This window comes from Cannabis sativa, chromosome X, assembly GCF_029168945.1.
Source record: "Cannabis sativa cultivar Pink pepper isolate KNU-18-1 chromosome X, ASM2916894v1, whole genome shotgun sequence".
NCBI classification, from domain to species: domain Eukaryota; kingdom Viridiplantae; phylum Streptophyta; class Magnoliopsida; order Rosales; family Cannabaceae; genus Cannabis; species Cannabis sativa.
Genome location: NC_083610.1, coordinates 63,259,570 through 63,331,658, shown reverse-complemented (window position 1 = coordinate 63,331,658; position 72,089 = coordinate 63,259,570). Strand labels below are relative to the sequence as shown.

The following is a 72,089-nucleotide window of genomic DNA, read 5'->3' as shown; positions in this document are numbered from 1 at the left end:
GTATTGCTCACACAAAATACCTTATAATTGTCACACATTTATCGCCACATGTATGTTTGAAATCTAACAAAATATTCACTTACCTTTAAGCTAGTCAATATAAGCATCAATTACAAATACACAACCATCCTAATATTTAAATAAATGAATCTACACCAAAGATGTCACTTTGGCGACATATTGTTTCAATTAATTTACTCAAAATATTAGTAATAAACCAACACCAAAATTTGAATTAAATTGTTTAAACTAAAATGTATATATATAAATATATATACTAAACTGTAGATCAATATATATATATGACACAATATCAAAATATTTACAATCATATATATGCAATATGTGGATTGGGCATTTAACATGTATATATAATTAAACAAATTAATATATATGAAACCATAATTATTATCAAAAAGCTGTAAATCAAGAATTGATTTATATATACATTTCTTATTTCACCAATTGTCACCAGGAAGACACAATTTAAAAAAATTAAAAAAGAAATATATATATATATATACTAGCAAAAAACTACGTGCGAGGCACGTATATTAAATTTTATGCTAGGTTTTTTCTATGTTATTTAAAAGTGAGATTATTATTGAATACTGAATGCAATATATTAGTGTTTAAGAAAGCTTAATGATTTAAATATGTTCTTAAGTTAATCCAAAAATAAACTAAAAATTGATGTTCCAATACTTAAAGAAACATTACTTAAATGGGGGTAACATAAAAAGAAAATTAAAAATCATTCTCTAAATTGTTGATAATTGAAGATAGCATTAGTCTAAAAATTATAGATAAGAAAACTAATGATAGTCATTGGTGGATTTCAATCTTTATTTTCTTTGATAGAGACAATAGTGTAATTTTTGTATTTTGCACTTTTCATTCTAGCTGGGTCCGCATATATCTGGATTATCCATTTTTTTCTTTGATAAATTGAATATGGTAGTGTCGACAAAATGGCGGTGTTCCTGCAAACAGTGATGTATTTTCATTTAAGATGATTAGACATGGTGTGCATAATCTATTTAATTAAAAATCAACTTATGAAAGGCATGTAAAACTATTTTATTTTTTAAAAACTACACCTCTGCAGTATATTTCATTAGTTGGGCAGCATTACACGAAAATATTTTTTCCATAATATCTGCGAACATGACAGCAGATAGGCTCTTTGTATTGTCATCAAGTTCAACATATACTATAGCACTGTAAAATGCATAATAAGATTGTTAGTATATTTTTTTATTTTAACTTAATTTCAATAACATCATATGTTTTTTGTAATATACCGTGGTGTAGGAAATCCTTCTTGGCCGCATGTTGGCTTGTCACATATGATTTTTTCATCGCGATTGTATAAATCTATTTTTTTATGACATGCGTCACATGACATGTAATAAAAATTCTGGAGAGTATCAGTTATTTTTATTGCCGCCTCAATCCAAAAATATTTTTTCTACATCCAAATCAAATGATGTTAATAATAGTAAGATATTGAAACGAAAGTTGTATAAAGTAAATATTGTAGTAGTTTTTACCTCATTCAGTCTGAAATTTGGATGTTAATTAGTCACTATTTCGTGTAATCCAACAAAAGATTTTGGAGAAGATTCATATGTCAAGCAGTTTGCTATTGCGTTTTTAATTTCTGTTTCGTTACTCTCCACCCTTAAAATAGAGTAAGTATTATTATAAATATGGTATACAAAAATTTAATTTTTTTTGTAAAATGTGTAGCTATAATAGTATGTGTATTTGATTTTATGAGTATTACCATTCCTTCAGTGCTTCTGCCTCGGGGAGTTGAGGATTGATTTTGAAGGTACTCGTGTCGAGTGACGATAGAGACAGCCCTAAATCAAAATGTATGTGTTAATTGAATTTTTGAATTTTCGCTTTTAAATATCAGTAGTTTAATTAATGCAATAACCTCTCTTGGTTTGAACAATTAGTTTTGATCCCAATATTATGGGTCTGTCTTCGATTACTTCTGCTATTTGTAAGCATTCATCGTGGACTTTATGCCCCCACATCGTCAAACATACTGGTTTGAAGCTACAATTTTGTAAAGAAATAAAAAAATATATTGGCATAAATTTTGTTAAATAGTATTTAATATATCGCAATAAAAATGAACACGAGGTTGTATTTATAATGGTAGATTAAATGTATAGTTTACCTTTCATCAATTAAATATATCTCTTGAATTGTATGTAGTCCATAGGGAGTGTTGACTTCTTTTGGTGGATTCATTTGAGAGCAATAGCCAAAATATCTAATAAATTGAAATATTAAATAGTTAGTCACTGAGGAATATATATTTATGAAAATCAAATTGTAAATACCTATTGGTTTGCTGAATTCTTTAGGTGTATACAGGTCGCTAAACGGAATGAAATCATAGTTTGGTGCTGATATCTGGTTGTCTTCTGTTTGGATTTCTTCGATTTCTGTTCTTGAGTTCATTGTCCAAGAATATTTGTGGTCTCGCTTTTTATCAAAAGGTGAGGCTGTTTTTTTTTACATAGGCGTTGCTGATGTAGTAAGTGTGGAACACTTCCAAAGTGTTTGCTCTAGCATCAATTTCAGTGCCAAATATTACTGCTTCAACATCATTACCCTGTGTTCATTTTTAAGGAAAAAAATATATTTATGAAATAATAATCTGTTGCAGCGCGTTTATAGTCAGAATTCAGAAAATATAGCATTTATTAGTAGAATATTGACAATTTCAACGGTAAATAAACTAATTGTATACCTTTTTATCTGCTAACATAAGCTTTTGATATTTGAGTGGTGAACTCTTGCTTGTCCGCTTTCCAGATTTTTCTAACACTCTCATTTCAATCTTCCAACTTTCTGTAGTTAGAGTGATGTCTTTAATTGTTGTGTATATTGTAGTCATTTATTCACCTGTTTTCAAATAAAACAATAGATAGACAAAATAAAAAATATAGTAATGACTACGTCCCCATAGCATACTGAGTACGCATACTGATTCAATGTACGTATACTAAAAGATTAAATCAATTATATATAGAACCTACGGCGAATGTATTCAATTCATATACTGATTTTACCAAACTCTGTGTTTGATATATATTATATATACAATGAATTAATTAATTAAGAATATAGATGTAGATATAAATATATAGTGCCACCAACTTTTGCTTCAATGTATGTACGGAAATCTGAGCATTATAGAGTCATAAAATATAATCAATATCTTATTAATTATAATAATATTGATCATCAATTAATATCTAAGATCAATAATTCAATTTTAAATCATTAATAATAACAATAACTAAATATATAAAAAATATATAGAAAATATATAAAGAATCACGTAAAGAAACATTAATTAAAATATAATGAAAAGGAAGTGAGAAGTACATTTGGCTTAATTTTATTGGGCTAGATGGGAACTAATTAAAACTAAAGTTTCACATTAATAAAAGAAACAGAAATTATAGAGATACATAAAAAAATTGATTAACAATTAATTAACTATAAAACAAAATATGTAGTGAATCAATACGTACGTATATCCTCTCGCTTAATTTGGTTGATGAAGAAATTGTTAGGTTGATGAAAAAAGAAAAGAGTGATATAAGAGAGAGATAGGTACCGTAGCAATATATATAAACTAATATATATGTTACATGCGATATATATAGTTATCCTAGTTATCCTAGTTATCTAATAAGGTTTACAGCGTAAATATCATGATATATGATATATTTATATTTTTAAATTTTGAAATATTTTTTTAAAAAATATTTAATTGCAGCCAATATTTCAAATTTTTAAGTTAGATTTTTTTATAAATGTTAAAATTAATCGATACACATTATCAATTCAGCGTGTATATATATATATATCTATTAAGATTGGCCCACGTGTACATCAAGAGAATCCAATGTGATCTGATTGGAGTAAGATTCTTCTGTCTCAACTAAAACCATTTGATGGTTTTGAATCCTGAAATTGAAACTCACAGTAGACCCCACATTTGAAATTCTGAACCTGTAAGTTTTCCATGTTGGACACAAACACATCCCTCACTAATCTATTTTTTTATAACTGTCAAAACAGTACATACTTATGGATACACTGAACATGCTTTATAATAATAAAAAAAATTAAAACTTCTTTGAAATTCACTATTATTAAATTTTTTATTTATTTTTTTCAAGGGGAGTTTGTTTGTTGGGTGAAATCTGTAATTATGATCTTGAATTAAGTAGTATTGATCAATCAAATTTAACAGCAATGACTCATAAGGGCCTATACCTTGTGTAACGGTGAAAGTTTCATGGAGCTTTGTCATTTGGTGACCATAAGGGCCTTTACCATTATCAAAATGATATTGGGAAGACCCTGAAAACCCATAGGCGGCTTCTGCAGCTGCACTGACGACCGACTCCACTGTTTTTAAAGTTCACATATAAAATTATTATACAAATAATAATTAGTCTTATTCATTAAATGAAATTGGTTACAAATGGAAAATAAACATGGAGAGAGTGAGAGATAGAAAATAGAAAATAGAGATGACCTTGTAACTATCATAGCTCCAATCACCAATAAGGAGGTCGAATTCAGCTTCGGGTCCTGGCAACATTCCATTTATAGTAATAACCTGTTGGAGCGAGTAAAATTAGTATCAAATCAATACACATCTCATATATTTTAGTGTATATGATTTGAGAAAGAAGAAGAATTAGTGAATCATACTGGTTGATCTACTAACACAGGTCTGATTGTAGAAGAACATTTCATTTATAGTAATAACCTGTTGGAGCGAGTAAAATTAGTATCAAATCTATACACATCTCATATATTTTAGTGTATATGATTTGAGAAAGAAGAAGAATTAGTGAAGCATACTGGTTGATCTACTAATACAGGTCTGATTGTAGAATCAAGGGCAACATTCCATTCTAGAAATATGTTTATAGCATTAGCTTCTGAAAAAAGAGCTGTTATAATCAAAGATACAAATATGATTAAGTTTAAGCCCTTGTCACACCCTGTGGAGGAGGCCATTGGTAAAGGCTTAGTAAAGAACTAATAATGAACAAAAAAATAGAAACAAATATGAAGCTTACAATACATATACATGAGAATATATATCTATTATATGTATATAATAAGAAGAGTGAGCAAGTAATATCCCACAACCAGAAATTGAGAAAGGAGAATAGACTTTAAATGCGTTGTGATTCTCGAATATTTAATATCAGTTCAAACATTAATAAGATTTGTTTTATTATAATTTTATAATATATAAATAATATTTTATTATTTTATTAAATAGAAATTAAAAGTAATTTCTCATAAACCAAAAATTTCAGTTATATAGACACACTTTATATAGAATAGATACATATTCTCATAAATAAGAATGACGTCCAGAAGTCAAAATCAATCAAAAACAACCAATTCCACTGAAGAATCACAGAACGAATTAAATACATATATATATATATATTACCGAAGCCCCATCATCCCATAAATTAAAATTTAAACATGACAAAATCTAAAAAAACCCTCAAAAAAAATTACGGCAGCAGTAATAATATAATTCAAAGAATAATCAAAACCTTAATTTATAAAGGGAAATTTCAATTTTTGCCCTTAATAATATAACCTATATCAAAATTTATACCCCTTTATAATTTGTACAAATTTATTCCTATAATTTTAAAAGTTTCCTAAAATACCCCCTAAATTAAACATTCCCTCTCTCAGACGTTCCCTCTCTCTTTCTGACGCTCCCTCTCTCTCTCGCTCTTCACGATCACGAACTCCCCCCACATTTCCCTCTCTCAGACGTTCCCTCTCTCTCTCTCTCTCTGTTCTCCTCACGAGCACGAACCCACAACCCACAACCCCTCACGAACCCACAACCCGCTCCCACACTCACGAACCCACAAACCAGACTTCCCCTCTCTCTCTCTCTCTCTCTTTGTTCTCCTCACGAGCACGAACCCACAACCCCTCACGAACCACGACGACGACGATCCAGGACCACGACGACGACGAAGCACTGAACTGAACTGAAGTGAACGTTTAAATTTTAGAAATTTCAATGCGAATTTGTGTATGTGCTTCAGATTTTGTGTGTTTTAGATTGTATATGCGAATTTAGATGTCAATACTTGCATGTTGTATGTGTTGGATATGTTTCAATGGTGTTTTCTGTGTTTTTACATAGTTATCGATGAAATGTCGATAGGATGTCGATAGGATGTCGATATGCATAGGTCTCTGGTTATGTGTTTGAACATTGTTGTCGACAGGTTGTCGACGTAATGTCGACAGGTTGTCGACGTAATGTCGACAACTTGTCGATGGTTTACCTTTGTTTGATGTTATGTAGTTTTGCCCTAGAATGTCGACAATTTGTCGACTGTATGTCGATAGTTTGTCGATAATAAGTTGCAGTTCATTCTTTTGGTAGTTTACTGTTAGAATGTCGACAATTTGTCGACTGTATGTCGATAGTTTGTCGATTATAAATCCCAGTTCATTTTGTTGGTAGTTGACTGTTAGAATGTCGACAATTTGTCGACTGTATGTCGATAAGTTGTCGATTATAAATCCCAGTTGATTCTGTTGGTAGTTTACTGTTAGAATGTCGACAATTTGTCGACTGTATGTCGATAAGTTGTCGATGTTGATCGTTTGTCACTGCTTTTATGATAATGTCGATAGCATGTCGATTGTATGTCGACAATTTGTCGACCAGTGTTGAATGTTTGACAATGTCGACAGAATGTCGACATGATGTCGATGTTATGTCGACATTTCTTAACTTTTTTTACATTTAAATTTGTTTGGTGTTTGATTTTTCAGATGGCTCCCAGACTCATTATTCCAGCACCCGAGCATTTCACTGGCCGCGTCACATATAGGGGCACTGGAATTTTTGCAAAAATCAAAGCTCGGTTTGAGGAGTTCAACCTTAATAACACGGCGAAGGAAAGCCGTTTCGGGAGCTTCTGGAATGCCGTACCACTGACATTCTCCTCGGTGTTATTTCACCAGCTGATGCTCCACAAAATGAAAGTGGATGCTCAGGAGGAGTTGAGGATGAGGTTTTATGTTGGTCGGAAGGAGGTCCGATTCGGGGTGCTGGAGTTTGCACTCATTACGGGTTTGGACTTCTCCTCGGGGCCAACAGAAGAGGAGAAGGCTGCGCAGGTCGCGCGCTCGGGGTCAGACCGATTGATCAACAAATATTTCAACCGGTCTGATAGTGTGAAGACAGAAGCACTCCAACTTCAGTTCACAAACTGCCAGAACCCGGAAGACTTGTACAAGCTCGGCTTGTGCTTGTTTGTGGAGTCAGTGCTTCTGGGCCGCGAGGCCAACGCGCTGATTACGCCTCACATACTTAGATATGTGGAAGACCTCGAGTTCTTCTTCCGGATTCCTTGGGAGAAGCACTCATTCGCCAGACTCATGCACTCGCTTCAGAAAGACATGTTGAAACAGAAGGCCAACTATGAGAAGAAGCTGAGTTCGGATGTTCAGCACGAGTGCAAATACACAGCATATGGCTTCGCACCTGCAGTACAATATTGGGCGTACGAGGCCATTTTGGAGGTTGGGAAGAGGTATGGCACGAACCACGGGATTCGGTTCCCTAGGATTCTTAGCTGGACGAGCAAAGGCGATATTGGGAAGAAAGACGTCAGCACATTATTTTCTAGACGGGTATGATTTTCACTTATGTTCAGAATAATTATTTAACATAAATGCTTGTAATAAATGCTAAATGGTTTTATTTTGATATTTTTTGAACCATACACAGAATCTTGAAGTGGTCAAGGGGCTACTTCCACGGACAGAGGAGGAGGCATTTGTGAGGACCATATCTTACGATGGTGTGGAGAACCTGGTTGATGATGTTGTGGATGACACAGAGGCTGAGGCAGGTAGTCAGGTACCAGAGACTCAGGTCCCAGACACTCAGGAAAGAGACACTCAGGTACCAATTTTTGGAACTTTTTTTTTATGTCTTTATTTTTTATTGTTTTTGTTTTGTGATATTTGTTACATTGTGGAATTATCGTATGCTTACCGTATTTTTTTGATATATATTTTTTCGGAGCGGTTCGAACCTCAGCCCAGTGCACCATCTTCATCAGGCGTTCGGGGTGCCGAGTACACTGATTTAGTGGCTCGGTTGGATAGGATCGAGGCTGACACTCAGGGTCTGTATGCTGCTCATGTCGAGCTGAAGAAGGCATACGAGACCAGCCATGTAGAGCTGAAGGGTGGTCAGAACGTAATTATGGAGCAGCTCAGACACATATTGGCCATGTTGAATCGTCCGCCAACGACGGCTTCAGCACCGGAGGCCCCAGCAAATCCATCTACCCCACCACCAGCTGCTTCACCCCCAGTAGAAGAGGATGAGGTCTTCCCCGACGATTACGACCCTTATGAGGGAGCTCCAGCGACTCCGATCGAGGCACAACCTCTTATCCATGTACATGACACCGAGTCGCAGGGTGAGATTCTGTCCATAGAGGCACAACCTGCAGTGGTTAAGAGTCGGAAGAGGAAGAGAAAGCCTCCTGTATGGTTCGGTGACTATACGGAGATGAAGAGGAGACATAGGCCATCTTCGACTTTTGATCCCCTGGAGCCACCGGATGAGAAATTGTTAACCACTTTCTGAAAGTGGTGTGTTGGACTCATTCCGAACCACCGACTTCGGGATTTGAGAAGTGGTGATTACGGTCCAGGATTCTTTTGGATAATGCTCACACCAAAAGAATGGCTTACAGATGACGTAAGTAAAGTATTTTATAATATTACTTCACTTTACAACTTTATGTGCAATTAACATATTTTTTTGTGTAACTGACATTTCCCTTTATATGCAGCATATAGATGCAGCAATGCATATGCTGAGGAGGCGACGCACCGACTATCCACTGACATTTCCTCAGAAGGGTATCATTCTCTCCACATTCGTGACCGCCATGATCAGCAGTGCATGGACGAGCCACAAGGGTCCGAGGAAAAACTTTAAATGGGAGGATTATATCCTGGACTACTGCAGAGGGGTTCATAAGGTATTGTTTTAGTAAGATTTTAAATGTTAATTGTTTGGGAAGATTATTATGGTTTGTTAATTGTTTCGTTGTTCTCTGTAATTACAGTCCCAAGTCTTTGAGAGATGGAGGGGTAACGAGTTTATTTACTTCGTTCTGAACCTTCCCGAGGCAAGGCACTGGGTCACAGTAGAAGTCGACATAGAGCTGTGGAAAATTAATGTCTACGACTGTGATTCCAGCGTCTGTCATTGGACCGCCTTGGAACCCATCCTGAAGGTTTGGGCAGAACTGCTGCCCTCGCTAATCCTTGCAACTGGGGAATTTCCACATAACAACCAGATCACGGCGTTAGCTAACTGTGACATCACGGTGCTTCCAAAAATGCACGCGACTCGAGCCACTCACGACTTAGTTCCGAAGTCAGCAACCAGGTACATAGCGATAAAAAAGTATTGTAGTATTAAAATATGTTTTACGTTAGACTGACTTTACATTTTATTTTGCATTTAGTGGTGATTGTGGCGTCTATTGCATTGAGTATGTGGAGCATCTCATGATGCAGCGTGGATTGACCGATGTGACGCCAGACCGGATAGCTATGTTTCGTCAATGGTGGTGTGTCGATTTATTTTACCAAAATGTCGGCTGATTATATGTGTAATTATTGGGACATTGCATATTTTGTGTAATTAACATTACAGTTATGTATATATAGATTTTCTTTTCGTTCAAATTTTGATAATTATTCGTGGTTTCAAATATAAAATATCAACATTATTCAACAAAAATAACTATTAAACCTAAAAATAATTAAAATATTTGAAAAATATTCAACCTCAACAAAAATAACTATGACAAAATATGCATCATTACAATATATCAAATTTCCCAACGAATACGTACAAGACGCCTCAGATGCGGGCTTTGCATGTTGCTCTGTTGTGGCCTGAACTGCCACAGCGGCTGCAGTTTCGTGGTACAGAACCTTTTTTATCACCAGACGGGAAACGGTTCTCCCGTCTTCTTCCAGCGTTGCTTTTTCTTGGACGACCTACAGGCTTCTTTTCCACAGGTACCCCAACTTTCATATTCTTGATGTGTTCTGGGAGAACCCAATCATCCTCGTCACCAGCAAGATTGATGGTATCATCGTAAATCTTCCTCCACGTTTCTTTTGAATAATAAGGTGAGCAAAGCGTGTACACACTTGTGTTCGTTTTCAATGCCGCGGCACATGCATGAAGGCAAGGGAGTTTCAATAACGTGAACACGCGCAGTGCATGTTCTTTCAACTAGATTCACATCACCACCTCTTTCACCGTTAGGTCCCCTACCAACGTTATACAAATTGGCTCCATTTCGTTGGACGCGCCTGTACCTTGCATTTTAATGAATTTTTGCCAAGTTTTTTTCGAAGAGCGTGACCAAAGGGGTCGCACATTTGTCAGCATTTTTGAGGCGATCAGCGAACCACGATTGGAGTGTGAACCTGATAAATTCAACCAAAGTAGTTATTGGATATTTCCTGAACTCTTCTGTGACACTATTGAAGCTTTCAGCAGCGTTGCTCGTCATGATGTTGTATCTATCGCCCAAACAATAAGGGTGAGCCCACTTCTCAAACCCTATACTCTCCACATATGCAGCAATGGCCGGATTCATCTTTCTAAGCTTCTCGAACTCTCTATCGCATTCAGTCTTCGACCATGCGTAAGCAACATTATATATTTGGTTGTGAAAAGCATCAGTCTTGAATTTGGCGTTCACGTTCATAACAATGTGGTGATAGCATGCACGTTGGATCGCTTCGGGAAAAACGAGTTCAACAGCATGATCAATGCTTTGATGCCTATCTGACACAAACACTAAGTTCTCAACCACGCCAATTGCTACCCTCAACTTCTGTAAGAAATACGTCCAGGAGTCGTTATTCTCACTGTCAACGATACCATAAGCAACCGGCAACAATTGGTTGTTCGCATCGTATGCCACAGCAACTAACATTATACCGCCGTACTTCGTCTTCAAGAAGGTGCCATCGATACTCAAAACAGGACGACAAAAAGAAAAGCCCCTTCTACATGCACCGAGTGATATAAAACAGTACTTGAACCGCTCATCCTCTAAGTACAAGTCAGTAATGGTACTGGATTCTTCGTTCCAAAGCATGTACAAGTACCCGGGAAGCTTCATGTATGAAAACTCGTGGCGTACCCCTAGCATACGTAAGTCCCATCTCCACTGCACCTCCACGCCTTCACATAACTCATACCGATACCGTAGTTGTCAAACATGTCCCTCTGTATGTCTTTAGCCTTGTACTTAGTTCCGTCTTGGGTGTACTTCCCCTTAATAAGGTGGCCAACTACCCATGGTGCTGCTTGACGGTGATCTGAACGTCTCGCATTCAAGTTACATGTGTGTTCATTGTGAAATACAGTGACCTCAAAGTTGTCGAATGCATCTTCTTCCTCCCCCTCAATCTCCATTTACAATGCGGAGCCTTGCATGTAACGTACAACACATCAGGGGATGACTTCTTCACCATCCACTCGAAATTGTTATTAAGTGCAAACCTACCCACAACTTGTCTCAGTTCTTCCTTGTTTTCATAAAAATTACCAAGCTCTATCACCCCTGCTTCCTTACTTTGTAAACAAGTAGTTAGCTCATGATTTTCCATTATATCTTCCTTTGTCCACATGGGAGCTTTGAACTTGGTACAAACTTCAAAAGAGGAGGACGTTGAGAACGTTGCATGACGAGCATGTTCTTCAGTTCTGCCTGGTCGACTACTGCTAGTTCCAGGTGTAGTGCGATTTTCACTACGAGGTTGTCGTTCTCGCTGTGTACCTTGGTTACTCGGTACACACTCTAACCTCAACAATGGTCCCGCTACGGGTTCATCGACTGCTAAATCATGCTCATCGTCCATATTCAAATCTACAATAGGATCGTTATTGTAGAAGGGTGTATCGAACTCTTCAAACTGATGAAATCCTGTCGCTTCTTGTTCTTGCCCTACATTGGTCGGAACATCAAAATTGGTCGGAACCTCTAAATTGGCCAGAACCTCCTCATTCACACCAATCCCAACATCTGTTTCGGGAACGCAAGACCCTACCACACTCCGAGGGAGAGGATTAGTAGGCGGCGTAGGCTCCGAATTCCCAACTTTTCTCACCTTGGTCACGAATAATGGCATAAACTCTGTATTTGACATTGTTGCCCTCATCTCTAAAAACGTTCTCAGTTGGCGTTCTCTCTTAATAACCTCTGGCGCAACCATTTTTCCCTTCATGTACAAGGAACAAATCTCCAACTTTAAATCATACGCTATCGGATCAACTTCCAACTCTTCATATAAAATTTGTCGCAGTTCTTGTAGGGTTGTCTCGGTTGTAACTGTCAACGTCAAGCTGCTATTTGCTTTGTAGATCCAATTATAATTCTCACATAACCAAACACCATCGTACGATACAACAAGGAACACTTTGTCTCCTGCAATTGCAAACCAAAAAAACAAGGTGAGTAAAGGAAAAAACACCAAAAAAAAAAAATAAAAATCGACATCCCATCGATATCAATAGACATAATGTCGATAATCACAACATCAGAAATTAGGGCACTGATTGTTGACATTGTGTCGACATAATATCGACATACAGTCGACAACCACACCAAGCATGCTGGTCATCGACATAATATCGACATACCATCGACATTCAATCGACAATTAACAACGGTTGCACATTTAATGTTAATAAATTTTACCTACGTTCCCAACAACCCTTCCCAACTGACACGTTGCATGTCAGACACGTGTCCTATCGACAAGTTGTCGACATGACGTCGACATGGTATCGACAAATGAGTTAGCAGTGTCACTAAATTGGCATGTTGTCGACATGATGTCGACATAGTATCGACATTCAGTCGACAAATACACCATTTCATGCGTTTTCCCTGTACAGTTACGCATTTAATGACCATTAAATTTTCATACATTCCCAACATGTTTACTGCTCTATAAAAGCAAATCCCTTTCTTATTCATAAGTGCTCTTGTCTTCTACTTCTCTCTTACTCTTAAAAATTTCTCTTATTCTCTTAAGTTCTAAATATGGCCCCAAGAAAGAACGGCAAATTCCCCATCTTAACTCCTGAAGAGCTGAAGCAGGAGCCTGATGTTGGCATAGTTACTCCTGCAATGCAGAAAGTTTTTGACGCCCAAAGAGCTTTCGCAAGAGAACGATGTGGGAACGAGTTCAGGTTCAGGCAACTTGAAGCTCATTTTTGCAAAACTGGTGTATGGCCGGCTCCACCACCAGGGTTCCCCGAAGGATGCCGTCGTTGCAAACTAGGCATCTTTAACGGTAAACCGGTGAAGCCTGGAACATTATGCAAGTATTGCAAGGCTCACCCACAAGCCAAAGAATTTAAAAAAAAAATAATTTCTTATGTTATGCCTTGTGGGGAGTTTTATTTAATGTTTGTTTTTTTTTTATGAACTTTATTTTCTGTTTTTTTTTTTTATGTTTTTTTATGTTATTTTATGTTTTTAATAAACTTTATTTAATGTTAATGTTATGTTATGTTTATGTTTTATTCACGGTTTTTTTATTTGCATCGATATTTTGTCGACATCATGTCGACAAAGTATCGACAACATCTAAAAAAAAAGAAAAATGCATGTTGTCGACATTCTGTCGACAACTGTCGACAAAATGTCGACAAATAGTAAATACCATGTTGGTTGCATGATGTCGACAACATGTCGACATAACGTCGATAATGGTCGTCACTGACCTTCCATTTTGTAATCATCGACAAACCATCGACATATCATCGATATATCATCGATAACTCTGGAAAACCCAGAATTCGACTGAAAACCAGATCTGTCAGATCTCAACAATTTCAGACCAAAAAACAGCAGTTCCAACAAAAAACACACATATAATAATTTTAAACTACATAAAGTCAAACAAAATGCTTAAAATACAACTTACCCATTATAATGGTGTAAGATTCTTGAGTGATGTTGTATTGTGCTTCGGTTTTCCACCAACACCCACCGAGAAAACAACCATTCAACAGCAAATAAAGAGAGTGACGAGAGAGTGGGACGGATAGAGGGAAATTTTTTGATAAATTTTTCAGTTTTTTTCTAGAGAGAGAGAGTGGTGCACGAGAGAGAGGGAAGAGGGAAGAGAGAGAAACATCATTTCAGATTTTAGCTATTTTATTTTTTTTTTTTTTAAAAAAAGGGTAAAATGGGAAGTTCATGTAATTAATGGACTAAATTTGTACAAATTAAGGAAGGGTATAAATTTTGATATGGCTTGTATTATTAAGGCCAAAAATTGAAATTTCCCTTTATAAAATCCCCAAATATCATAAACAAAATCATCAAATCTTCAATAAATTTAGCAAAAAATAGCTCTGGTACCACTTGTTAGGATTTATAAAACACTCAAGAAATATATAAATCACAGATCTAAATATATTCCTTAAGAGTGCTTTAATATAGAAAACCCTAAATCATAAATCTATAAAGGCTTTGCTAAATTAAAGAAGAAAAATATGATAAAAAATGAGCGAAAACACTAATCTGAAGCCATTGTTGGAGATTGCAGAGAAGGTTTTGATCTTCCAATAATACACTATTTTCTAAAGTATTTTCTCTGATGGGGAAGGAGAGAATACAAAAATTTCTTGGGGACCAGCTCATTATATAATGAGTTTTGGATATTTATAATTTGGCCCCTCAACAAATTATAAATTAACATATGGTATCTACCCATTATTTCTATGACAATTTAATACCCTTTTGATACCCATAACATAATTGTTCACTTAATTTTGTATCACATTTTATAATAGCATATACATTATACATATGTGCCCAGGTAATATTTTTAATCCAACATTATATGTATACACATGCTAAACCACGATGTGCGCAAGGTGCCCTTTGACATAATTATTACACACATATGTAACATATCATATCACCACAATTATCACAAGTACTATAAACCAGTTTTACTACAACAATTATAACATTTGTTAATCGTGATCTTGAAGCATCTTTACTACTTGGCTCATACTTGGTCTTGCATCTTTCTTTTCCTCTACACATTTAAGTGCTACTCCCAATAGAACTCCCATTTTTTCCAAGTCGTACTCACTTTCCATCAATGGATCCATAATGTTTCCTAGCCATGTTGCTACTTTAGAACTTTCGTAAACCTTTTCTCTCACCCATTTAACGAGCCCTGATCTATTCTCCTGATCATTACATGTTGCTGAGTTCTTTCCTGTTAACATCTCCAGCACTACAATTCCATAGCTATAGACGTCCACTTTGGATGTAATGATTTGGTTCGTAACCCACTCGGGAGCCATGTAGCCTCTTGTTCCTCTAATCCTAGAAAATTGGTGATCTTCTAGCTCTCCTGATCGATTTAGTAACTTAGATAGCCCAAAGTCTGCCACCTTTGGTGTAAAATCAGATCCCAAGAGTATGTTTTGAGGCTTGACATCACAATGTAGAACCCACTCCAAGCACTCCTCATGCAAATAAGCAAGGCCTTTGGCTGTCCCCAATGCAATTTCAAACCTTGTTTTCCAACTAAGAGCATAATCATTTCTAGATAGATTTTCTGTGAGGGAACCATGTTCCAGATATTCATACACTAAAAGCCTATGCCTTCCTTCTACGCAGTACCCCAACATCGCTATCAAGTTCATGTGGTTCACTCTCCCAATGATGTTGACTTCTGTTAGAAACTCAGCTTCTCCTTGGCAATTAGCTTCATTATTGAGTCTTTTGATCGCTGCGACTCGAGAATCCGATAGGACACCTTTGAAAACAATTCCACTGGAACCTCTTCCAATCTCTTTTGAAAAGTTCTGAGTTGCCTTCTTAAGCTCAGGAAAGCTAAATCGTTTAAACCTAGCCGCTGCTAGGAGGTATTCTCTTGTATGTGTACTTGAATTTTTCTGGCTTCTAGTGAACAAGAAGTACCACACCAACAAAACACACATGATCTCAAATATTCCAACTCCACATATAAACCAAAGTATGAATGTCGCCAACTCCTTCTCTTGTCTTTGAAAATACTTAGTTGGCATAAGTATAGTACTATTAAGTTTGTTGGAGCAAGTCAAACCAAATCTAGGCAATGCAGAGAAGGAGTAGTTTCTAGGAAACCTCAAGTAGAAGTCTCCAAAAAACATGGGTGTTTTGTATCCATTAACCAGTAACACCTTTGGGTAACAGTTGAAGCCAACCTTATCTTTAGCAAAAAAATATGAGTACTGAAATCCAACACAATTACACAATTGCAAGCATAAATCTCGGCATGCCGAGAATGTGTAATTGGGAAAAAATCCATAGTCATACCCGTAGAACTCTGTATTCAATAGCTTCATAAAATTGGACTCATTTTTCAGGCAAGTGAGTTTGAATTCTGGTTCACACCCATAAGACCAATCAGAAGAATTTCTCATTTTATGTCCTGGAATGCAAGAGCACACCATACCAGAAACAATATCATAGCTACATAGGCTATTAAGTCCACAGTGGCCATGAATCTTGCAAGGATCTGAAAATGCTTGCCACGAGACAACCCAACGTTTCTCGCTCGAATTACGTCGAGTGTATAACCTCAGATTTCCATCATAATCGATCTTTAATCTTCTTTGAGTGCTGCCACCATAGTCTGCTGATATAAATGTAAAATCATCAGATGAACTGAAATTGCCCAAGGAATCGAGCACAGCGATTTTACTGTTGTTATACGAAGACCTCCCAGCTTCCCAGCTTACCAGCCAAGGTGGTGGCCAGTAAACACTAGAAAGCTGAAACCCATTATAAGCCAAACGAAGAAGGTTGTCATTATCAAAGAAAAGCCTATAAAAACCAGACGAGAAATTTCCCTGGCTTCTTGAAGAAACAAGCTTAGTGTCTTTAGCGAGTGCTTGCTCCTGAAGAATAGTGTCAGTTGGGTGATCGAAGCTTTGCCATAAAACGACACCGTCAGAAGCAATTAAAACAAGGTTGCCAGAGTTAAAGAGCTTCAACTTGGTTTGTGAACTTGACGTAGTATCTGTATTCCAAACTGTGATCAAACTAGCGTCTGTTAGTATAAGATTACCAGTTTTCAAAAGGCTCAACTTGGAGCGTTTTCCATTGACGGGTCGATCACGGTTCGCTATCCAAACTATGGTGCGATTAAGCTGATCAGAGTTGGGCTCATTAAACCATATACTGAAGTAATAGGAGTTCACACCAACAGGGAAGAAGCCAGCTGCGAAAACTTTGTTTAATGAAGTTAAAACTTGGTCTGGTCTCTCTACTGAGAGAGATGACCCTTCATTTAGAGTATCTGATGAGTATGAAGACGAAATTTGAGACATGAAGAGAAAATAGATGATGAACAAAGTGGCCATGGTATGGATATGAACAAACCGTTTTGGGATTCACGAAAAGGCTACTAACTACGCATAGATTTTTAATAATTTTCTTATTGGTTTCAATAAAAGGGTATAAAGGGTAGAAGAATGAATATATAGGAATTGAATTGAAGAGGAAAAATGATAAAGATTAAATAAATCACATGAAATACAATGAATGACATTGGATTTAATTATTCATATGCTTTTGTTTTGTTGTTTTCTTCTAAGGGTATGCAGCTATTTGTGATCTCACCTATATATAATTCTGATCAATAGTATTACAGCAGCCTTAATAACAAATATTATCTCCTTAAAACAAACAATTAGCATCGCCATCACATAATGAATTATTTATCTATTGGTAGAGCATTTCATATGTTGTTTTGTTTCTTATTTAACTATAATTGGTTTATTATTTATGAACTTTTATTAGAAGATTATTTATTGATTAGTTACTGGTAAGATTATTTATTGATAGTCATTGGTTATGTCATATTTGCTTGATATATAGCCAGTAGATTATAAAATCTTTAGTTTAGTTGGAGTTGTTGTTACGGGGTTATTTTTTTATTCTAAAGACTTGGTATGAGTATATTTGTATATTTTTTTCTAGGGCTATTTTTAAAAGTATGGGAAAAATTATTAATGTTATGATAAATATGGCATAAAAAGTAAATGCCACTAAATATGGCATTATCTAACTAATCAAACTAAAAACATGGTTTTTTTTTCTAAAAAAAATCATATAAAACATTAAAACTAAATCTAAATTTAAAATTCATAAAAAATAAAAACTTAATTAAATTACCATAAAAAATATTAAAATTCCCTTCCTATTTATTTTTTTTTTAAAATAAAACAAATAAAACTATAGTGATCGCCGAAGTTGTCACTCGTGCCGGAAAAGTCACTGAACTTTACTGTCGGCACCGAAAAAGTCGTCGGAGTAGTCGCCGGTGCCGGAAAAGTCGTCGGAGTTTCTGTCGCCGCCGAAAAGTCGTCAGAACTAGCATTGTCCTTGGAAAAATCACCAAGAAACTGGTTTCTTGATGAAGAAACCGGTTTCTTTGTGATTGTTCCGGTAATTTTACCGGTGACAATGCCAAGTCCGACGACTATTCTGGAGTTTGATGTCGGTGTCGAAGTAGTTGTCGGTGTCGAAAAAATTACCGGAGTTATTGCTAGCGTCGAAAAAGTCATCTGAATTGGTATTGTTGCCAGCAAAATCATTAGAAAAATCACCAAGAAATTAGTTTTTTCATCAAAGAACCGGTTTTTTCACCAAAAAAATAGTTTCTTCATCAAGGAACTAATTTTGTTACACAACAATAATAAAGATTATGAAAATAAAATAAAAATGATATACACTGAAAATAATTGAAACTAGTTTCATCAATCAACCAAATAGAGAAAAAAAAATACAAAAATATAACCAAGAAATTGGTTTCTTCATCGAGAAATTGGTTTCTTGATGAAGAAAAACGACCAGTTTCTTGGTGATTTTTCCGGTAATTTTTTCGGCGACAATGCCAATTCCGACGAATTTCTCAGAGTAAACTGTCGGTACTGAAAAAGTCACCGGAGTAGCTGTCGGTGTATTATTCGTCAAAGTTGCTACCAACGCCAGAAAAGTTATCAGAATTGCCATTGTCGTCAGAGAAATCACTGGAAAAATCACCAAAAAACTGGTTTCTTCATCAAGAAACCAGAAACCAGTTTCTTAGTAATTTTTTCAGCGACTATGCCAATTCTTATGAATTTTCCAAAGTTTGTTGTCGGTACCGGAAAGGTCGCCGGAGTAGCTACTAGCATCAGAGAAGTCGTCAGAATTGGCATTGTCAATGGAAAAATCACCATCAGAAACCGGTTTCTTAAAGAAAAAGAAACCGGTTTCTTGGTGATTTTTTCAGTGATTTTTTCGGCGACAATGCCAATTCCGACGAATTTTCCGACGTCGGCAGCAACTCCGGCGACTTTTCCAACACCGAACGCTTTCCGGTGACTTTTTCGGCACCGGCAGCAAACTCCGGTGACTTTTCCGGCATCAATAACAAATAAAACTTCCTAAATAAATAAAAACATTAAATATGGGATTTGAAAACCTAATTACATATATATGGCATATCAAATACCATAAAAAGACCTAAAAATAAAAAAAAAATACCATATAAATTGGTCAAACTTAAATGTACCATACTTATCATAAGAACTTTTAAAATCCCATAGTAAGTGTAATTTCTTCTTTTTCTATGAGTGTTATTTTACATAAAGAACTATGGGTCTAGTTGTTAAAACTTATGTTTTCTGACTTTAGAGCCTGGGAAAAGCTCTTCCACAAGAAGCATTACTTTCTAGCTTCATATATAAAAATGTTTTTTAATTTTAAGTACAAAAATTAAAAAATAATTATTTCATTAATATCACAACAAAGCTAGCGCTTGTTATTGATGTAAACAATAAAGGTAAATGGCGGCAAAACCCCCAAAACTTTTATTTTGGTTTCACTTAACCCCAAAACTCAAATTTGGGCGATAAAACCCCCAATACTCGTATTTTGTTAGCAATTTACCCTTTCCGTCAATTTTAAGTGTTAAGTGCCATGTTGGACTAGACACAGTGTACACGTAGCACAATTTTATTGGTCCACATAAAAAATTATTTAAAAAAATAAAAAATTAAAATAAAATTAATTTAAAATTAAAGAAATTATAAATAAAAGAATAAATAACTTTCTTTTTTTTTTCTTTCTTTTTTTCCTTTTTTTCTTTTTCTTTCTTTCTTTTTTTTTCTTTTCTTTCTTTTTCTTTCCTTTTCGTCTGAAACGATACTCTCTCTCTCTCTCTCTATCACTCTCGCTCTATCACTCTCTCTCGATCTCCTCTCTGCATCCGCCCACCACAAAATCTGCCTCCTCGAAAGATGAGATCCACGAAACCAGCGCTGCAGACAACCAGAAAAACTCCAACTCAGCAAGGCCGGCGCCGGAGCAGCAATCTCTCAAGTGCCCTCGGTGCGATTCTCCCAACACGAACTTCTGCTACTACAATAACTATAGCCTCACTCAACCCAGACACTTCTGCAAGACTTGCCGGAGGTACTAGACTAAAGGCAGAGCCCTAAGAAACGTCCCCGTAGGCGGTGGTTGTAGAAAAAACAAGAAGGTTAAGTCTTCCTCCTCCCGTCTCTCTGGTTCCGGTTCTGGTGCCGACTCCAAAGACTATTCCAGCTCACCATCCACGTCGGATTTTGGGTGGAGAACTGCGGTGGCTGCGAACCTTAGATAAATCCATTCCACCGTCTTGTGACAATAAAAAGGGAACCAAAAAGAAAACCCTAGAGCTCTCAAAGCCCTCACTCAAATCGCCATTGAATAGAAAGGGGTTACCTAAAACAGTACCGAAGGGGAACAAATTGGGCTGCATTTCAAATCCAACCACATAGATCAAACCGTGTAAAGTCCATTTCAGGTAGGTAGAGAATCAAGTTGGCGAAGATCTAGCAATGGAGTGGAGTTTCTTCTTCTTCTTCTTGTTCTTCGGCGAAGATCTAGCAATAAGTTGTTTTTGAAAACCCTAGATTAAAACCCAAGAGAGAGAGAGAGGAGATCGAGAGAGTGAGAGCTAGAGAGAGAGAGAGAGAGAGTACATTTTAGAGGAAAAGAAAAAACAAATAAAGAAAAGAAAAAAAAAAAGAAAAAAAGTAAGAAAAAAAAAAAGAAAATTATTTATTTTTTTATTTATAAGTGAAAAACCGTTTTTCTGCAAATGTCAGTTATATATAAGAAAATATAAAATTGTAAGCGTTTGCAGAAGCAGAAAGTAATTCTGCTACAGCAAAACAAAACAGGCAGAATATAAAATATTAGCAGAAAAATAAATAACTTGACACAAGAGATTTATACGTGGTATCAGTGTTCTCACGAACACTCCTAGTCCACGGGGCCACGCCCAGAGAATGAAATCAATTAATAAAGTATCAAAATTATAAAGACAATTGACTTAAACAAGTTTAGACTCCCTCTAAAGTATTGCCGCAATCATTTGTAATCCACTTTATGAATCTGACTTCTTGAAACACCTTCAAGCCCGAACTCCATTCGTCTTTGAAGTGTGAGTGCTTACTTCCTCCCGAAGTAAGGCTTCAACAAGTCTTCTCTCGAAGACCAAGTGCTTACTTCCTCCCGAAGTAAGGCTTTATCAAGTCTTCTCCCGAAGACCAATCTCTTGTTCAGTCAAGTAGTTCTTCACAACCTCTAGGACAGAGTAAGAGCAGAAATAAACAACTAGAACCTAGATGAACAACTAGGCTCTCACAAAACAAAGAAACACTCTTCTCTCTAAAAAGATAAATGCAAAAAATGAATAATGGAAGAGCTAATTCGAATGGCTGCTCTCTAGGCTCTATTTATAGAACATAGAAACCTTAGAGACAACCACAAGTTCGAATCTACAGCTGTACAAAAACTTTCCTAAGAAAACACGATCTGCTACATCAGAATCGGATGCTGACGGAGCAGATCTGACCAGAAACGGGAAACTTGCTAAAATCGGGTCCGATCTTCTATCGATACTTGATTCCTGCCAAAAACAGATTAGATATTCTGATTGTATCAAGATACAATCGAAATCAATAAGGAAAAGGAAATAATCAAAGTTTCCCTAAAAAAGACAATTCTAAAACAGAATTTCTTCTCTTTTAAGAAGTTTTCAACAAAGGAAAGTTCAGCTGAAAGTGCAACTTTCCTAACAAGGAAAAGAGCAACTAAAAACTGAATTTATAAGGTAAGAATCCGAATATGAATGCACAACAATCTTACCATAAAAGGAAAACTTATTTTGTCAACAATTTGACAAAAAAGGACTTTACAATCTCCCCTTTTGGCACTGTAGATGAACAAAATAATTTTTAACATAAAGTACCTGCAACGCAAAGTTAGCAAGAGCAAAAACTACTCCCCCTGAGTAACACAATCGAATATCACAAAGAAACCAAAAAACAAGCTAACTTTAAAAAATATGTTCACAAGTACTAACCACAACTCCCCCTGGAAAAAGGGTCTAGAGTTGATAAAAACAAATTGAATGCTCAATAAAATGCACATTAATTAAATTATATTTTGACAACTAAATTGCCAAAAGAGGACCTAACAATCTCCCCCTTTGGCACTTTAGATAATCAAAATATTATTAATTAACAAACACTTACAAAACAAAGTTAGCGAAACAAACATAAAAAAACTCCCCCTAAGAAGCACAACATTAAACCAAAATAAAAAGCTAACTTTGACCAAAGACGAACACAAACACAAACACAAACCTCAACTCCCCCTAGACAGTTGAGTATACAATTACTCCCCCTTTTTGTTTATCTGTAAGGGCCAAAGACAAAAAGAAATGAAAATATAGAAATATGTCCAACAAAAACAAAAAGAAAGAAAACGTATGCCCCATAAAGCTTGATTAATGAGGACAGCTGCTTGGACATCTTTTGATGAACCTCCTCCATGGCAGCAAGACGATTGGAGCAACAAGAGGAGCATTTGAGGGGGCTTGTTTGGATTCCACCATTTTCCTTGGATGCCCTAGGTTCTTAGTTTTAGCCATGAATTTCTGAAAGTAAGAATGAGAAACAAAGAACAAGAACACAAAGAAATAGGAATCGGGTAGCGAGGTTATGAAAATAAGAGACAAAGGAAGTTGGTTTATATAATCATGTGAGAGAGGATCAAAAAAAAAGAAACCAAATTTGAAAAATTAAATGGTAACCGCCAGCCCATGAACAAATAAAGAAAAACCGCCCACTCCTCAACTCCTTTCCCCCTTTTTTTAAAAAAAAAAATAAAAGGAAACTAGAATTACCAACAATATTTCCAAAAATAAGTCACTCTTTTAAGATTAAAGACACATTACCATATAAAGATTAATCTTTAATTGGAAACATATCAAAATAAATCAAAGAAGAATAAATGTTGATACTTACCATTTAAGCACAAAATTTCCTTAACCCATGAAACAAGTCAGACGCCTCCACTTTTTTTTTTTATTTTTTAGAAACTAAAAATAAAATACAATGTGTACAATAAATATATGAGATTCTAAACAAGCAATGTAATCAAATATTATTGGAAATTGACAAAATAAAATACATGTTATGCTTTTAAGGAAAATAACTAATTAGTATCTCAAGAACAAATCATACTTAATTGATGTTGAGAAAAAAGATATGCGTGTTACTAGAAATTGTGAACCAGGATTATCAATTTAATTTAATAGAGGAGACTTACAAATTTGAACACACTTGTCAGACATAAGTGTGTGCAGTGAAAATAGGATCATTGTCCTTGGCAAGATTTTTCATTTTCGCCTTTTTCAATTTGATCCCGCAACTGGATGCTATCACACCATACTGAAGGTAGCCCTTTTCTATGGTAGTGCATCCTCATCATAGTTGCTAATTACAATGTTTCAGCTTACTCAAAAGATGGCTTTCACACCTCAGTATGGGTAGCTCTATTCCAGCAAGGGGCCTGACAAGACTGAAACAAAAATTGCTCAACTCTGTATAAGAACAATATTTAATCCTAGACACAAATAAAGAGTAACATGAACCTTTAAACACAGCATCGCAAAGTATGATAAGAATGAGATCCTAACTAATTATAATCCAAAAGCATAAACATGATTTGTCAAATTACAATGAAAGAAGATTAAATGCTAGTGAAGAATCACATAACAATATTGTACAAAAATATGAACAAGAAAGATTTAGACAATGCAAACTCCCAAAGACTTTCTGAGGGAGTCAAAGCGACTTGAATCTAGGGCCTTTGTGAAAATATCAGCTAATTGTTTTTCAGTATCAACATATTCTAACTGCAAAGATTTATTTTCAACAAGTTCCCTGATAAAGTGATGCCTTATATCAATGTGCTTTGTTCTAGAGTGTTGACCAGGATTTTTGGAAATATTTATGGCACTAGTGCTATCACAAAAGATAGTTAAAACACCCAATTCAAATCCATAATCAATCAACATTTGTTTCAACCATAACAGTTGAGTACAACAACTGCCAGCAGCTATCTACTCAGCTTCGGCAGTGGACAAAGAAATGGAATTCTGTTTCTTGCTATGCCAAGATACTAGATTATTCCCAAGAAAGAAACACCCTCCACTTGTGCTCTTTCGATCATCAGCATTGCCTGCCCAATCTGCATCACTAAAACAAGCAAGATTAGAATTAGTATCTTTCGAGTACCAAATTCCATAATCAAGAGTGCTATTAACATATCGAATAATCCTTTTTACAGCTGATACATGAGATTCCAAAGGATTACTTTGATATCTAGCACAAACTTCCACACTGTAACAAATATCAGAACGACTAGCAGTTAAATACAAAAGACTTCCAATCATGCTACGATAAAGTGTAGTGTCTACCTTTACTCCATTTTCATCTTTTGTCAATTTCAATGTGGTGCTCATTGGAGTACTTACCTGCTTAGCCGATTCAAGACCAAATTTCTTGACAAGGTTCTTAGCATACTTACTTTGAGATACAAATGTACCTCCTTCCATTTGTCTCACTTGAAGACGCAAAAAGAAAGTAAGCTCACCAACCATGCTCATTTCAAATTCACTTTTCATTTGATCAACAAAAACCTGCACTTCATGGTTAGATGTAGAACCAAAAACTATATCATTAACATAAATTTGAGCAATGATAAAATCAGATTTTATATGCTTGATGAAAAGAGTTTTATCCACACTACCTCTTTGATAATCATGAGAAAGTAAAAATTGAGTTAACCTTTCATACCAAGCTCGAGGAGCTTGTTTCAGACCATACAAAGCTTTTTCAAGCTTGTACACATGGTCTGGAAATTGAGGATCTTCAAATCCTTTTGGTTTCTCAACATAAACTTCCTCATTCAAAATACCATTTAGGAAGGCAGATTTTACATCTATTTGAAACAATTTAATATTCAAAATACAAGCAATACACAAAAGTAAACGAATTGATTCTAATCTTGCAACAGGAGCAAAAGTTTCATCAAAATCAATACCTTCTACCTGTGTGTACCCTTGTGCCACCAAACGAGCCTTGTTTCACACAATTGTACCGAACTCATCACTTTAATTTTTAAATAACCACTTTGTTCCAATTATATTTATACCTTTTGGTCTTCGGACCAAAATCCATACCTAGTTGCGAACAAATTGGTTGAGTTCCTCTTGCATTGCATTGAGCCATTCCTCAAAGGTCATGGCTTCCTTCACATTTTTCGGTTCATATTGAGAAACAAAACAAAGAAAGCTGATCAGATTAACATACCTTCTGCGAGTTACCATGCTTTCTTCAGGATTTCCAAGAATGAGATCTTTTGGATGATTCAATTTGACTCTGGTGCTTGGTTCTTTCTGAATAGAGTCAGTGATGATGTTTGGATGAGTCAAGATAGATGTTTTTGGTTCTCCAGTCTCAGTTGCAGCAGCAGATTCGTCATTTGCAGTATCAGAAATGGGTTCTGCTGCATCAGGATCTGCTTTTGCTGCTTCTGGAGGAGCATCCATGAGACTATCTATCTTGGCTTCTGTGGAAAACTCTGAAAAATCTTTAAAATCATCAACAACCACATTAGCTGATTCCAAAACAGTTTGAGTTCTCATGTTATAAACACGATAAGCTCTACTGTTTAAGGAATATCCAACAAAAACACACCAACATCACTTTTAGCATCAAATTTACCAATATGCTCACGATCTCTATAAACATAACACACACATCCAAAAACATGAAAATGACTTACATTGGGGCGCTTACCTTTCCAGATTTCATAAGATGTTTTTGAGGTACCTGGATGAATAAACACTCTGTTTATTATATAGCAAGCTGTGTTAATAGCTTCAGCCCATAAGCGCTTTGTCAACTTCTTGCTATTTAACATCACTCTTGCCATTTCCTACAGTGTTCGATTCTTCCTCTCAACAACTCCATTTTGTTGAGGAGTTTTGGGAGCTGAAAATTCATGAGTTATACCTGTAGACTTGCAAAAATCATCATACACAGAATTTTCAAACTCCTTACCATGATCACTTCGAATTCGAACAATTTTCCCAATATTACAACCTTTCTCAACTCTTAATCTCAAACAAAGAGTTTTAAAGGCATCAAAAGTGTCAGACTTTTCTCTTAAGAAATCTACCCAAGTAAAACGAGAGAAATCATCAACACAAACAAAGATATATTGTTTACCATTCAAACTTTCAACTTGGATTGGACCCATAAGATCCATGTGAAGCAATTCCAATACTTTTGAGGTATTGATATCAGACACAGGCTTGTGAGTGATTTTTTAATTGCTTCCCAAGTTGACACGGTTCACACTTACCAACACTTTCCTTACCAAGCTTGGGAAGTCCTCGAACAATACCTGCATTTGACAATTTTTCAGGTTTTTATAATTAATATGCCCAAGCTTGGCATGCCACAAATCTGTGGTGTTGTTGATAGCTGAATGACAAGTAAACACAAGGGTTAGAGTGTAACAGTTATCATTGGATCGAAATCCTTGCAAGATACATTCATTATCATCATTAAGAACATAGCAATGATCACTATCAAATGAAACAGTAAACCCTTGGTCACAAATTTGACTAATGCTAAGTAAATTAGCCCTCAATCCTTCAACTAACATCACATTTTTCAGTCTAGGTAACCCTTCAAAATTTAGAGTTCCCATACCAACAACTTTTCCAGATAAGCCATTACCAAAAGTGACTTCTCCACATTGCATACGTCGAATGTTAGTCAAAAAGTCCTTGTCACCTGTCATATGTCTAGAACAACCACTGTCAAAATACCACATTTGAGATGCAGCAGTTTTATCAGAAAAACCAGCTAGACAATTCTTTTTTACCCATATTTGTTTCAAACCTTTATGTTTCTTTTGAGATTTTTCCAAATTATCAAAATAATTTGTTTTAAACAGATTTTTCAACGTGAAACATTTAGGTCTAATATGTCCTTTTCTACCACAAAAATGACAAGTGGGAACAAATCTTTTTACCTGAGATCTTACTCTTTTCGAAAATCCTGGAGATTTTGCAACATCAGAAACAGCTCTTGCTACAACAGGCTGTGATACTGTTGCAACAGACTTTGTAGCCTCAGAGTGGTTCGTTGGAACACTAGATTTTACAAACTTCGTGACTCCAGAACTTTCCATCCCATTTGATCCAATGCCTGCGAAACCTCTTTGACCTGCATTCTGAGCTTTTTCAAAAATATAAGATCCGGGGTTAAGCATTTGAACATTTTTCTTAAAATTTTTAAGTTCCTTTTTTAAGAGAGTAATTTTTTCATCTTTATCACAAACACTTGTCTCATACTCTTTTATTTTCAATTCACACATTTCAATTTGATGAGACAATTTTTTATTCAATTTATTCAACTCTCTATTTTCAGAAGCAACCTGAATCCATTTTTCATACATGACTTTGTATGATTCAGCAAGAGACTCTTCACAGATTTCAGACTCATCTGAATCTGATTCCTCTTGTTCGGTGGTATTATTCAAACATACCAATCTAGCTTTCACCTGTGAATCACACAACACATTAGTCATAATAGAGGTTAGGGCAACATTTTCAGAATTATCTTCATCACTTTCGGTTTCATCATCACTCCAAGTGACATTGAAACTTTTCTTATTCTTTTTCAAAGTGTTTGCACATTCAGCTTGAATATGCCCAAAACCTTCACATTCCCTGCACTGAATTCCCTTTTTGTTAGAGACAGATGGTTTAATAAAAGTATTACCTTTTGAACCTTTCGAAATATTCTTTTTATTTCCCATATTTTTCATATATTTCTGAAAATTCTTTGTTAATAAAGCAATCTCATCATCACATTCACTATCAGAATTTTCATTATCAACAACTTTCAAAGCAATACTTTTACCTTTATCAAGAATGGATTTGGGTTTGTTCTTTTATTTAATCTGTTGATTTAATTCAAAAGTACGTAAGGAACCCATCAATTCTTCCACCTTCATTGTGCTAAAATCTTTAGCTTCGTCCATTGCCAAAAGTTTAGTATCGAACCTTTCTGGAAGAACTCTAACAATTTTTCTCACAAGAACAGAATCATCAAGCTTTTCACCAAGAGCAAAATATTCATTAGCAATATCAGATAATTTTTCATAGAATTTAGTTAAGGTTTCATTATCAGACATTCTAAGCTCATCAAATTTAGTTTGAAGCATGATAAATCTAGATCGCTTCACATCAGAAGTTCCCTCAAACTGAGTTTGAAGGATCTCCCAAGCTTCCTTAGCAGAAACACAAGATGATATAAGTTTAATGTAACCTTCACCTACACCGTTAAAAATAGCATGCAAGGCTTTGCTATTGTAGGCAGAAAGTTTATCATCTTCAATAGACCAATCCAGTTCAGATTTTATAGAAGTGTTACCTAAAGAATCTGTCTCAACTGGAAGAGACCAACCTAATAGAACCATTCTCTAAGCTTTCTCATCTTGAGATTTGATGAAGGCCCTCATTCTAACTTTCCAATAAGGATAGTTAGAGTCCTTAAGCAACGGTGGTCTAGAAATAGAACTTCCTTCTGCAAAAAATGACATTTTAACACAAAAACATTATAGGACCACACTAAGAGTTTAGAGTCCCGATGTGATACCAATTGAAAAACCGTGTTTTTCCAAATGTCAGTTATATATAAGAAAATATAAAACTGTAAGCGTTTGCAGAAGCAGAAAGTAATTACTCTACAAAGAAAACAAAACGAGCGAGAATATAAAATATTAGCAGAAAAATAAATAACTTGACACAAGAGATTTATACGTGGTATCAGTGTTCTCACGAACACTCCTAGTCCACGGGGCCACGCCCAGAGAATGAAATCAATTAATAAAGTATCAAAATTACAAAGACAATTGACTTAAACAAGTTTAGACTCCCTCTAAAGTATTACCGCAATCCTTTGTAATCCACTTTATGAATCTGACTTCTTGAAACACCTTCAAGCCCGAACTCCCTTCGTCTTTGAAGTGTGAGTGCTTACTTCCTCCCGAAGTAAGGCTTCAACAAGTCTTCTCCCGAAGACCAAGTGCTTACTTCCTCCCGAAGTAAGGCTTTACCAAGTCTTCTCCCGAAGACCAATCTCTTGTTCAGTCAAGTAGTTCTTTACAACCTCTAGGACAGAGTAAGAATAGAAATAAACAACTAGAACCTAAATGAACAACTAGGCTCTCACAAAACAAAGAAACACTCTTCTCTCTAAAAGATAAATGCAAAAAATGAATAATGGAAGAGCTAATTTGAATGGCTGCTCTCTAGGCTCTATTTATAGAACATAGAAACCTTAGAGACAACCACAAGTTCGAATCTACAGCTGTACAAAAAATTTCCTAAGAAAACACGATCTGCTACATCAGATTCAGATGCTGACGCAGCAGATCTGACCAGAAACGGGAAACTTGCTAAAATCGGGTCCGATCTTCTATCAATGCTTGATTCCTGCCAAAAACAGATTAGATATTCTGATTGTATAAAGATACAATCGAAATAAATAAGGAAAAGGCAATAATCAAAGTTTCCCTAAAAAGACAACTTTCCAAAAGAGAATTTCTTCTCTTTTAAGAAGTTTTCAACAAAGGAAAGTTCAGCTGAAAGTGCAACTTTCCTAACAAGGAAAAGAGCAACTAAAAACCGAATTTATAAGGTAAGAATCCGAATATGAATGCACAACAATCTTACCATAAAAGGAAAAATTATTTTGTCAACTAACTTGCCAAAAAAGGACTTTACAATAAGTTTTTTAATTTTAAATTAATTTTATTTTTATTTTTTATTTTTTTTTAATAACTTTTTACGTGGACCAATAAAATTGTGCCACGTGTACACTGTGTCCATTCCAACATGGCACTTAACACCTAATATGGATGGAAAGGGTAAATTGCTAACAGAATACGAGTATTGGAGGTTTTATCGTCCAAATTTGGGTTTTGGGGGTTAAGTGAAACCAAAATAAAAGTTTTGGGGGTTTTTCCGCCATTTACCCTAAACAATAATGCCACTTAACAATCCTTCTTTCACGTATAAGGCTCTAATTTAAGTCATGTTGTAAGACCCAAGAGTCACAGATAGCGCTCATGGCCTGTGGCTGTGATGGTGAGTATCTTCAACGATCTCAGCTTCCTATTCCATTCAGATTCTTACCCTATCTTCTTTTTTTAGTATCTAAGCGGGAGATGCCTTTTTCAGGTGCTCCTCTTCTTTACAAAACTTGTTCTTTAAAACTAAGCAAAAACATTTTAAGTTGAATTTTTTAGTTTTTAATTAGGAATTAATGTGCATGCATTTTGTTCATGGTTATACTCATATCCATCACACATCTTTCCACACCTGATCTTACTCTAAGGAGCCCTTAGCAGGTTCATTTCAACAAGTTTTTTACTAGGTTTTGATACTGCGAGCGGATACACTCTAACAAAGTAACATGACTCATGAGTTTGGTTATAGGTTTTCTTCATATGAATTTAAACCTTTGGGTCCCTCACATGTTCTTTAACACCTAGGCTTACTCTAAAGATCCCCCAAGACATTATTTTACATCTTCATATCGTAAAACATTATTTTCAACCATATATCCTATCATAATGCATGCATATTTCACTATTGCTTGAAAAATGGTGTATATCTTTAGTATTTTTACAAGAGAAAAAATAAAACCCGAAGACAAAAGTGAGAAAAAGAGAGCAAAAAAAAAATTACAGACCTATGTCTTTGGTTATTTCGAAATAACTGAAGACATAAGTTATGGAGACCTTTTGTTAGCGTTTATGTTCTAAAAGAAAGTATTTAATAGATAATATATTAGGAAATATATGAAATATAATTATAAAATAAATAAAAAGATTATAATTGAAGAAATATATTAATAAATATCTTAAAATTTCATATTCATATAGGTATGATCTTGTAATGAAGTACAAGAGAATTAAGATCATACATTATGAATAAAATAAGTCAGTGTTGACGAAGAAATCTGGCCAACACTCGCTCGCTAAATTAAAAAGAGGAAATAGAAGTTAAGTAAAGGAAATAAGAGATACACAAAATATTTATACTAGTTTACTCTCTGTATCGCGATGATAATAAAACTATGTCTACTTTGAGTTTTTATTGCTCGCAAGAATACAAGAAAATTAACTAAGGCAAGAGCTCATATTTCTATAGAGAGAAACTAGAGAGATTCTCTGACCTTATGGACACTTTTAGAATGTGAAAAATGAGCTAGTGGAGCTCTCCTTTTATAGGAAATGAGGTCCATTAAAATGACCATAAAATATGAAGAAAAAAAATTGGGTTGAGCTTGGCCATTGACGATGATCGAATGGTGAAAATGACTTTGGATGATGATTGCCAATTTTTAGAGCTCAAATATCATCTATTAGATTATTTTCGGATATAATCTGCGAAAATAAATCGCACTTGTCTTGGGGGATAAATTTTGGACTTGAAATCTTCAAAATTGCAATATAGGTGTGAGACATGACTTGAAAGAGCTTGAAAAGAGCTTAAAACTAACGCAAGTTGAATTGCATTAGTCGGATTAATATTGAGGGAGTTATAGTTATTTTACTAAAGGTTATTCAGCACCTAGCGCCCAAGTTGACGTACTAACGTCAACTTGGACATTGTATGAGTGGAGAAACGTGCTCAACTTGTATTTTTCAATGCCTAAGTTATATGTTGAAATCACTTAGTCAATTTTTTAGTTTTGGTGAAGTCGTTCTCCAGTTCTCGTAGACCTCGCTTTTCCGCAAAATCGAGTAGACTCAAAACTTCCTAATTTGTGACCAATCTGCCAATAGTCTACTTTGCCAAAAATTAAAGTATGAATTTGACTTGTCACAAGTCGTAGCTGTTGTTTACTACTGAAAATAGTTAGGTGCTCGAGACGGAACCAGGATCGAATGAGTAGAACCTAGCGCATTAGGCTATATGTTAACCTAGGCGTTGGGTACTCCTTGGGGAGCTTCCTGGGGCTCATTTTGATACTTATGACATTCAAGATTGCGAACAAGATGCAAAGACAAAGGTCTGATACTTTGTCAGATTTTTGACGAGGGCTCAAAGTTTTATCAGTCTCGAAGAGGCTTACACTCGTGCTTTTCGAGTGGCTTCGGTACCTTCAATCAATGTGAGTAGTTCTGCACTGCAATTCTCTGTTCTATCTATTCTACCTCTCGAAACCAGTATACAACTACAACCGTCTATGGACCCTCTACCTCAGGGTATGCGCCTCCAAAAACAAGTTTCTTCAGTTTTGGAACTACACATACCAAATACAGTGTCGCTCCCGAGAAGATATATACGAACCAAAAATTAGAAGTTCTAGAGTTAGGCCTGAGTCAGTCCCAGAATAAGAAAAGTGGACAGACTCAAAGCTGGAGTGAAGCTTCAGAGAAAGGGAGAAAAAAATATGAAGCCTAGTATACCGAGTATACTAATTTGATCAACACACTCGGGAGAATGTCTACAGGGCTACATGAAACACACATTACTACAAAATTGGTTTTTTCTGACAGTTTGAAACAGTCGGGTAAAGTATTTCCATCGATTTCAATAAACGTCGCATATTCGACTGTCGTAAAATAGGCAATAAGTGACTGTTTGAAATTACCGCCAATCTAAACTTCTTGATAGTTTAAATAAGAAAAAATTTAAATTTTGAGACTATTATTATTATTAATGAAATATGCAAAACATTATTAGATATCATTCTAAAATACATCAATTAAAGTATGTAGCTACAATTAGCCTGAGAACTTGAAGCTCTAGTGAAATAATAAGCAACACGATTTGTAGACCGCTTAATAAAGTATAAAAAAAATATCATGTAAATCCAAAACAATACAAAAATCAAAAGAAAAAGTAAAAAAAAAAAAAAAACAGAGAGAGAGAGAGAGAGAATTTCAAATGCTTGAACAGTAACCAAACTATTAGATTCAACTACCACATCATTTGAAACAGGTATATAAATATAATAATATATTGTAAAATTTTATTATTTAAATTAATAATATTAATAATTGGATATATTAAAATTTGTTTGACAAAATTGTAATTAATTACTATAACTTACATTTGAATGTAAATTTTCCAGAATATCTTTGTTATAGCACAAATGCACAAGAGCGACAATCATCGCAATAGCCTACAGCAACAATGCATAACAATTTTCCTGTAATTTCAAATAATTTTATTTTTCAGTACTCATTGTCATGATAATTTATAATTTCGAAGACTGAATTTAAACATGCGTGTTTTCTTATTTTTTATTTTATTTTTAATACGGATATAACAAATTGTTTTGCGAACTCTAATTTCAGTATCCTAAATTATTTTTAATTTATAAAAAACTTTCACGAGATTTTTTTTTTTTTTTAGAAAAGGTCTGTTATTATAAATGCAAAGAGTTTTTTACAACAACAGAGACAATGGCAGGGGGAATATCCTCATACCACATACAATCATTATCCATCACTAAGGCTTGCTTAGCCAAGCCATGAGCAGCTTGGTTAGAATCTCTACGAACATGAGAAACACAAACATTAGGGAAAAAGGATAATTGATTTTTAACATCTAAAATAAGGTCATTAAAACCAAGTGTTTTAGATGATAAACCATTGAGAGCAGAGACCACCATCAAACAATCTGATTCCACAATATCAATACGCAGGCGCTGGTTTTTTGCCCATATAAGACTATGGTAAATAGCTTTGGCCTCCATTTCATGAGCTTTGAAATTTCCTACCATTGGTTTGGAAAGTGCAGCCTGAACATGACCATTTGAATCTCTGACAATAGCTCCCAACCCCATTCGATTACTTGGTGAAAGAACAGCAGCATCAACATTTAATTTCAACTGACCCTGAGGAGGAGCTTGCCATGGCTGATGAGGAGCTACTGATGGTCTTAGGTTAGGTGTTGAAAGAGAAGTCTGAACCTGCTGAAAATTGCGAAGATAAACCAGTGCTTTTGCACAAATTGCAGGTGGTTTTTGAGGCATTTTATCATGTAAAATATTGTTTCTATCAAACCAAATAAACCACATGATGCATAGAATCTTTTCCATATCAGATTTGGTATGAATTGTTGACAGAAACATAATAAAATCCCCATCTTTCATTCGACTAGCAGCTTGAAAATCAAATGAAAAATCCGAAGAGCGCCAAACTGCTTTAGCATGTTTGCAACTTAACAAAGCATGCCCCACCGATTCCCAAGCATTGGAACATAAGCTACATGCTGCTGAAGTAATAACTTTGCGCTGAAATAAGGCAGCAGCACAAGGTAATGTATTCTGAAGAACTCTCCAGCCAAATATCTTTACCTTGGAAGGAAGATTGAGATTCCAGAACTCACTCCACCAGGAAGAATTCGAAGTAGATATATCTTGGTCCTCCAAAGAGCAAGCAAAGTGATAGCCCGATTGGACTGTGTAATCTCTAGTATTATTGTAATTCCACACCCAGTAGTCCTCAGTAGCAGAACTTGACAAAGGAATTGTGAGAATGTTGTCAATATCTACTACTGAAAAATCCCTTTGAAGTGATTGTAAATGCCATTCATAATTTGAAGTAATATAATATGAGACTTTATTATGAGGCAATCCACAATAAAAAACTGGTGTGAACTTAGATTTTCCTGGGATCCAAGGATCAGAACAACATAAAATGTGCCTACCAGTACCCACTTTCATCCTCATCCCTTTAGCCAGCAACTCACGCCCCCAAACAAATGCCTTGCCAAGTAAGTGAAGAATAGTTAGGCTTATTGGCAGTCAGAAAATCACTGGTTGGAAAGTATCTTGCTTTTAGAATCTGTGACAGCAAAGAAGTTGGATTATTAAAGATCCTCCAAGCCTGTTTAGCAAGCAACGCTTGATTAAAATGGATATAGGAACGAAATCCTAATCCTCCTTCCATCTTTGTCTTACAAAGGAATTTCCATTTCTTCCAATGAGTCTTTTTCTTATCATCTGTTGAACCCCACCAAAATTGTGCCATCATTGTGTCTAACTGAGTACAGAAACTCTTTGAAAGTTTAAAACAACTCATGGCATAAGTTGGGATTGATTGAACCACAGCTTTCAAAAGAATCTCCTTGCCTCCAATTGAGAATAATTTGTCATTCCAAGCATGTAAGAGTTTCCAAATCCTCTCCTTAATATCAGCAAACAGATGTTTCTTATCTTGTTCAGAATAGGCAGGAAGACCTAAATACCTTTCATGACATTCACTCTCTGGCATACCCAAGATTTGGCTGAAAGATCTCTTAATGGCATCAGGAGTATTTGGTGAAAAGGACAATACCGATTTGTCCTCATTGAGAAGTTGTCCAGAAGCCCGATGATAGATATTCAATGCTCTTTTAATAGCACAACAAGAACGATCATTAGCTTGACAAAAGAGTAAACTATCATCAGCAAAGAAGAGGTGTGTGATAGATGGTGCACTTCTAGAAATTGATAGGCCTTGAAGCCGTCCAATAGCCTCCTCATATTTTAAAAGCCTTGAAAGACCTTCGGAACATATCAGAAATAAGTATGGAGATAAAGGATCGCCTTGACGAAGCCCACGCTCAGGAAACCTTTAATTTCACCATTGACAAGGAATGAGAATGAGGTGGTATGTAGACAAGTCATAATGAGTGTAATCCAACGAATGTTAAAACCCATTTTACCCATAACAGCAACCAAGTAGGACCATTCCACACGATCAAATGCTTTACTCATATCAAGTTTGAGTGCGGCATATCCCTTAGTTCCTCGCTTTCTATTCTTCAAACTATGAACCATCTCAAAGGCCACCAGTACATTATCCGTAATCAATCTATTAGGGAGAAAAGCACTCTGAGTTTCGGAGATAACATATGGGAGAACATGTTTCAGTCGTAGGACTATCATCTTGGAAATCAACTTATAGACCACATTACACAAACTAATCGGTCTGAATTCTTTCATGGTCTTTGGCTTTTTAATTTTTGGAATGAGAGTGATTAGAGTCTTGTTAAAAGCAACTGGATTTCCACCATTGTTTAAAACATCCAAAACAACTTGGGAAACCAATGGACCCACAGTATCCCAATTGTGTTGATAGAACATAGCAGACATCCCATCAATGCCAGGACTCTTATCCGCACCCATAGATTGCAATGCTGTAAGAACATCTTCCTTAGTGAAATCTTGTAAGAGAAAGTCATTGTGTGCATCTGTTATTGTAGTTGGAATAGTTGAGAGAACATGAGACAAGGCCCAGTGATCCTCATCTGAAGCTTTGAAGAGTGTTGCAAAATATTGAGTGATAACAGTGGCAATATCTTCCCTAGAATAAACATATTGTCCAGCAGCATTCTGTAGTTTGTTGATTCGATTGTTGGACTTTCGAGAGGAAGCTTTGGCATGAAAAAACTTCGTGTTACGATCCCTGGATTGTAGCCAGTCTACCCAAGACCTCTGTTGCCAATATTGCTCCCCATTGGCAAAAAGCTCATCCAATATTGCTTCAGCTGATTGCACATTATTTGAAAAATTACTATCTGGTGTGACACTAGAATTCAGTTGTTGCACTCTGGTTTGTGCCTTTTTAATATCACGTTTCATGTGCCCAAATTTACCAATGTGCCATTGTTGCAAGGAAGCAGCACAACTTTGTAAACTACCAGATAATTGTGTGAAAATGTCTTCATTAAGTTGCTGGTTTTGCTTCCAATTTGCATCAATAATAGTCGCACTTTCTGCATCATTTAACCAGATCCGTTCGAACCGAAACCTTGACCTTCTTTTCTCTGTAGCCAATTGATTAGAGAAATTAATCTCAATCAATATTGCTCTACGGTCAGAGTCATAGTAATCAAGGTGTGTGACAGAAGGCTTCGTAAAAGTGTCAATCCAAACAGTATTCACAAAGCACCAATCCAATCTTTCCTTAAGAGCAGCAGGATTTTACCTACTTCTAGACCAAGTAAAATCATCACCAAGAAAAGGCAATTCATTCAAACAACATTGATCCAAAGTAGTTCTAAAAGCCCTCATTTGTGCGTCAGGTCTTAAAGGTCCCCCATTTTTATGAGTGTGAGAGAAAATTTCATTAAGATCACCAAGCACCATCCAAGGATCAAGAGGAGAAACATCATGTAATCGTTTAATTAGTGTCCAAGTGTGCTTTTTATTTTCAGTTTCCAGAAAACCATAGACAAGAGATAAGTGCCATCGGGGTCCATCATCACACGATAAATAACAGTCAAAATAATTTATATTCATTGAAAGAAGAGTTACATCCACAATATCCTTCCACAACAACATGATTCCACCCTTCAACCCCGTCCTAGGAACTTCTAACCCATTATTGAAATTCAAAGATTGCTTAAAACGAGTAAGAGAATGAACAGTAACCTTTGTTTCCATGAGAAACAAAACATGGGGAGTTTGCTCTTTGACAAGCAAACGCAAACGACAGAATGCACTCGGATTCCCCAAACCCCATGCATTCCAACTAATGATTTTCATGGCAAGGCGCGGGATTGCTGAGCAATCACCGCGGAGTTGTCATCAGCTTCAGTTGAATCTACCCCAGCAGCAGCAGAAACAGACTGAATTGGATCAAGTTCTTCTGACAAGGAAGAAACCATGACAGCTCGGTTGGCTCGACATCGTTTTAGAGTTTGTCTCATTGAATTGGTGTCATAATGTCACTTATAGGTACGGTTTGGTGATGCATTCTCCTGTCCTCCGAGATTTGTCATTGTAGTGTGCAAAATAGGTGGGGACACAGAGGAGATTGTGGGGGCAGTAACAGTGGTAGACTGGGAAGGAAATGTAGTGCTATAAATTTGGTGTGTAGGTGGAGGGTATGTTGCGAAAACATTTGATGAGCATTTGTTGGAGTTGGAAATACCATCACCTATCAGATCAAGGGTATAAACATCTAACTTGACTGCAGTGTTTGGACAGTTACTAGAAGTGAGAACCTGCTTTCCTTCATTCTGATAGTGAATGTCTGTGGCAGAGGAAGTAGCAGCAGTTATGGTTGCAGTGTTGGAACAAAGTGGTGTTTTACTATAGGATTTATTATTAAGAGTAGGTGGTGTAAACATGGGCGCATTTAGGGATAAAGATGGAGGAGAGTTGGAGACAAAACCACTTGAACCAGTAGTTATGTTTGGGATAATGCTTGGTCGGTAGTTGGCTTGTATTGCTGCAGAAGTCGACGATTCACCCAACAAGAAAGGAATCGGTTGTGGTGGAGGAATAGAGGAAAGTGTCGGGAGAGTTTCAGTCAAAGTAGTTCTTGCCAACCGAGTGAGTAATGGCCATGCATTGCCTTTGGAAAAATCTGTGCGATAACGGTCATAAGAAGAAGTTGGTAATCTTGCCCCATTCAATTGTGGTCCATATGGCAGTTCAGGAACTATGTCATTATCCAATTTCTCCAGGAAGACAGAGCATTTTTGGTATAAATGGCCTATTCGACCACACTCCATGCAGTAATTTGGTAGACGCTCGTAACGAAACTCTACTCAGAACTCATCTTTGATCTTAGGGAGAGTAATCATCCGACCCCTCAAGAGTGGTTTAGTAATGTCGAGTCTAACTCGAAATCGTAAAAACGGCCCCCATCCCTCGTTTAAAGAATCACCATACACTTCCAGAAATTCTCCAAGAATTAAGGCCAAAGATCTAGCAAGAGATCTAGACTTACTCAAAAATGGCAATCGATAAGCTTGCACCCAAAAAGGAGTATGAATCATAAGTTCAGGAGTCACATTAAGATGGATAGTTGGATCAAGAAGAGCAATGTGATGGTTTTAGAAATGCCAAGGCTCCTTTTCCAAAGCCCGAACTCGATCTCCTTCACAACTGAAACAGAGCAAAAACATATCAGAATGATGTTCTTTAATGTTAACTTTGAATCTTCCATCCCAATATTCAGCCATCTGTCGCTGAAACGTTGATGACCATACTTTTTTACTAGTAAGAACTCGAGCAATCAGAATGAATTCATTTGTGACTACAGAATCAGAACCATCATCAGTAATGGTCAGAATGGTACTTTCGTTTTCAGTAAGTGACATTGTGGATTTCATTTTGTCAAGTAGGGGATTCATGGATAACAAAGAGAAATAATGCAACAACAGAGAAGGATGATAAATATGACAGGCACGGTTGAGATTAGAAAATCAAGGGAAAGAGGAAGAACAAGGAAAGTGGGGATCAAAAAAATTGTAAATAACTAAAAACTGCCTCAGAGCATGAACATGGGCAGACACTCTTTCTCTTCTCATCAATAAACTTTCACGAGATTTACTATAGCTACAATGTGAACTGTCATAATGTAAATATATATATATAAATATTGGAAAAAAAAAAAAAACTTACGTTTTTGTGTGGAGAAGAGTGTCGTAGTAATTTAGAAACGTCCAACAAATTTTACGTCAACAGATAAACCTGACAGGAAAAAAAAAGCATGATAATACAACAATTCGCATCACATTTTTCCGACCAAACAACTAACGATGATAAGTTTGCCGCTATAGATTATAACTTTACAAGAGAATCATAGTTCATTCATCACCATAATTATCATCATTTGGGGGAACCGTAGAATTTCTAACAAAAAGTCACAGTGACACAAACCGAAAACTAAACAAGTCTGGTTCTGTTCTTTCTAACATTAGTACATAGTAATCTAGATAGTTAAAAACTAAACCACGTTTTGGTTTTCAAAACAACACATCATAACAATGTCTTTTCAATGAGTTGCAGTAGAAGCACAGATTTAGACTATGTCCTCTGGCTTGTCGGTACTGGAGTCAGTATCATCCGCGGCATCAGCAATGTAACAATCACTGCGGAAACACGCTCCTTGATTCATCCGTAGGTATCTGTATCACAAAATACATACATATATATATTTATAGGTATTAGTAAAGTGTAATGAGGAAATCCAAATAAACAGAAGAAACATAGATTATCCCAAATATAGATTACAAGTTGCACAACCACTGCCTAGACTAGACTATAGAGGGTCACAATGAACAAGGAAAATAAACACAATGTAAAGTTGTTTAAACTACATCACCTAAAAATGAATTTGTCAAAAATTAATCACAATTTATTTCTCATGGCTAGAGAAAAATAATAATAGTAATAGAATTCTTATTCAAAGAAAATAGATAAGATTCAAAAATCATTCGATTCAATTGTTGTCATTTAGAATATTGTGTATAGGACTTATAAAAAAAAAAGAAATAATTAGATATAAATCCAGTCAGGATGATAAATATATACTTGAGAAAATCATTAAAATTTTCAATCAACTCCACCAATGCCTCCTCTTCCATATTAGCATGATACAGTAGCTCGGGCATCAATACTGCAACATTACCAAAATAATCAATTAAATGTGTAAAAATATAGAGAACAAAAGCATCATCTCATGTAACAGATAATAAATTAAATAAGCATCACACAACTAGCTAAGCTAACAGAAAAAGAAAAAGAACATCTACATGCCCAATTATCCAGGTACAATAAGCATATGTTAGGACTTGGGATATTAAATAAAGAGAGTAATTGGCTAATTGTAGTAACTAGTAAGGGGAAGGTTGTACGGTTTGGGTAGAGTATATTGGAGAAAGAATTGAATGGAGAGGGGTATATTGAGCTTTGGCCACCTGGTTTCATTAATTGTTCTTATCACTATTACTATATCAGTAGTATTCAAACATAATGTGTTCAAAGTCATCAAACAATTGATTAATAAAATAATGCACGTTGTAGGGTGAATTAGATTCACAGCATCCCAAAACTTGCAGACTTCATACGTCAAAGAAAAACATAATCAGAACTTTGCAAACCACAAATATAACTTCTCAAAAATCTTGGAAGACTGCAAAATTTGATAGCGACCACTGATGTAGGTAAGCTATTTTGTGACCTTTTGAAGCTCAAGGCAACACACGCGTGTAATAAAATATTGTACCAACAACCCAGCCATTTGAACCAACACTTGCCAGTCAAAGTTCACAAGTGAAACATTAAAAACTGCACTGCAGATAAACAAGGCTAAATTGTTGTAAACAAGAAATCCTGCTTTTGTACGGGCAGGTCAAGGCAGGCCATTTTTCCTTTCATTGAGCCTTTAAATCCTACATATCCTAGAAATGTCAATATCATCAAGACACAAATATTATCTGATCTGTCAGAGAAACACAAAACATTTTAGAAGCATACCAAAAAGACGTAATAAATGTTCAGCTCCATATACATGTGACGGAGTGAGGTCATATGCTGCCATTGCTCTCTCATATTGTTGCCGCTCTTCGCTGTATAGAAGCCTCAATGGCAATGCTTTATCAAAGTAACATTGCAATCCTTTCATAATTTCGTGAACTGAATCGGCTGATCTGAATCCACAAGACAACATATGAAATGTTCTTTCCAGAGAAAAAATAACTTGGCGAAAACTATGTACAAGAACATTCATTTTAAATCAGATGGCTTACAGCACAAAAATTGATGCCAAAGTGTTGTAGAAAATTACCAATATGAAGAATAATAAATGGGCAACAAAATGATTTAAAACAGGCATCGAAAGAAAAAGGATATGCAAATCTACAAACTACTATCACTCAAAATATCAAGGACCCTTTGCTACCAAAGCAGCAAAAAATACTAAATATTTCTGCTCAATACCCATTGCTTGTTGCTCTCTGCAGTTTGGAGAGAAGATATCATGGTTTTATATATCAAAGCAAGTAATGAAGTGGGGCTGCTGGATGTTGTTAGAACTTGATCACTCTGTACCTAAACCATAAAAAGCAGTAAAATAAAGGTGTCCATGAATGGCAAAACATTTCTAAAAACTACACCCACGTGATTCCACAATCTCGACCATAGCTTTAGATTAACAACATTTTTATCTGATACTCTTCTTTATGTGGATAAAAGCAAATTTGTTAACAACATCAAATAATTTGTCTTATTTTTCTTCTGGGTTTTAAATTATTCCTTTGCCCTTTAATAATCTACATGTCCATTATTTGCTAGGCCAAATTGGTATCACAGTTGGTTTACAGCTACTGCTATGGCAGGTAATGATGGACTCTGCTGGTGATCAAGGTTTGGCAAAAACCCTCGAACTGTAGGGACTGACAAAGAAAAGGATGAGTCTGTAGGGCAAGAAAAGGATGATTGAAGCAAAAAAAGCTTGTACACGACAAAGTCATTCACCAATCAACTACATTAGAAAACGAAATTGTACACTCTACAAATGCAGGAAGGTAAGCCAAATAAAGAGCTCTTGGATGAATTTAACAAAATTATTCTTCATCTGAGAAATAGATGTCAAAATTAATGAAGATTAAATAATAATTTGTGGCCTTTCTTCGCAAGATTCAACAAGCACTTCAGCAACATCATGACGTACGATGGTGGTACTCTTACGCAAAGGAGGTCGAGACACCACTAAACCCCAAGAAGTTGAAGAAAAGAGCGTCGACAAACAAATTTCAAGACTCATCAAAAAGTCTAGATGCAAGAGGAAACTCAACGTCAGTAGGGAAGGAAAATTACTTTGATTTGGAGAAGCAGCTATATGGCTGTGATAGTACTAGTGTTCTAACAGTGTGATGCAAGCGATGAATGAGTCCTTGATTTGGGCTGTTCAGACCATAGGATTTGTTTGATACACACTAGAACAGGTACAGAGATGGAGAAGAAAGAATTATTGAGCTTTATTGAATTTCAGCTAGTTTCCAGGAAATTCGAGAAGCCTGGGATCACCCTGAGTTCAAGACTGCACAAAATAATTGTTTTCCCCCTCCCCCAATTACAGTTCCCACTATTATTTATAGACACCCTTAACAAAAACCATTAACTAATAACTAATATTTTGACAGCTCATTTATAATACGGTCACTTCAGCTAATCTTTTTATTCTTTATGCTATTATTTACTAATATTATTTAGAGCTTGTTTCTTAGGTCTCCTTGAATGAAAGAAATAGCAGGATTTTCAAAGGGCTGGAGAGATCAGCAGACTTTGTTTGCGAGAGAATTAAATTTTGGACAACCACATGGGTCTTTAAAACCAAACACTTTGAGGCTCTTTCTTTTCTAGACTTAAGTAAGGATTGGAGTGGTTTGTTGTAAAACTCGGGATTTCTTTCTTTTTGTTTGATTGGTCACTCAAAGTGCTAATTCAATGTATTGTTTTACATTTCTATGTACCACGGTTTTCTTCCGCCACAAGTGAGGCATTAATAATTTCGGGGGAGGCCTGTCAAGTGGTCTCCTTCTCTCTTTTCCAAAAAAAATAAGTGAACCTAATTGGTGGTGTATCAATACCCCGGGGGTGCACTTTCACCTTGTCCTCAAGGTGAAATTCAGGAAAGTTAGTGTTGATCTTCTACTTGATGAGGACCTCTAAGTCTTCCAAGCCATGTGTAGCTTGCTACCGCACTTGAAGAACTGCTTCTGGTCCAACTTGCAGCTCTAACTCAAGTGTCAAAGGAGGCAAAGTCGGGGATGAAAGGGTCGAGCCATGTGCTTTTTTTAGTTGCAAGATGTGGAAGACCGTGTGAATAGATGAGGAAGCTGGTAACTCAAGTCAATATGCTATTGTGCCTACCTTTTTTGTCACCTTAAAAGGGCCATAAAACTTTGCAGCAAGCTTCTCGAAGAGATGCTTGGCTAAAGACTGCTATCGGTAGAGACGAGGCTTGAGATAAACCAAGTCACCAACTTGAAACTCTTCATGGTGCCTGTGCTAATTAGCATTATGCTTCATTCGGTGTTGGGCTAGAAGGAGATGCATACGTAGATCATCAATGGTGGCATCACGATCAGCCAACAAGGTATCAATTGCCGACACATGGGAAGGTCTAGCAGGATAGCGAATCAAAAGTAGGGTATCTCTACCATACAAGGCTTGGAATGGAGTAAGCTTGGTGCTCGAATGGGGGGAAGTATTATACCAATATTCAGCCCAAACCAACCATTTAGCCCATTGCTTGGGTTTCTCATTAGCAAAACAACGAAAGTATGTCTCAAGAGTCCGATTCACCACTTCTGTTTGGTCGTCGATTTGTGGGTGGTAAGCGGTGCTGCGCTCGAGGGTTGTACCTTGCCATTTATGTAACTCACTCCAAAAATGGCTAGTAAAGATCCGATCACGGTCTGAAATAATGGACAAGGGTAAACCGTGTAGGCGGACTATCTTTTTAAGGAACACTTGAGCAACTGTTGTGGCTGTAAATGGATGTTTCAGGGTGACAAAATAGGCGTACTTGCTCAATCTATCCACCACCACCACGATGGTATCCCAACCTTCCGATCTAGGCAAATCTTCGATGAAATCTATGGAAAAATCATCCCAAACTTGAGCTAGCAAGGCAATGGGCTGTAAAAACCAGCTGGAGTAGTAGCTACATAAAATACTTATGTTGTTGACAAATGGTGCACTCCTATACAAATTTCAGCACATCTTTCCGTATTCCTACCCAAAAAACCTCAGGTTTTAACCATTGGTATGTTTTCATTTCCCCCGAATGCCCCCCATAGGAATGGTGTGAAATTCCGCTAGGATGATAGGACTCGAGGAAGAATTTTTGAGAACCACAATCCTACTATTACACAACAAACATCATCGTGTTAGTTTGGGTCCTCGAGTCAACAAACATGCTAGTGTTCCTTTTGAGTTAGTTCATTTTGATGTTTGGAGTCCTATTTGTCTCAATTTGAATTCAGGTATTTTGTTACTTTCGTGAATGATTATTCTCGTGTAACTTGGTTATATTTAATGAAAAATCGTTCTGATTTGTCTTTAATATGTTGTGCTTTTTGTGTTGAGATTCAAAACTAATTAAATATGTTTGTTTGTACTTTGCGAAGTGATAATGCCAAAGAGTACACACATGTTCAATTTCAATCTTATATGACCTCTAGTGGCATGCTTCATGAAACTTCTTATGTTGATACTGCACCTCAAAATGGTGTAGCAGAACGTAAAAACAAACACCTAGAAAATGCACTTGCCCTCTTGTTTCAAATGAAAGTTCCTAAACATTTTTGGGCCAATGCAGTTTCCACACCATGCTTTCTTATTAATCGCATGCCATCCTCTATAATTAATGGTGAGAACCTATTTAAAATTCTTTATCCCAGTAAGTCATTGTTTCCAGTTGCTACTCTAGTTTTTAGCAGAGTTTGTTTTGCTCGCGATGTCCGTCCACGTCACCGATTGAAGAGATCACATTTACATAAACACTCTCCTCATTCTTAGTCTCAGTTTTTGTTGACTTCTTTAAAGTCGTGATCGACATCCTTGTTTTTGGCATTGTCAACTTCTCCTACATTGTGTTTGGCTTCGTCATTGGCAGCGGTAGCATCTCAAAGGTGGTGCAACTCCTCAACAGAATCAGTTTCTGACTTTTTGATAATTACTTGTTCGGACATGTCAGGAATCTATAATTTGAAAGCTCAATTGAGCTTAAAGTTTGACATGAAGAATTTGAGAGTTGGAAAGAAAATCCTAGGGATGGAAAAAGGCAATCACTTAATTCTTGTCTCAAGAAATGTATATTGAAAACATGCTTGAATGGTTTAATAGTCTAATATGCAAGTAATTGTTTCCGCTACACCAAATATTTCACAAACCATGAGCATTGGGAGTAGGTACAATGCAAGGAGATTCCATAAAAATTCATTGAGAACCAATGAAATAGACTTTAGGCTAGTAAAAGTTACTAGTGATATCGATTTGGTTTACAAAATGTACCAAGGATAATAAGCACATTTAGATATGTCCACTCAAATTATGTTAAAAATCTTGATATGCAAAGGTTGCAAATTGCATAAGTTTTCACAATATGGATGTACTCTAAATTCGGAGTAACTTTTTAATGAATTGTTGCTTACCACTGTTGGCACAAATGTGGTGAAAAATGTTACCTACAAGTAGGAATAGCAGTATATACATGTAGAAAGTAACAATAGATTAATGTGATAATTTGGGTCTTATACATTTGATAAGAGACCCTTTAAATGAGCATATTGATAAGGCAAAAGAACCATCTTGCTGTTTCTTCAACAATTTCTATCTCTAGTAGATCCCTCAACAAGTTTCAACCACGCCAATTCTAGAAAGAAAGATAAGGCGATAATAATCAACAAGTCGAATGCCATGTAACTTCAACCTAACTTTTTAATGATTATGATAGGAATTTTCCTATCAAGATTAATTAATTGCAGAAAATAGAGAAAGAACGATAGTTTTTGGATAAAATGGCAGAATGCCTTTCATTAAAACCCAGGATTTTGAGAGCCTGGTTCTCTCCCAAAGTTACAAACTAAAACCAAATTCTTCACACCTTTTCCTTCACTATTGAGTCCTATATATAATAACAATACCCCTATTACAATTACACTTATACCCTTTTTATTATATCCCAATGCCTATTAATACCGGCCGCCCGAAAATCACCTTGTCCTCAAGGTGATGGAGTTCAACTTGTAACATCAGTAGGTGCGACCCGTAATGGCCCCTTGTCAAAGAACCGAGCCAACAATTGCAAGGTTTTCCAGCCAAGAGAGAGATGCCCCTCTGCAGCGAGTCGACCTCGATCAAAAACGAGCTGAGCAAGTTAATATTTCTTCCCTTTGTATGCAAAACAAGGTGAAAAACCGCCACTCCCACGCCATTGAATGGAGCTACCAAGTCAAGTTGAGAAGAAAAAAGAAGGGCCAGCCTTGAAGTTGTCAAAATCGGAGTGGTCCCAAAATGTATTGTCCTTCCCCTGTCCAAAACCCAAGAGACACACCGCCAAAATCGATAATTGTGTTTCACATGAAACAATTCAGGACCTTTTTCTTTTTTTCTTTTGGTGCTCTTGCCCAAAACCAGTAGAACAAAAGAGGTATAAGACAAAAAATTCCCATAAATGAAAATTAAAAACTTATCCCTTTGTGTATCACTTGGTACCCGTATAGTTTTGTGCACGCTGACTATGAACCCATTAACAAGCCTTTTCCAGCAAACTAAATCTTTGAACCGTAAATACATAGCCAACAAATAGAACCCAAAGACTCTGTTCTCATAACCCAATCCATTACGGGCAAGTATTAATACTTCGAGAAGCATCAAGTGTAAGTGGCTCTTGGAAAACAACTTCGAGGGAATACATATATTATCCCGTATGGCGTGTTTTCTTTAGTAATGCCATATATCTTTGTAGTCAAAGCACAAGGAACACCATAATTGGAAAACAAAAACTTGTTCGACGCTTTTGCCTAATACCGCTCATAATCGACAATTCCATATATCCTCACCCATATTACCAATCCACTTTGAAAACATGAAAGCAGCAAAAGTGTTAGCCATAAGCCTTATGCAATACCTTATGACCCAAATGGTGTTGTTTAAACTTGGCGATGAAGGATTCTCCCTCTTCTTTTCCGTTACCGACACCTTGCGTGTACAGAACCAATCGCACCTCCTTCTTGTAATACCCCAAGGGTGGAGACGTACTCGCTCCCCGATCCCAAAACCATAAACAATTGTCCTAATTGAATTATCGGGACTCGAGTAATATTTAATGGGCCTTCCTTCTTACTCGGATCCCATATAACCCAATGACCAAAAGCATAAAATGGGTCATCTCCTTGGGTTGATTTGGGCCTTAGGTAAGGTTTTGCGATCCAAATGCAAACATCTCCGTAACGAATGACCGTAGCCCCCCATGACTCGAAACGAAATCAAAGCACACGAGTGATGCCGACTTCTCCGGTTCTTCCGTCGATGATTGCGCGGCAAAAGTTTTCTCGGCGAGGCACAAGTCTTCTCCGACACTCGGCGAGCGGCCCCATTTCATGGTGTAAGGCCGTAACGTACTCGACCCAAAGTCGACATTAGAATTCGTTGTTGTTCTCGTCATTAATCCCGCATCGAAGGCTTGCCGGTTGTGCTTTCCACGATCAAAAAGCTTCGTGAGCCTCCATTGCCATAGGCAAAAGATGGCGTTCAAGTCGCGTCGCCTTCCCTTGCCAAGCTTGACGAATTTTTGGCGGAATATTCGGCCTCGCTTCTCCTTATACAACACCGCATCGTCTCCGCACTCGATGTCATCTCCAACCTCGGTAGTTCGATCTTCGTCTCTCGTGATGCAAGCTTCGTTGCTAGAATTACTTCGATGGCCGAATCTAATCTACTCCTTTTTCGAAAGCAACTTAGAATTAATCGAGGAAGATGATGTGTCCCTATTTACCGATCGAGGTTGAAACTCATCGACGGCAGCTTGCCATCATCAATGGAGGAAATCGAACCCTCTCGGTTCCGTCTGAGTCGAGTACAAAGAGCCATCCCCGTGCACGGTTCGAGGACGAATTTTGTTGCCGCGTGTTCGTCTCGTCTTCTCTTTTCCCCCGCAAAGAAACGGTTAACCGAGCCATCATTATCTCCGTAACCGCCGAATTTCGCTCGTGTCTCCGAAACCTCTTTTCCAACCGAGATCTAACGTCTGAAATCTCCTTCTGAATTTCTGAGCGGAAGGCCTCCATTCTTTCACCCAGTAGCTCCATACTAGTGTGCTTCTCGGGTCCCATGAACTTGTGCTCTGATACCATTTGATAGGAATTTTCCTATCAAGATTAATTAATTGCAGAAAATAGAGAAAGAACGATAGTTTTTGGATAAAATGGCAGAATGCCTTTCATTAAAACCCAGGATTTCGAGAGCCTGGTTCTCTCCCAAAGTTACAAACTAAAACCAAATTCTTCACACCTTTTCCTTCACTATTGAGTCCTATATATAATAACAATACCCCTATTACAATTACACTTATACCCTTTTTATTATATCCCAATGCCTATCAGATTATTATCCATTTAGATTAAATTCGAATGCCTACTCAACAAATGATGGAAAATATAATTGAATGCCATGTAATAGGAGATTGATTAAGTCCTGAACAAGGTAGAAAAACCTTGAAGATATATTGCTGAGGAGATAAAAGTAAACTGTCCAAACAGAACAAAAATAACTTACGGTTCTTTCTGTTCTGTTCTATGCTGTATATACCACTGAAATATTTCACTAACATTTGGATGCCGAGGAAGTCTAGGAAGCTGCAAAATAAATAAATAGATAAAATTAAAAAAAAAATAATAATCACTATATGCTCCTGGCATGTAAGAATAGCTATCTGTATGAAATTTTAATATCAGGCATGTGGCAGTTATTCCTCCATGTAAAGGTTGGTGAAAAATAAATTGTATTTCATTGAAAAGTAATACACCTATATACATACACAACTAGGAAAACTAATACAGGAAATTATATTAGGAAACTACAGGAAACTAAGCCTATATTCAAAAAAAAATATATAGGAAATGATACAATTAGGAAACTAAGCCTAAGCTAATTTAGGCAAGTCAACTAACACACAACTAATACATCCCCTCATGTTGAAGCATAGATATTGATCATATCCAACTTATTACAAAGATAATCAATTTGAACCTCATTCGAAACTTTTGTAAAAAGTCCCCTAATTGTTCACCAGTCTTCACATTCCTTGTAAAAATCAAGCCTAGTTAGATTTTTTCTCGAACAAAATAACAATCAATTTTAATGTGCTTAATTCGCTTATGAAACACAAGATTAGATACAATATAAAGAGCAGCTTGGTTGTCACACTACAATTTTGTTGGAGCTGAAGTTTAAGTTCAACTTCAATTAAGAGTTGATAAATCTACATGATTTGATACACATACTGTGCCATAACTCTATAATTTGATCCTACACTTTACCATAGTACAATATTTTGCTTCTTACTATTCCATGAAACCAAATTTCCTCCAACAAAGATACAATAACTTGAAGTAGATCTTTTATCCACTTTGGAACCTGCCGAATCTACATATGAGAAACATTCAATATCAAAGTGACCATGATTTGCATAGACAATGCACTGTCCAGGTGCACCTTTCAAGTAACACAAAATTTGCTTTAATGCTGCCCAATGACCAACAGCTGGAAATGACATAAACTGACTGACCAAACTAACTGTATGTGCAATATTAGAACGAGTCATTGTAAGATAATTCAATATCCCAACCAATCTTCGATATATCTCAGGATCTTCAAATAGTTTCCCCATCTCTTGTAAGGTGTATACTAGGAGTCATTAGAACATTACAAGGTTTTGCCCCAAAAATTCCTTTCTTATCTAATAGCTCAAGAGCATATTTTCTTTGATATAAGAAGATACTCTTTTTACTCTTTGTAACTTCCACCCCCAGAAAATACTTTAGCACTCCAAGTCTTTTGTGTGAAACTGAGATGATTCAAAGACTTAAGAGATAAGATTCTCATAGTATCACTTCCAGTTATAACAATGTCATCCACATATACAACTAAAGATTTTGATTGTTTGTAAAACATAGAATGATCAGATTTTTTTTTTTTTTTTGCAAACCAAAAATTTCAACAACCAGACTAAATTATCCGAACCAGGCTCGGAGGCTCTGTTTCAAACCATATAATGATTTTCGAAAGACGACAAACACGCCTTATATCCCCCTAAGCAACAAACCCTAAAGGTTGCTCCATATATACTTCCTCCTGAAGATCACCATGAAAGAGAAAAGAAAGAAAGCGAATACCTAAGAATGAACACCCAAACACGAAGAAGGCAAAAAATACAAAATTACAACCTGAGACAGAAGCGAGTAGGCTTAGAAGAACCGAGAAAAGAACTGAAAAAAAGAACGTTGTCGAAGATGCCATCACACGCGCCTCCACGCGCTGGCACATAGGGATGTGCGCAGAAGCTTCACGCGGCGCGTAAGCCCCACGCGCAGAGATTCCGGTGACTAATCTTTGGGGTTTTTGAGATCGGAGGCTAGGTAAGTTGTCTGAGTGGGCGGTGAGAGTAGAAAATTACTCCAAAGGGGTTTTACAAAAGAGAACCCCTTAAGAAAAGAAAAACTCCAACTATAAACCCTAATTTTGTAACAGCCCAAATTTCGAATTTCGAATCTAAAGTGGCTCTAATCACATGTAGAGAATGGTAAAGAGAATTGTGTGTTGTATTAATATATATTGATATACAAAGCTAGAAGACTAAATGGAAAACTAATAAATACAAATAGGAAACGACTAAATACAATTTACTCTAATATTTTACAATTAATAATCTAACAATTACTTTATACAATAGGGATTTATCTTACAAACAAAATCTCCATAACCATTTCATAACAAAAGCTTTGTTCCTTATCTCCAAATTACCAATGCCTAGACCAACTTAAAGTCTGGGTTGGCACACTATTTCCAAGCCACCCAATGTTCTCATCTAAACAAGTTCCCTCATTCCCAAAAGAAGTCTAGCATCATCTACTCTAGTATTGTAAATTCATGCATGTCGTGCAAGCCTGGTCCATAATTATCTATGCTTCTCAAAATACGGTCGTGTCGTGCCGTTGCACAAAAAAATGTAGGTCGTGTCGTTGCACAGAAAAATGCATGTCCTGCCGTGTCGTGCCAATATTTTTCAAGGGTAGGCCTGTCACAGCCCGTAGGCATGGTATTTTCGTGGCGTGCTTGGATTCGTGTCGTGCTTTGCTCGTGCTAGCCCGTATTTCTTAAATAGGCTAGCCTGTTCTCATATCTGGGCTCGAATTCGTGCTTTACTTATTCATATTTTTGTTTTTACAATTACTAAACTATATATATTTTTTAGCTTTAGTTATATTTATATAACTTTTCAACGATATTTTATAGATAATCATATACAAAAATGATTAATATTATTAGAATTTGAATATTTAACTATAAATACTCAAATTTTGATATTACTCTAAAATAAATTCATATATAATTTTAGTTTTACATGTTTTAATTATAAAAGTATAATATTTAGTATTATATTTAAGTTTTATTGTTATTATAACTTAATTATAATTGATAAATACATCTATTATTATTAATAATAATAAATTTTAGTATTTTTTAATATATCGTGCAGTGTTTTTCGGACTTGTCGCGTACTGTGCCTTTCGGGCTAGTTTATTCGTACTTACGTATCGTGCCTTTCGTGCTTAAGCATATTTTTCGTGTCGCGTCATGCCCAAATTTATATTTTTTTCGTGTCTAATCGTGCCGTGTCAAAAGGTCTAACACGTATTTACAGCACTAACCTACTCTAATAGATTTATAACCGTTTTAGGCGCTCTAAAAAGTGACAAATAATAACTGGTCAATGAGGATAAGATTGCTTGAAAGAAGTCAATCTCCAATCTTTAGATAGGTAAGCGATTAGACTGGAAAATTTGGCAATCACTAGCTCCCAAAATAATCTTTCTTGGATTTTCTCCTAGGGTCAACCCTAAATATTTCAAAGGCCACTGTCCCACCTTGCATCCAATGGTAAAAGACTCGTAACATGTCAAGCAAGATCTGCATAAGGCTATCATTGTCTACCAAAAATATTGTATCATCTACAAAATGAAGGTGACACACTCTAAACAATTTTTTTCCCACGAAGAAACGCTTGAATATAGGCAATTCACTAGCTTTGTCTATAATCCTCCCAAGTACAACTAGAACAATAGTAAACTGAAAAGAGGATAAAAGATCACCCTCTTTCAGCCCCCTAGAACTGTGAAACTTGCCTCTTGGCCTCCCAATGATTATTCTAAGGAGACTAAAGATGAGCATCCTTTCATCCATCTTTTCCACTTCGATCTAAATTCCTTGTTCTCAAGCACCATATCCAATAAGTCCTACTCCACGTAGTCATATGCTTTTTCAAAATCAATCTTAAACACTAAACCACTTTTTCCTTTGCTTCAATATTCCTCCACGGCCTCATTTGCCACCAATACCAAGTTTAAAATCTGCCTATACAAAAGAAAAGAAACCTACGTTTAAGAGATTGAGTCAACCACCACACCTCTGATTGTTAAGGATAAGACTTTAGATATTATCTTAAACAAGCTACTGATCAAGTTGAAGGGTCTATAACAAATATGCATTTCTTTGGTATAAGGAAAATATATGTTTCATCTGCATTGACCTGGATAACACTATCTTCTCAAAATCCCCTAAAAACTTCCATTAAATCTTCCTTAATCACTTCCTAGTTTGATTGATACACTGACATTGTGATACCATGTCGTCCAATTTATCCCCATCGCATTCAAAGAACGCTTGTCTAACCTCCTCCTCATAAGGTATATTCTAAATGAGTAGCTATAAGATGGAATTCTCTTTCATTCAATTGCTTCAATTTCAACGTTTTGTTTCTCGAAGAATTTATATAGCATGGCTTACAATTGAATTGTCATCGTTTTCAATTCTAGACATAAAAGTTTTTGCTTTCCTTGCACTGTAGAAAAGCTTGAAATTGGCATCTTCTTCTTTAGCCCATTTGCATTTTAATTTCTATCTGTAGAAAATAGTGAATCGAATTATCTGTGTATTTCATAGAATAGTACATATTTATATACAAAGCTAGGAGACTAGGAAATAGAAAACTACCAACAAAATAGGAAACTACTAAATACAAGTTACCCTAATTCTTTTACACCTAATATACAGCTAATTCTCTAACACTCCCCCTCAAGCTGGAGCATAGATGTTAATCATGCCCAGCTTGTTACAAAGATAGTCAATCCGCACCCCATTCAAAGCTTTTGTAAAAATATTTCCTAGTTGTTCTCCGGTTTTCACATATCCTGTGGAGATCAGACCTTGTTGAATTTTCTCACGAACAAAATGACAATCGATCTCAATGTGCTTAGTTCGCTCGTGGAATACGGGATTCGAGGCAATATGAAGAGCAGCTTGATTATCACACCATAATTTTTGCCGGAATAAGTCTTAAACCCGAATTCACTAAAAGTCGATAAATCCATATTACCTCACACACCTGACCGGGCCATAGCTCTATATTCCGATTCAAAGATCGGATCTAGTATACAACATTTTGTTTCTTACTCTTCCAAGAAACCGATTGCCACCAACAAATACACAATATCCCGAAGTGGATCGTCTATCTACCTTGAGCCTCGCCCAACTCGCATCGAAAAACACTCAATCCGGGTATGTCCATGATCCTTGTAAACTATACCGTCCCGGTGCTCCTTTTAAGTAACATAAAATTTGTTCTAATGCCGCCCAATGATGAATTGTTGGGGAAGACATGAAATCGACCGATAACACTAATCCGGAAATGCAATATCTCGGACGAGTCACGCTTAAATAATTCAACTTTCCAACTAACTCGCGATATTTCTCGTGATCTTCAAATGGTTTCCCATCACGTGTAAGATGCACAACCGGATTCATTGGAGCATTGCAAGGTTTTGATCCCAATTTTCCCCGTCTCGCTTAGCAAATCAAGTACATACTTTTCGATTGCAAAAATACCTCGTTTACTCCGAATAACTTCAATCCCCAAGAAATACTCGAGTTCCCCTAAATCTTTCGTGTTAAACTCGGTGTGAATGAAAGACTTATGGATGAGATGCCTTCGCATCATTTCCGCAATAACGATGTCATCAACATACACCACTAACAAAATGATACCAACAAATTGATCTTTTATAAAACACGTAATGATCCGACTTACTTTTCAACAAACCAAACTTCTCAACAAACTCGACTAAATTTACCAAACCAAGCACGAGGGCTTTGTTTCAATCCATATAAAGATTTGCGAAGATGACAAACTCGCTCTAACTCCCCCGAGCAACAAACCCGTGAGGTTGCTCCATATATACTTCTTCCTCAAGATCTCCATGAAGAAAAGCATTTTTAATATCAAGCCGATGCAAAGGCCAATGATGAGTAGCCGCCATGGAAATGAACAAATAATCGTATGTGAGTTTAGCAAATGTGGAGAAAAAGTATCACAATAGTCCACTCCATAGGCTCGAGCATAACCCTTGGCAACAAGACGGCCTTTAAGCGAGCAACTCGTGCCGTCCGGATTGAATTTAACCGTGAACACCCATTTACACCCGATGGCCTCGTTTTCCGAAGGTAAATCAACCAAGACCCAAGTACCATTCGCAACCAAAGCATTCATCTCTTCTATCATTGCAAAGAAGCCAACCAGATGAGACATCGCTTCTCGAACAAGCTTTAGGAATAGTGATAGAATCAAGAGAAGCAATAAAAGAACAAGAAGAAGAGGAGAGATGATTATAAGACACAAAAGAAGTAATAGGAAAAGTACATTGACGTTTACCTTTACGTAGTGCAATGGGAAGATCATCTGAGATGTCCAGATCTGATGACGAAGATGCAGTAAGGACATGAAACAGAGGTGGAGGAGGGGGGCGCCCGGTGTACACTATAGAGGCCGAGGGAGGGTGGAGGTGGCAGAGGTGGTGGAGGTGGTGGAGGTGTAGACATTGTGGGGGTGACGACCGAGGCAGGTGTGAAGGAACAAGAGACCCGTCGTAACATGGAGCAGGCGCATGTGATGTGACAGAATAAACCAACAAATCATCATCCTCCCCCGACTAGTGTAAATAGTGGAAGATGAAAAATAAGGTGTATTTTCTATAAAAGTAACATCAATAAAACAAGATATTTGTCGAGATCGTGACAAGAACACCTATACCCTTTCCGAAGACGAGAATAACCAAGAAAGACACACTTTAGTGCCTCAGTGGTCTAATTTGGTGACGTATGGACTGGACATCGCGAGCAAAACAAACACTACCAAATACTCGGAAAGTAACCGGAAATAATGACTTATTAGGAAAAAGAATTTTAAATGGAATTTCACCATTAAGAATGTACAGGTATGCGATTAATAAGAAAGCATGCCGTGGAAACCGCATCTACGCCCAAAAAGGTTTAGGACTTTCATTTGAAACAAGAGAGCACGTGCAAGCTTCAAGAAGATGTCCGTTTTTACGTTCGCAACACCATTCCGAGGTGCCGCCGTATCAACACAAGAAGTTTCATGAAGCATGCCATTAGAGGTCATATAAGATTGAAATTGAGCGTACATGTACTCTTTGCATTATCACTTCTCAAAGTACGAATAGATACATTAAATCGAGTTTGAATCTCAAAGACAAAAAGCACAGAATATAGAAAACAACTCAGAACGATTTTTCATTAAATATAACCAAGTTAAACGAGAATAATCATCCACAAAAGTAACAAAATACCTAAATCCAGGTTAAGACAAAATAGGAGAAGGACCCCAAACATCAGAATGAACTAACTCAAAAGGAACACTAGCACGTTTATTGACACGTGGACTCAAACTAACACGATGATGTTTGGCAACCGACATGACTCACATTCTAACGAAGATAAACTACTATATCGGGGACACAGCTTTCGAGCAAAGGAAGGATGGATGACCTAAACGACAATGAGCCTCAAAAGCGAAGCAACACTCGAACAAGCAATAAGAGGTTGGCAAGTGGGTCAAGAACATACAAGCCACCGCATTCATGTCCTTTACCAATAATCTTCTTCGTCATAAGATCCCGAAACAAACAATGATCGTGAAAGAATGAGATGCAACAATTTAGATTACGAGTGAGTCGACTAATGTAAAGCAAATTAAAGGACAAATCGTAAATGTAAGACCGATGATAAAGATAGCATAGGCGTAGGAATAATAAAGGCGTGCATCCAAGAAACGTACGCCGTTGACCCATCACCTAAGGTGACAATGTATGGGACCGTGAGACCGAAAAGTGGAAAAGAGACGGAATTACTCGTCATATGATCCGTGGCACCGCAATCAATGACCCATTTCGAGGATTTGGAAAGAAGGCATGCATTGTAGTTACCCGAATCAAAGAATCGCAAAGTGATTTAAGAAGATGAAGACTTAAGTGTTTCCCGATACTCGAGAACTTGGCAAATTCATCGCAGTAAATAAGGACCGATTTGTCGTATGCATCACTAGTTGCTTGCAATATTGCGCAGTGTTGTTGTCGATTCTTAAATTGTAACTTCCTACACTCAAACTTGGTGTGGCCTCGGTTTCTTACAATAATTGCACATGATGCTCCTGCACTCTGTGCTGCTATCGTGTCCTCGTGAATTACCTCATTTAAATCCACTTGGAGTAGAGTTTCTTTCGGTGCAATTATTACGACTCACCAAGTGCGCTATTAAGCAGGAGTGGAAGAGGTAGTCTCTCGTGCGAAGAACACGAGTAAACACATCTTGTAAAAGAGGAGACATCGTAACCGTAGAGAACTCGTGACTTTGCAGAGTCACGTATGAGAGTCCCGCAAGAAAACTCATAATACCCATCCGTTCACGTTGGCGCTCGTTGAACTTTTACATCGTGACTAAAGGGTAATAGCACATTAAGTTCTTCATATGTTTTCTTGAAAGCCATAAAATAATTCATAAGAGACTTATCTTGTTTTTCCGCGCGATAAAAGCTTTGCAAACATCATATATGCGAGAGATGTTGTCTTTTCCCGTAATACAAAAACTCCAAGTAACCCATTAGTTCTTTAACCAATTCACAATGATTAATCAAACTAATTACCTCATTATCGATAGAATTTCGAATTTCAAGGAACAAGCGAGCATCCTCACTGAGCCATATTTTCCTTGAATCGTTTGTTTCTTCGTGAGGATCGCGCCGTTGATCATCTTTGTCAATACTCCTCAAATACGCCGAATCGTCTTACTCCATTCCAAATAATTCGAACCAATCAATTCTATGGTCCGTGATTTTAGACATCACGGAACCACATCGAAACAACGATCGACTTCGAATCCGATTTTATCTCCGCCATAACTTTCGAAACCAAAAAATCGACAAAAAAGGAAGAGAACAAACTCAAAGGAATAGATACCCAAACACAAAGAAGACAAAAGTATCAAACCACAAAATGCGAAGAACCGCCGAAAACCGAAGCAAGGAGGACGAGAAAGGAGCAGAGTGGACTCGGCGTCGACCGACACCGAGAAGACGCCTGACGCGCCCTCACGCGCCGCGCGCGTGGGACGCCGGGCGAAGGACGGGATGACGACGCGGGCCCCACGCGCGTGGGAATCCGGACGCCGGACGCGGGTTTTGCGTCCCACGGGGCAAGCCTCCTATGTGGGCGGTGAGAAAAATGGTCACTCCAAATGGGTTTTCGAAAAACAACCCTAAACTCAAACCCTAATATTTTTTTTTTTTTTTTTTTTTTTTTTTCGTAACCCTAATTTCGAATTTCGAATTTTGAATCACAATGCTTCGATACCATGTAAAAATAAGAATCGAATTATCTGTGTATTTCATAGAATAGTACATATTTATATACAAAGCTAGGAGACTAGGAAATAGGAAACTACCAACAAAATAGGAAACTACTAAATACAAGTTACCCTAATTCTTTTACACCTAATATACAGCTAATTCTCTAACACTATCATATCCCTCTCCTCCTCAAATACCATTTGTTGTCATTCTTTCTTAAATTTGCTTATTTCCGTTTGTGAATTCTAGTTGCCCCTTTCCTCCATTCTATCCAACGAAGACAATTTTCTATTTAAAGTTTTCTTTTAACATTTGTTTACTCCCAAACTCCTGTTGACTCCACACTAGTCCCATTTTCATCTCCACATAGCATTAGTTAAGCATAGGTGAGAAAATTCATATCAACGGTATCTTTGTTCATGTTGATGAGTCCACCACATATGGAACCAATCTTTCCAAGCACTTTCATGCTCCGCAAGTTCAAGAGAATACATTCCTCTCCTATCCACTCACACTGGCCCTCCAAGCACTCATTCACCATTCAATTTTCAATAGTCCATGGAGCCAATCTCACCATGGTTACTGGCATCCATTTTAACGTTCCAATCTCCTCTCCCCCTCGTTATTGCTCTCCGTAAAAAAACTCTATAATCAAATAAAGGAATGGTCTCATAGTTCTTTTCACTTTCCCTTTTATCCAATATTGTATGACTTGCCATGGGATGTGGATATCCAATCTAAACATTAGCGCGACTTAGCTCCAATGTTATTGTTGCTTGCTTCAAGATAAGCTTTTATTCCTAAATTGTGAAATTTTCTATTGATCTTGAGGGGTCCAAAGTTGAAATGCTCCCACTCTCCATTGTTGTGCCTGATGGCCCTAATGCCTTCACCACGCTTCCCCAGGTCTGTAAGCTAATGGCCCTCCTCTCACCCGGTTGAGCAGCCTCTGCCTTGTCGCCAGATTAATCAACCACTGCTTTGCTTTTCTTTCTTCCCATGAGGCCACTTAGGCACTCAATCATTCCTTTCCACGGCGCAGCTTGCCCTTTCTCTGGTATAATCATATTCTTTGTAAAGTTATTCTCAATACAAATAGTTTCAGAAAAATTCCTCTGGTGAGTTGTTTTTGAAGAAACACTCAAATATTTTGTCTTTATTGCTCCTCAGTTTGTTGCAACTCCTCCATGGAATCTAAGAGCCACGACAGTAATTTCTCCATGGAGCATCGATTGAGCCTGACAGCGTGGTCTCTCACAAATCCTAATTGAGCCTACATCTTTTGTTAGAGTCAAGGATTATATAAAATGGCATCCAAGCCATTTTGCTGTTATCTCTAAACATGTACATTGTTTAGCTTGTAAGTATTCATGGAATTTTGGTTGCTGCATTCTCTTATTCAGATAGATCTCCTTAGGCCTAAAGCTAGAGTTAACCTTCGATAAAAATTCCCAACATCCCAGTCTACTTGAGTTCTTATTTTGACAACTCGCAGGAGGATTTCGTTTCATTGTATTACTTCTAGCGTGACCTAGGGCATTGGTTCTTCCATTTTGTTGTTCTGCATTTGGTCTCGTCATTTGTTTCATCACATTCACCCATGATCTGGAATTATCACCCCCGTAACCTCCTCCACTCGCTCCTTCTACTTGTCATAAGACAACCCTAAATTCCTCCTAACTATACTAGAAAGACATCGTACTAGTTCCTTCCAACCCCTCGCCTGCCTTTTTCTTCGGAATAATCACCATATATATCCTATTGTTTTTTAGAAGAAACAGCTAGGTAAACACTCCCTCTTGTTTTTGAAACTCTCTAAAAAACAATTGATCGAACTATTAAGAAACGATCTCTTGAAAATTGCTCTCATTACAGCCTCCTTTTTCTACATTTCTTCCATAACTTTGATAAACACCTTATGTGATGTTCGAAAACTCCAATATATATGGTTATCCTAATCAGATTGCGTACCAGGCGATTTTTTCAAACCAAAACTAGTGGGATAACAGCCAGTTTTCTTCCCAAAACCAGTGGGGTTTTGTTGAATTCCACGACCAGAAGGGTCGTGGAACCCCCTAACGTGCATGGGAACTTCTCAGAAAGAAGAGAGAGAAGAGTATTATGATGTACTTGAAAGGTGCACGTGGACATCGTACTATATATGTGAATCATGGATACTATTACATTGAGTTTTTTTCATATGCAGATTGGCAGGTTCTAAAATAGATAGATGATTCACTTAAGGTTATTATGTATTTGTTGGAGAGAATTCGGTCTCATGGAAAAGTGAGAAGTAAAATGTTGTGAGACAATGTAATGCAAAGTTAGAATATAAGGCAATGGCACAGTTTGTGTGAGATAATAAGGATATATCAACTCTTGATTGAATTGGGACTTATAACAAAACTAGAAAAATTGTGGTGTGAGTGTGAAAACGAGGTTGTTCTTCATATTGCATCTAATCCTATTTTTCATGAGCAAACGAAGAACATTGAAAGTGAATTGTTCAAGTTGATTTCTATAGGATATGTGAAGGCTAGAAAATAACTAGGGGACATCTTCAAGAAAGTTTAAATGTGGTTCGAGTTTATTATCTTTGTAATAAGTTGTGCATGATTAATATTAATGCTCCAACCAAAGAGCATTAGCTATAAAGTAAATATTTTTTTTTAAAACTAGGATCTCTACCTAATCCTACAATATTTGGGGACCTGAAAACCTTAGCAATTGCTATATAGGTGCTTAAGAGGGACTTGAACCTCAAAACTTGTGGGAGCAAACCAAATGCCTGACCATTTGAGCTAACCCTCTTGGGTGTTGTAAGTTATATATAATCAATTAGTTTTATTCTAGTTTCCCAATTATGTATAAATCCTAAGATAGGTACTTAGTTTTGCATATAAATATACCACTCTTTCCAATAAAACTAATGGGAAAGAATTATTTTTCCACCTCAGTTAACAAGATCATTGTCTAATGATTTCTACTTTTATGTTTTGTTAGTTTACTTGATTCCTATTGGTGAGCTAGTTAGTTGGGGTTGTTAGTCCTAGCCTATACATAATAAGTCTTGGCATTAGGAGAAGACTATTATAATTGTTGGGCTTCTCTGTAGAGTTTCCAAGCATTCACAAAAAACTTGGGTTGTAAGGGGCATTTGGTTGGGGTAATAGAATGGAAATGAATGGAATAAAAACTATTTTTATTTTATTTCTTTGTTTGGTTGCTTTATAAAACATTGGAATGACATTCTAATGGAATGATTATGTTATCATTTTGATGGAATGGCAATTCTATCCAAAAGTCATTCCAATGCACAAATAAAAACAATTTAATAATTTCTCGATTAATTTTTTTACTCATTAAATTTAATTCCACTCCATTCTATTTTTTTTTTTATTCTCATTTCTCTTTACCAGTTTTTGTTAATCCTAAACAAACGCACCTTAACTTTTGTTCTGAGTTTCTATTGTCAATAAAGTTTTTCATTCTCCTTACCTCTACAAATATACCATTTACAAAATAAATAAAAATACATATATATAAATATAGTCTGAATAAAAGACAGGACTAGAAAAGGATCAATACCATGAATGTACCCAAAATGCATATAGAAATGAAAACAGAAAGAAGAAACGTCCAAAAAAAAGAAAAAAAATCCACAATTGAAGAGCCATCCCATTCCTCAAAACCATACGATGGTAAGATAGAATAATCACCTTTCCCATACAAGTAATAAATTCACAATCATCAACCAGATGCTTCCTCAGTCCCAATGGTATTTGAATTTTTGCACACATTTCCATTGTTATGTTAATGTTTTCCTACAATTAATATACGGCTTAATACAATCACCATTGCATAAAGTCAAGAACAGAACTAGAAAATCAGAGGTAGTTATGCTCATAATCAAAGTATAAATAGTTTATACATAGTACCAAATACCAATAGATGGCATACCATGAAGCGACGGTCATCACTTTTTCTTTTCTTGCCACTAGCAAGCACTGCAAAATTTCATGAAATAGTTTATAGAAATTAAGAAAACCAAAATGCTGCTTAGAACTCTAATACCCAATATCAGCTAAAAGCAAGAGTATATGAAGCAACATGAGATTTTGTACTGTTTGTATTGAAATAAATAAGTTAGCATCAGATAGTGACGATGACTAAGAGATTTACATACTGAAATTAACTTTATGTTAATCCAACTCAATCTAAACCAATGAATAATCAACTATTGACACTTAACACCATAATATGTCAGGCACTAAGCTACTGGGGATTTTGGCTTGGACCAGCTAAAAACATCTTAAACATGTTATCAAATATAAGCAAATGAAAAGATCATATCCGGTTCAAGGGGAAAAAAATTAGAACAAGCAACAATTATTTCCCCAGTTATGCACCTATGTAGAAACTGATAAAAATCAACAACATTAAAAAGTATTCATGAATGAAGAAACCCAACCATTGGTACTTTTTTCCTTAAAATTTGATGAGCGTGCTAACTCTGTACTCTTGTGTATTCCTTGTTTCTTATTTATGGCAAGGTGCTTCTGCACATTCTCCTCAGTGTATGTCATCAAACGATCTGTAGTTACCCACTCATCCCATCTGTCCAAAATTCCATATTGGATAGAAAAATTAAAAACATCAAGAATATATAACTAAAAGAATTAACCATGAAAAGTCAAAAGAAGCTGAAGATATTTCATCATATCAAATGAGCATCTTCACCATGCCAAAATTAATTAACTACTAATGACACTTAGATTATTTGATACATTTAAAATGTTCAAACATAGTAAATATGTTACAAACCAGATCACAAATGAAAATATGTCCAACTTAATATCTGAAATGCAAACTCATGACACTGCAAGAGTCGTTACTTCAGGTAGGGATATATACAAATAAATAACCTCTTACATATTTTGTGAAGAATCATGTTAGGTGCCTAAATATTTCTTACAGTAACAATCAGGAAAACCCAGTTACCCAAGAAAGAAACACAGCTTTAGCAATAATCAGGGGATAGAAATTAGTTTAGGGATTACTTTCAAGGAGCATCACCGCACGTAAACTCTGATGGTATTGGAGAAACCACCTACTCTCCACACACTGAAATCACAATTAGAAAATTCCTCACACCCACACACACAAAACACTACTTACTAATATAATATTATAATAACCTTCAGCCCATTCCCTGTTCCACAGGTTACATACTAGTAGTATAATAAATATAATAATAATAAAAAAAAAAACTCTTTTTCCTATTCTGTAGCTCCATAACAGTATAACATCCTTTTTCATATTCTATACCCGCCTGAAAATAGGTCACTTATGAGTGTTACGTCTCACATGTGTGTTGAGGATAGGGGGCCTAACAAATCATTAGCTGATAATAAATTTTTGTTGCTACCCATACAGAAAATTTGAATGAACACTTTGCATCAACAATAATCAAGGCCCTGTTAGTTGTTTGCAAGTTCAAGACCATCAAAAATCCAACAACATGATCTTCGTATCAGAGTTGAAAAAGCTTTCAGCAAAATAAAGCAGGTACCTTAAGAGGAAGATTTTGTACTTACTTTTTGCTCCAACCCTGAAAAGCACAAGATTATGCAATTAAGATAGCATAACGGTACACGATTTATCATACTAATATTATTACTTTCCCTAGAAGCATATCAAAAGAGAAATTAATAAATAACACAAAAAAATATGGCATATGTGTTGGTTAGTATAATTACTACTTACATGGTAATGAACATAAAAGTCCCAATTGTTGAGGTAACCCACAATTTTTAAGACCTTAGACAAAAGCATAAGTGAGTGAAATAGAAGTATTAGGACACTGTTAGAGTAAGTAAGATTAAGAAGCAAAATTATAAGAGACGAAACAAAAATGGACCTTGGCTGCGTAATAGTAGTGACCACAAGAGACGAGGACCATTTCCCCTACAGAATAGGGGGATGAATCGGCGTCTTCCTGTTTCAGCTTTTGGGTATCGGAAGAATCAGTAAGCCCAGTGTTGTTGGAGCTTCCCATTGATAACCCAAAACACAACCGAGTATACTAGATTTGATGAATAATGAGTTGAAAGCGGAAACAAAACTAGCTGGGGTTTCTGTAACCAGAACCAGAAGAATTTCCCTTCCTTAATAGAACCACACCAAGAAGATGATTTCTTCCCTCAATTCTAATAAAATTAGAGGTATTCGCAGTGTAGGTGGTGTTTGTTGTAATTTTTTTTTTCAAATCAAATTGTATATGTAGTTTTATAATTTCTCAAACTAGAACTGCAGTGTAAAATTTTAAAACTATAAAATGAGCGATTTTTACTATCATCATTATTACATTATAATAAAAATTTAAAATTAAATAACAAAATTTTAATAATACAAATAAAAAAAAATTATTAAAATTTTAATATCATAACATATATTAATTATTAATTTTTTTTTTTTGAAACATCAATACATTATATTGAATTATATATATATTATATATATTTATTCTTATATGAAAAAAATAATAAAAATTAGTAACTTTGTAATGTTGGAAATTGTTGTGCTCTAATAGAAATATCAAATCAACAATATTACAACTCAATAACAAATAATACAAAAGACAAAATCACGTATTAAATAATGTTACACCACTAAAAAAATCTATCTATATATAATATAAAGGAAAGCACAAAATAAATTTAGGTGGCATCTTAGATTTTTTTTATTCTATTTTTAAAATTTTGTGAATTTTTCTATTTTGTTTAGAAAAGAACTATAAAATACATGGAACTAAATGTCCCACATTGTTTATAAAGTACGTAGGCTTCATCCATGTAGCTAATAAATATTATTCTTTTCATGCCATATTAATTCATCTAAAAGTACTTTTATTTATGAGTGATTGATTAATTTATTACCCTATGAGTTTTTATTATTTTATTTTTAAGGTCTTATAATTTTTTATTTTTCATCTAATATACATTTTATTTTTTATATTTTTAAAAATAATTATTTAATAAATATTTATTTTATAAGTTTTTTATAATTGATGTAATATATAATAATATACAACTTATTATGAGTTAATTTTATTTTAAGATTTTATATATATAATTCTATATTTTTATTAGCCCAAAAAAATATTCAAATTAAATTATTTTAAATAAAACCAAACATAATTTTTTTTCTCAATATATATGAACATTTTTTTACTATTTATCTATTTTATTATATGTCTTCTAAGTAATATATATATTTTGTAAGAGTCTCACATTGTTTACAAACTATGTGTGTCTTATACTTATTAACTACAAGTAAACACAATATATATTATTCAATAGCGTTCAACCATTACAATGTCCATTAAGGAAGCAGGAGCGGTAAGCTCATTAAAAGTACAATCTAACATAAAACAAGATCCTCTAGTAACACAATGAGCGATCCTATTTGCAGATCGTTTAACAACAAGCGGGAACATGATTTAGAGAAGAGAGTAATAAACGACAATCTTGAACCGAAAATTCAAACTGTAAGGTCATGGGAACCAAGCTATTGATAGCTTGAACCACGACTAAAGCATCCAATTCAACCACCACCTCTGACAAGTCTTTACTCTTTATCCAACTTAGCGCTTCTTTAATTAATATTAGTGAAATTAAAAAATTACACTATTTTTAATTTAATATGAGTTTTTTTTTTCTTTGAGAAATTACAAGTATAAACTGAGTCCTTAATTACAAGATGTATCTGGATATGAGGTAATAATTATTTATAAATTTCTAATATCTTCTTTGGAAAAATAACTAGTAATTACAGAAGAAAATAATAATTCTTAGTACTTAATATTAAAAAAAAAGTTTTAGAAATTACACGGTATAATTACACTCAATTTTCATAGGAGTATGAGAATTAGATAGTGTAATAGAAATCTCTCCATTGCCTCTCATTACACAATTATAGTGTAATTGTGTGGTTAGACAAACACACAAAACTTTATAGTTACCTTCAATTACCAATTGCAATTTTCTCTTGGCCTTCCTAACGTACCCTAGAACTCACATTTTATTTTCAATTTAATTATTTGATTCATAATTTTTAAATATTGTACAAAATATTTATAAAAATAAAACCCTACAATATTTTTTTCAATTAAAATTTATACTTTTTGTATGCACCTGCTAATATTGGCCCCCCCAATTATCTAATCCTAACTTTGCCCCTAATGGTGCAGTGTAGGCAATTTGTATGGTATGAGCAGTTTGATAACACTCCTAAATAAAATAATGATCATACTTATAATTTACACTAAACAAACTTATCTCATTTTCACTAATTTGGTAAGAATTGGTTGAAAATACGTAGAAAATATTAAAAATTACTTATTAAATTTTCATTTCTTACTTTTGGCAATATCGATGGTACTTATAAAAATAAATAAATGGTAAAAATATTTGGAATTTTACCACATAATTACTTATTTTATTTAATTTATTGTTCATAAATATTCAAATTTTAAAAATTCCGGCAAAATTACTCGAAACCTAATTCACATTAGTTCCATAATTATCTCTTTTAACTAATGTTATAGGGGTTATTTCAATATTATGTTTAAAAATGTTTTAATTTACAAAGTACCTTTAAAAAATTATTTACAAGTTAAAGTATGAATAGAGGATTAACTATTCATGCGAGCAATCAAGAAATATTTAAAGCAGTTTTAAATACTATTCAAAATATTTAAAGCGTGCTCTTAAAAAATTTATGGTAGAATACCAACCGCATAATTAAAGTAGTAGAATCTTAAACTGCTCATACATAAGCAATCAAAGAATGCTCCAAAATATTTAATTATGTAAGAACATTTAAGTTCGCAATATAGCCTAAGCTAAATTGAGAAAGGTGTTTTGTTTACTTGTGAATAAAAATACAATATTCAAATAACATTCATAACTCAAGCAAAGTAAGGTAAAGTAACATAAAAAAATGTAAATATAGCAATGTTGGTCATCCAATAAAGCAAATGAAAATTAATATTACATAATAAATGCCACAAGGGGCAAAACATTGTCTCGACCAAATGACCATTGTTGAAAAATTAAAATAATAAAAACTAAGTCTACATAGTTGGAGACTTAGAGGGATCGTCTTCTTCTTCAACCTTGCCTTCTTTAGCATCGCCAACCTCACCCTTCTTGGTCTACTCACAATAAACTCGCATCTCATCGGCTCTAGTACCCAAGAAGCTCAAATTCATCTCAAGATTTTCTTTCCAAACTCTAAGATGGAACGCTTGGCAATCAAATTGACTCGCACCTTAGCGTCTGATTTGGCCTCTTCAAGCCTTTTGTTGGCTTCGATGATGGTTTTTGGGCCAACTAGTTAGCCTCGAGAAGTTCCTTAATTTTGGTTTGAACGGCCTCGAGCTTAGTCTTAAGGGCCTTCTCAAATTTCTCTTGGTTTTTAGCATTCTTTTTCAACCTAGAGATCTCCGTTTGAGCGTCATTCCACTGCTTAGTCAAGACCTCGCATTGGTCATTAGACTTGCGAAGTTCAGTGCTAAGATGGCTGACACATTAGAAGCCCCTCTACTGAGCCATGAAGGATAAGAAAGAAACCTACAGAGAACGAGGTCAGAAGAAGAGATCAAAGAATAAGAAGATATACAAAGTTTTATGAAGTTTGGACTAACCGGCTGCATAAGATCAACACTCCTCGTCATAAGGCTTTAAAAATTGCCTTTGTTAATCAAATCTCAGTCCTCCTATTAGAAAGTCTTGAAACCAACTCTAGGTAGCGTATTACGACCAGGCCTGCGAGCCATCAACACCTCCAAAAGTAGGCAGGGGCAGGATGGCTCCAAGAGAGCCATCTCAGGTTGAGACTTGGAGAATTTAACCTGATGGACAGACCCCAAGGCTTGTCCACCAGTGCTCGCGGTTGCTGGTACAGTAGAAGTTGTAGTCTTTTTATGCTCAATGGAGATTCCGGTCGAGTCAGATTTGTTACTGACAGTCTTCTTTATTTTCTTAGAAACTTCTAGGTTTGACCCAAAAGTGGCTTCCACGGAGGATGTTCTCCTCTTACCTCAGTTAGTAGGACCAGTCGGATTGCACAGAATGTCTTCAAAATACATATTTGCGAGACAGAAGATAAAACATTAAGACTTGCATAAACAAATAGTGAAAATGTGGCGAGGCTAAATCTCCCACTTAGAACATTACCATAATCATCAGACGAGGAGGAACTGCTATAATAATTATTAAACTCCCTAGAAGGAGTAATCATATAAAGGTCAAAGGGATTAAGAGGAGACATGTCCCAGTTTAAACAACCAACCCTATCGAAGTTAGTTCCATACTGTTCAGCAATCCCAAAGTAGAAACTATTGCAACTTAATTGGATATGGTGTTTAGGGTACCAACTATCAAATCTATGGGTTATTAATTCGACGTAGTTCCAAATGAAGAAATTATACTGATTATCCTTAAATTGAACTAACGTTGTTCAATTATCCATAAGAACGGTAGGAGACCATCCATAAGCACCAAGATTATTACCTTTGGAGGCCTCATCTTTAGCTTCCCGAGTGGTCACGTTTTAAAATAATGGATGCAAGCGACGTAGTCTTGGTCTTCTTCATCCTCGGGCATAGGGACTTGTTGCCAGTTTAGAAGGGGGTTTAAAGTCATTTACTAGTCTCTACCGAGAAGGCCACATGCCTTCAAATTATTGTCATGCAACAGGAAGTCAGCCGCTCGTAGTCCATAAGGAAGATTGAGTAAGATCTCATGTTTTCCTTGATTTCTGGAGTAGGATTGGGTCTCCTAATGATCGCTGGAAAAGTGACAAAAGAGCATAATTAGTTAAGTACAAAAGAAAATTCAAAGAAAAACTCAAAACCAAGGATTTTGAGAAAAATTGGTACTTACGTATGATTCGAAATTTGTTGGTGTTGATTGGATATAGACCAGTGGTCCAAAAGAAGTCATCCTTGAACCATTTTTTGTTGGGCAACCTCACGATGATCTTACAATCATTAGTATGGGTCCTGAGGTAATAAAAGCCTCCTGCTCCATGCTTTCTCGCAGGACAGGTCTTGACAGAGTAAAAATATAAAATTTCTAGGGGTGTTCGACACTCCCACTTCAAGATGTGGTAGAGGGATTTTATACAGCGAGAATCCTGTAAGAATTTAGGGCGAGCTGAAATGGTGTAATATCGGGATAGTTGCAGAATTCCTTGAAATAATCCTTAAGGGGAAGAACTACTCCAGCCTTTATCTGTTTAACACTCCATGCAACAATTCTAGATGTCTCGCTGGTGCTACAGCCTTCATCTTGAGTCAAACGTTCAGGAGGGTAACAAATGAACTCTCCCTGGGCAACTGACCAAATTCAACATCCTTTTTCGTTCCTAACGCCGCATGATCTTAAAATGTCTCCAACATAAGGGCCTATAGATCTAACCCTTGACTCGATTAGTTTTGCCTCAAAGGTGATATAAGGGTTTCGTGGGGTCTTGGATTTGCGAGCTTTTTGAGCCATAATTTCAAAGTCCAAGTCACCTGGTGAAAAAGCAACAGTGACTGGAGGTAAAAACATTAGTTTTGCTAGGGGAATATCAGCTAAACACGGTGGTTCTAACCAAGCTGCTTCTCGTAAGAAATGACGTTTACCCTCAATAACCTCTTGCAAGAATCGCCTATAACGGTTTGAAGTTTCTTCTTGGCTAAACTTTATAAGGTGACTATGGATTTTTGCATCATTAATTTGAAGTAAAGTTTGGAGTTTCTGGATTAGAGGTTTATAAATTAAGGCTGGAAATAAGGGACATTCAGATTTTGAGGATTCTTATAATAACCGCATGTTAGATTTTGGATTAGTAAAGACAATTAGCATTAATTATTGACATATTTATAAATATTTATAATTTTATATTGTTGTGGGTCCCATTTTTAGAAATGGGCATTAGAGTTATAATTTCTCAATTCCGGAGATTTATTAAACTCTAAGAGTATTATTTATGCTAAATGTGAATTATGTAATTTTTATGATTTTTGCTCGGCGCTGGTAGAAAATGCGATAGATGGCCGTTAGAGTCACATGGGTAAGTCTAGAACCTATTTCTAAGGGGGGCAAATATTTGAGATATTTAGAATACCAAGTTTAAGCGGGGTTATAATTTTTGACTATTTTACCCCTAGGCTTATTATTGCTTAAGTTACAAGTAAGAGGGCATTTTTGGTATTTCACTTTTGAGGTTTAGGTGGCTGCTTGAGAGCTGGACAGTTGGCTATTTGTTTTTTCAGCTTGAATTTAGTGGTTTTAGGAGTTAAATAATTAGAAGAAAATCAAAAATTCGAGAAAATTGTGGAAACTCCTTTTCTCTCTCTCTCTCTCTCCCTTTGCTCGGCTCCCTTAGAATTAGAAAGAAACTTAGCCAAAACTTTCATTTTCTTGGGAAATAAGCAAGGAACCAAGGTGTTACCAAGTGGAGGTAAACCCTAGAACTTAGTTTTTGGTATAGTTTGGATACGAATTTGGCAAGTTTCAAACTTGTTTGGGTTACCTGGTGCAAACCGGCTAACTGGTTCTACAGGCCATGTAGAACCAGTTAACCGGATCAGGGGCAGGTTTCCCGAACAATTTGATTTGTTGGTTTATGTTATTTTCAAAGCCTTAGTTAGTTATTTTCTCGATAACTAGGGTATTGTTATAAGAATTATCAATAGCAGAACCCTTAGTAGTGAGCTTGGATTCCCGGATTAGGTTTTTGGCGTGTTATTTACTTGTTTACGTAAATGTGACTTAGGGCATCCATCCAGCATGAGGTTTTCCATTCAAGTAGTGAGCTTGGATTCCCGAATTAGATTGGATGGCCTTCTGCACATCCCTAGCGTACGTGCTTTTGTAATGCTTATTGTCTAACGACCTGTCTAGGTAATTGCTTTTAAAGGAGAAACCTTTAGGCAGCATGTGTCCAGACATTTACGAGATATCTTACATTGATCAAACACCACACGATGAAAAACTACCTACAAAATAGGGGTGTTCATCAAACCGCTCAAACCGCCCGCACCACACCGCACCGCGAAAAAAATGCAGTTTGAAATTCTTCGCGGTGCGGTCGCGGTTTGAATTTTTCCTAAACCTCGCGGTGCGGTGCGGTTTG

At 36.0% G+C, this 72,089-nt stretch overlaps 3 protein-coding genes across 4 annotated transcripts; 1 reads left to right on the top strand and 2 right to left on the bottom strand.

The window, feature by feature from the left end:
- Positions 1-7,512: 7,512 nt before the first annotated feature.
- On the top strand, positions 7,513-10,364 carry LOC133032309 (uncharacterized). Its single transcript, XM_061106207.1, has 4 exons — positions 7,513-7,722; positions 7,925-8,020; positions 8,144-8,830; positions 8,925-10,364. Exons 1-3 carry the CDS (start codon positions 7,513-7,515, stop codon positions 8,714-8,716), a joined length of 879 nt encoding a protein of 292 aa, XP_060962190.1. The 3' UTR covers positions 8,717-8,830; positions 8,925-10,364.
- A 4,176-nt stretch (positions 10,365-14,540) lies between these two features.
- On the bottom strand, positions 14,541-17,648 carry LOC133032460 (putative receptor protein kinase ZmPK1). The gene has a single exon (XM_061106414.1). The coding sequence runs from the start codon at positions 17,555-17,557 to the stop codon at positions 15,170-15,172; it is 2,388 nt and encodes a 795-aa protein (XP_060962397.1). The 5' UTR covers positions 17,558-17,648; the 3' UTR covers positions 14,541-15,169.
- Positions 17,649-40,162: 22,514 nt separating this feature from the next.
- On the bottom strand, positions 40,163-65,232 carry LOC115711086 (protein MRG1). 2 transcript variants are annotated; one of them, XM_030639426.2, is made up of 10 exons: positions 64,819-65,232; positions 64,665-64,718; positions 64,496-64,509; positions 63,370-63,515; positions 62,859-62,905; positions 62,618-62,722; positions 49,697-49,776; positions 41,888-42,060; positions 40,943-41,027; positions 40,163-40,536 (listed from the first exon to the last, which is right to left on the bottom strand). In XM_030639426.2, the coding sequence occupies exons 1-10, from the start codon at positions 64,954-64,956 to the stop codon at positions 40,431-40,433; spliced, it is 948 nt and encodes a 315-aa protein (XP_030495286.1). In that variant the 5' UTR covers positions 64,957-65,232; the 3' UTR covers positions 40,163-40,430. The 2 variants fall into 2 exon arrangements, with proteins under 2 accessions (XP_030495286.1, XP_030495293.1); XM_030639433.2 differs by having other exon boundaries at positions 64,471-64,509; positions 64,819-64,913.
- Positions 65,233-72,089: the final 6,857 nt, after the last annotated feature.

Excerpts from the sequence above, each read along its gene's own strand:
- LOC133032309 (XM_061106207.1), top strand. The coding sequence starts at position 7,513 with ATGTTGAAACAGAAGGCCAACTATGAGAAGAAGCTGAGTTCGGATGTT. Across the intron at positions 7,723-7,924 it reads GCGATATTGGGAAGAAAGAC|AACCTGGTTGATGATGTTGT; the intron begins GTCAGCACATTA and ends GATGGTGTGGAG. Across the intron at positions 8,021-8,143 it reads CTCAGGAAAGAGACACTCAG|CGGTTCGAACCTCAGCCCAG; the intron begins GTACCAATTTTT and ends ATTTTTTCGGAG.
- LOC133032460 (XM_061106414.1), bottom strand. The coding sequence starts at position 17,557 with ATGGCCACTTTGTTCATCATCTATTTTCTCTTCATGTCTCAAATTTCG.
- LOC115711086 (XM_030639426.2), bottom strand. The coding sequence starts at position 64,956 with ATGGGAAGCTCCAACAACACTGGGCTTACTGATTCTTCCGATACCCAA. Across the intron at positions 41,028-41,887 it reads ACATTTATTACGTCTTTTTG|TATTGATGCCCGAGCTACTG; the intron begins GTATGCTTCTAA and ends GTAATGTTGCAG. Across the intron at positions 40,537-40,942 it reads AATTTTAATGATTTTCTCAA|ATACCTACGGATGAATCAAG; the intron begins GTATATATTTAT and ends TTTGTGATACAG.